General features: G+C 40.5%; 1 long non-coding RNA gene across 1 annotated transcript; it reads right to left on the minus strand.

Annotated features, from left to right (window-relative positions):
• Positions 1–28860: 28860 nt before the first annotated feature.
• LOC120874828 lies at positions 28861–46687 on the minus strand. Its single transcript, XR_005723733.1, has 3 exons — positions 46551–46687; positions 32512–32517; positions 28861–28873 (listed from the first exon to the last, which is right to left on the minus strand). It is a non-coding gene; the product is annotated as an uncharacterized LOC120874828 (long non-coding RNA).
• Between the last annotated feature and the right edge of the window lie 25402 nt (positions 46688–72089).

Consider the following 72089-nt stretch of genomic DNA (forward strand, 5'->3'; position numbering starts at 1 on the left):
CAAAGAGGAAAGTGACAGGTGGCCTTCCCAGTGTGAAACCAGATGGAGGAGGTGTCACAGTTCGGCTTATCCCTCCGGGGAACAATGCCCAGAGCACCCTACTTCTTCCCGATGCCACTGCTTGAGATTTAAAATTTCTAGGTGGTGGGTACCAATTTGTTTTAAGAGCATCTTGCTTTTATTCCTTACCCCTAACTTTTGTCTCTGACTTGGACATATGCACAGAACAAACTGCTTTGAAAAATCTTTCTGAAAATCGCTGCACAGGGAAAGTCCCCTACCTGTTACCAGTGGCTTTCCTGAAGCTGAGAATGAACCTGACTCACCTTTTTATTTTAATAAAGGCACAGTCTCCAACGCCCCAGCCCCACTTCCATCATCTAGGTCACCATGGAAAAACCCCTCCACTTTCTCATTATCATCCCATGGTTTTTCTCATCCTCCTCCAAAAACCCTAGAGAAGGAAAGACTGTCATCCCTGTCATCTAAGAGGAGATAAATATGTCCCAATAAAAAATTCCAAAGCTACAGATAGTCCCTAGGGTGCTGAACCCCAGTCTTCACTCCTGTTTTGTGTAAAACTGTTCTGTTTTGTCCTGGTCCCTGCACCCCACCCCACAGAGCCATCAGATGGACATGGAACCTAATAGACATTTCTGTGCATGTTGAATAAGCTTAGACCCTGGGTGAGCATTCTGGTGATAGAATAGTGAAATATTTGTTTTGCCTTTTTTTTTTTTTGGCTTTCTGTGTGTGTGCTCAGTCTCTCGGTCACGTCCGACTCTTTGAGACCCCATGGGCTGTAGCCCACCAGGTTCCTCTGTCCCCGGGATTTCCCAGGCAAAATTACTGGCGTGGGTTGCCATTTCTTTCTCCAGGGGATCTTCCTAACCCAGGGACTGAACCTGTGTCTCCTGCATTGGCAGGTAGGTTATTTACCACTGAACCACCTGGGAAGCCCTTTTTTGCTTTATATTTGTGTTCAAATGTCAGTTATTGCTGGCATGTCTTGCAAGCTGCCTATGTGTTTACTTCTTAAAGCACACCTATTATGTTCATGCCATAATCTCATCCTCAGAGTGGGAAGGCCTGAGGAAGATTAGACCTTAAAAAACAAACAGACAAACAAAAAATCATCTTCATGAGTTATGAGATTTTCTAAACTCTGTGTATTATGAATCAAAGTGTTTTCTAATCCTTTCTTAAAGACTATGAGAAACAGCTTCTGTTCCTCCCTTCCTCCCCAACCCTTCCTTCCCTCCCTTCCCTTTTCCCTTCCTCCCTTCCATAAACCATATTGTATTTACAGTATAAAAGGTACTTTGATAGAAAACACATCAGCCCTAGATTCCATAATGCTTCATATGTCTTGACTGTTTTGAGTTACCTTCTCTGCAAAGAAATAAAAACACTTTGGTTCATTTCACAAAAGTCCATGTGTGTGTGTGTGTGTGTGTGTGTGTGTGTGTATTTTTGTATGAATGTATGTATAAATACATTGTTGTTGTTTGTTGTTCAGCTGCTAAATCATGTCTGACTCTTTGTGACCCATTATTCATGTGTAAATATATATCTACTTATGTGTATGATAAATTGGATATGTAAATATATATATGTATCTGTGTATGTATGTCTATGCATAGATATGTATATATAGTTTTCCTTTTAGAAATAACTCAGACTTATTTTAGCAGTAAGAACTATAGACAAGCCTAAGAAAAAGTGAAAATCACTCATGGCTCCACCATACACAGCTAAAATATTGGTGTATTACCCACTGCTATATTTTAGATGGATAACCAGCAAGGACCTACCTACTGTAGAGCGCAAGGAACTTTGCAGAATGTTATGTGGCAGCCTGGATGAGATGGGAGTTTGGGAAAGAATGGATGCATGTATATGTATGGCTGAGTCCCTTTGCTGTCCACCTGAAACTATCACAGCATTGTTAATCGTCTATACTCCAAAACAGAATAAACCATTAAAAAACAGTAATAATATATTGATGTAATCCTTTTTAGCATTTAGTCATTCTTTTTCATTAATAGTATAGGTGAAGAAAAATACTTTCTTTCAGGTCTGTGTCAGTAAAGTGTCAAGTCTTAGACTGCAGTACTAGGATGCGATTAGAATCTCTTTCTACAATCCTAGCTTGGCCACACACCTCCCAGGACATAAATCTCTCTGTAGGTGATTCCTCTTGAGAAGAGTGGATCTCCCCAATTTATATAAATATTATATGGCATGGGCTTGTGTTTTTATCTCTCAGGTGCTTTCAACAAAGAAAGCACGTAAGGGTCCATCATTAAAGCGCAGGGGAAATAATTGAGAGCATTCCGTGTGTACCAGATTAGAACTAAAGCTTTGAAAATCATCTTTTTCTGTAGCATGTGAATAATCTCTCTCATGCAGACACGCTGGGTGAAGCCTGCCTGGGAGGAATTACTGTACGTAGGTGTGCCTAAAGCAGAATTGCACTGGACATTTTTAAGATTTGTCAGGATGTGGGAAAATAATAATTTCCTTTGATTAAAGAATTCTATTTCCCCCTATGAGCTGGCGATCATTTCTCTCTTTCCCCATTTTGGCTAAATAGCATCATCTGTTTTTATTTTTGTTTTTCTGGATTGTATCAGGTCACAACAGAAAGGAAATACAGAATGGTCTCCAGTGAATGTCCAGGGCACCTGACTGCCCTGTCTCATTGTACACAAGGGATTAGCTGTGCTACCTCCCTCTAATTCTTGGGGAGTCATTTTTCCTCTCAGCCTTTTGTTGGCAGTGAGGGTAGCTCTAAATATCATGTACCAACTTCCTGAGTTGCTTGCGGTTCAGTTACTTCTCAGAGCCTTCCCTCTTCATCTGGCTTCTGTAACTCCAAAGTTTCCACCCTCTGGCTCTGTTGGTTGACTACACCTCAGGCCAGCTTTCTGGGCACACAACCAGTGCGATCAGACAGGACATTGCTCAGCAGGGCCTCTCCCTTAGGATTACTGCTCTGCAGTCACCATCTTCAAATCCTCAATAACTTTCTGTTTGGATTTGTGCTTTGAAATAGGTCAGACAGTGGAAGCTGCACCAGGAAAAAGAGCTTTGACTCCAACATTCCTGCCTCCAGCTGCCTCTGCTTCTCCCTGGTTTGGGTTCTCAGCTGTTTGCCACCAATTCTTTGGCTTTCCTGGCCTGGTTATTCCTTCCACTCTCTGCTCTGCAAATCAGGGGTGGGACGGGTCCACTGTCTCCCTTACCTCTGTGTCTAGTGGAGCATGGATGTGGGTGTGGGCAGGATTAGGTTTGGACATGTACCTTGTAGTCTTTTGGAGTAGAACAAGGTGGTAGCCATCCCTGCCTCAGGCCCAGCAATGCCACAGGGTGTTTGTGACTCATTAAGAGGAATGGAAGGTCAGTCAATCAGTCAGTCAGTTCAGTCACTCAGTTGTGTCCAACTCTTTGCAACCCCATGAACCGCAGCACACCAGGCCTCCCTGTCCATCACCAGCTCCCGGAGTCCACCCAAACCCATATCCATTGAGTTGACGATGCCATCCAACCATCTCATCCTCTGCCGTCCCCTTCTCCTCTTGCCCTCAATCTTTCCCAGCGTCAGGGTCTTTTCCAATGAGTCAGCTCTTTGCATCAGGTGGCCAAAGTATTGGTTTCAGCTTCAACATCAGTCCTTCTAATGAACACCCAGGACTGATCTCCTTTAGGATGGACTGGTTGGATCTCCTTGCAGTACAAGGGGCTCTCAAGAGTTTCTGAGTGGAAGCTATTTTTTACCTACCTGGGACCCAGTGCAAGGTGATAGTCCCTTGAGAGCCCCCTTGTGCCATGGCTTGGGGAAGCAGCCCTGGGGAGATGAGGTTGACTTCCCTACATGTTTCTCTCTCTCCACCAACTAGAAATGTCAGCCCTGACTCCCTGGCATACATCCCTCTCCTCTTCCTTAAAAGAACTGTGCTTTCCCAAGTCTACACAACCAAGTGCTTCAGGAGATACTAACTCTGACCATGGCTGTGAGAGTGAGACTGGTTTACCCATATGTAACCCCATTCCTCTTGCCATAATTATGGATGCAAAAATAGATGTGCGATGCAATTCTGACCACAGGAATTTGAGAGAATATCTTCTGAGATAATTTTGATGCAGTCACAGAAAGAGGCTTCTCTCTCCTTTTCCCTTAGTTGCTGTTGTGTTCCAGTGTTATGCCCAGGCCCAATGCAGCCTCGGTGACAACAGTAAGAAGATGAAGCCAGGCCTGGGAGGGCAGAACTGAGAGATGCAAGGAACCTGGCTTCCAGAGCATGCTTTGAAATCCCTGAACTCTCTCTGTATCCTGACTGTTGTTGCTCAACATATATTGAATTGGGGCTTCTTTTACTTACAGCTAAGTTTATACTAACTTATGGCATCCTTTTTTTCCCCTCTTTCCCTTTGATTTCTATTTTCAGTCAGTCTATATCATTCTTCCTGTTTGAAAATGAGTTCTCAATTAGATTTATAGAAAGAGATAGGATATATGTTGTGCATGTTAATTTTTTTTTTTTTTTAATCTGAATAGTTGGCAGTCCGACCATAAAAGTAGCAGAAAACAACCTGGAAAAGGTGAAAATACATACTCTTCAAGTAAATATGTCAGTCAATTTTTTTATGCTCGCTTTTCTCGTGTTTATATAAGCCAGTGTAAGTGTAAACCAAAATGTTTGACATTTATGATACCAAACCTCTACCACCTGGGAAGAAACTATAAGAGAAAAGAATACAACACTAACAATAACTAACAGGTCTCCACATACCAGTACTCTCTTATTGGATTCTGTGAGTATGAGGGGAAAGCTGACTGACAGGGAGCAGGTGATGGGAGCAGATGTATATATGATCTGAAATATTACTTCTCCTTTTTAAACTCTTCACACCTTTCTCTGCCTACTAAGTGTGATGTCACTGAAAGCAGAAATAATGCCTCATTTATCTTTCACAGTCCAGTGACCAAGAGAGAGCAAAACACAGAAAGTACTCAATAAGGATTCATTAGCTAAATATATAAAGTAATGGATAAATGAGTGAACAATGAAACAGCAAAGGAATGAAAACATATTAACCAGTCACACATTATGATTTAACATTTTATTTCATAATGACATTTTCTACACTAACACATAGGCCACCAATAAAGTATTAAGTTCATTGAATGATAAGAAAATTTTATACTCTTTCTTTACCATTCACTCAGAACAACTTCTAGCAAAGTCAGGTGGCTCAGTGGTAAAGAATTTGCCTACCAATGCAGCAGATGCGGGAGATGTAAGTTTGATCCTTGGGTTAGGAAGTTCCCCTAAAGGATGAAATGACAACCCACTCCAGTATTCTTACCTGGAAAATCCTATGGACAGAGGAAACTGGCAGGCTACAGTTAAGAGAGTCACAAAGAGTCGGTCATGACTAAGCATTCATGCAACAACCAGAGCAACCCATCATTTTCTTATTATGTATTAAATGTCTGGGACATGTCTTATTTCTTAATGAGTAGAAGTTTTCAAAGAGCTGGTAATTCTATATTTATCAGTTTTACTAAGTATAGGATCCGCATGCTACCATCCTATTTGTTTAATAATTTTTGTTTAGTATCTGCTTTGTATAAGCTACTGTTCCAGATTCTGGAGATAAAATAATAAGCTCACATATCAGGTCCCTATTCTCAATAAAGTTGCAATCTAGTTTGGACTAGCTAACCACAGACAAAGAAATAAACAAAGAGAATAATTTCAGATCATTTGTCTTCTAGTTCCTTTCATATATAATGACAAAATTAGTAGGACTAAGACAAGTAGGTGACTTGAAGGAGTAGTGAAGGAATAAAACTTTGGAACTGAGTAAATGAAAAACAAAATAGGAGAGGGTAATGCATGTGAATATTGAAATCATCAATAATGATAATGAGAAAAAAGAAGTGGACAAAGTGAACCCAAATGAGAAAGAAAATGCTTGAAAACTTTGATGGGTGATTGGTGGATAACAGATTCCAAGTTGGGTAGGGAATGGTTTGAGTTCCAAAAAAATCAGAATGTTTTAAGGAAAATTATGAAAAGACCTGTTTGAAAGTAGCAATGAAGAGCAATGCAAACATCTACTCAATCACCTCATCCAGAAGTTTGTGTCATTTCAAGGGAAGTGGCACTCTTTGGTGAGAATCTTTATTTAGGACAGAAGTAAAGAGAACATCTAAGAAGGAGTTAGGTATATTAGAGAGTTTTCTAAAGAAAAACTATGAATTCCATGAGACACATTGGGAAGGACCTGGGAATATATGAAGCTGGATGTTTGGACCAATTTCATAGAATTTCAGCATGGATGACAGTGTTGATGCAGAGACTACAGGTTTTTGATGGCAACTTAAGACAACAGGGATGTGAGGCAAGATGGCTTAATTCTGAACATACTGTCCATATTGTCTAGGAATATAGGCATCACTTTAAGCTGCAAGGTTTAGGGAGACTGGGAAACTGATTCAGATTTTATATCCATAACTGTAATTCCATGTCTAAATTGAGTGGTGCAGTAGAAAGACTGTGCATATAAAAGGATTTAGACTTGTGGATTCCAAATCCAGTCCTGTCCAGCACTGCTAAGCCTCTTCAGTTGTGTCTGACTCTCTGCAATCCCATGGACTGTAGCCCTCCAGGCTCCTCTGTCCATGGGATTCTCCAGGCAAGAATACTGGAGTGGGTTGCCATGCCCTCCTCCAGGGGATCTTCCTGACCCAGGGACTGAACCCAAGTCTCTCTTGCCTCCTGCATTGCAGGCAGGTTCTTTACCACTAGTGCCTCCTAGCTTTGTGCATGTTTCCATATCACTCAACTTCCTTGAGCCTCAGTTTCCTCACCTGTAAAGTGAGCAGGCTGTACAATCTTGAAGAGGAAACAAACCAAACGAGAAAATTGGTTTCATTAAATTCTAAAGAAACTGGTTCTCTTTGTACATAACTATTTTTAAAAGACATATACTCATTTTGTTAGTTCCATAGTTAGACAAAGATGAATTTTTATCCCAAGTCCACAATACTGGTTATGCAACCTAACTCCCTAAATTTTCTCTAATTTTCTCATTGAGAGGGGGTAACAATCTTAAATATTATTGTGAAAATTAAATGGCACAGTATCTGACAAGTAGTAAACATCTGACACATTTTAGTTGTGTATTATTAAATGTGAGAAACGTTTTTTAATTCTGTTCATTTAGGCTATACAGCACCTCATTAATACTTTAATATTTTAAGCTACTAAAACGTCAGTATGAAACTAGTTAGGTAAATGGCCTCTGGTACTTATGACCTTTTCAGATGAAGGAACAAAATAACATCTAATTCAGGATTTAAAAAAAAAAAAAAAAAACTCTTCAGAACCGTGAAGACTAAAACTGTTTTTCTGTTTGGTCCTCAATTTGTCAAACTAATCATATTAATTAAAAACAATGTGAAAAAAAATCAACTGCTCCAAGGCTGATTTTGTTTTCCTATTTTTCTATATTTCAGAAATAAATTTTTGGACGTGCCGCTTCCTAAAATTATCCATGGGTCAAAATAAAGTACATCTTTAACAAGATGTGTTAGTGAGAATGAACAAAGTGGAAATCCCTCTCTGATGAATCTCCTAATTAGTAGAATAAAGGGGTTGAGCTAAATGATCTATAAGTCCCTTAGAGCTTCCCAAATTCCATTAATTTCTGATTATTGCTATTCGTTAGGCAGCCCCAAGAATATTTCACTAGAGTACATATTGTGCTTCTGCTTTTCTTCTCCTGCCCTTTGGGAGCAGTGAGCTCTTCCAAACGAATAAGATGAGAACAGGAAGATGGAGTCTGGTAAACAAGGTACCAGATACATCCCCAGGAGCACCAGCCTCCGGAGCCTGCCCTCAGAAGTCACATTGCAGTCAAACAAAGGAGAAACATGGCATTTCTCTTTTGATGGATGTAGTTGACATGCGGTATAGGGAAAAAAAGGAGAATCACTGTCAACATGCTATGAAATAGTAATGAATGTATTTTTGGAAATAAGATTTTTAACTGTGTTATACCCATCAAAGTTTGTCAATATCTAATCAACCAGGAAACCATTTGAAGTAGAAGTGAAAGGAGAAAAGGAAGACTGAAGAAGTGAACAAACAGTATTGGGTTAACGTTGTTTCTTTACATAATCAATACTGTGATTTTATTTTGTTTTTTTTTTTTTCATTTCAAACCTCATTATATTTGTGTGTTTAAACATTTGCATGTGTGTTTGTGTTTTTGTTAGTTTGTGCTTTAGTTCTTGAAAAGCTTCTTCAAAGATTAAAATAATGGCAGAGAGATACATACACATTAAGGGATGAGTGCGGTCAAGGTCATAATCCCAGGCTTACTGCACCACTCAAGGCCATTGATGTACCTGAAGGTGCATACAGGTGAATATAAAGAACTGCAAGGTGAGGGCACCAGAAAGGTAATAGGAACTGGTTGAAAATCTCTCATCCAAGGTAAGAGAAAGATGGTAGGTGTTGCAAGAGAGCATCAGAGGGCAAACACACTGAAACCATAATCACAGAAAACTAGTCAATCTAATCACACTAGGACCACAGCCTTGTCTAACTCAATGAAACTAAACCATGCCCATGGGGCCACCCAAGACGGGCGGGTCATGGTGGAGAAGTCTCACAGCATGTGGTCCACTGGAGAAGGGAATGGCAAACCACTTCAGTATTCTTGCCTTGAGAACCCCATGAACAGTATGAAAAGGCAAAATGATAGGATACCAAAAGAGGAACTCCCCAGGTCATTAGGTGCCCAATATGCTACTGGAGATCAGTGGAGAAATAACTATAGAAAGAATGAAGGCATGGAGCCAAAGCAAAAACAATACCCAGTTGTGGATGTGACTGGTGGTAGAAGCAAAATCCGATGCTGTAAAGAGCAATATTGCATAGGAACCTGGAATGTCAGGTCCATGAATCAAGGCAAATTGGAAGTGATCAAACAGGAGATGGCAAGAGTGAACATCGACATTCTAAGAATCAGTGAACTAAAATGGACTGGAATGGGTGAATTGAACTCAGATGATCATTATATCTACTACTGTGGGCAGGAATCCCTTAGGAGAAATGGAGTAGCCATCGTGGTCAACAAAAGAGTCTGAAATGCAGTACTTGGATGCAATCTCAAAAACGACAAAATGATCTCTGTTCATTTCCAAGGCAAACCATTCAATACCACAGTAATCCAAGTCTATGCCCCAACCAGTAAAGTTGAAGAATCTAAAGTGGAATGGTTCTATGAAGACCTCATAGACCTTTTAGAACTAACACCCAAAAAACATATCCTTTTCATTATAGGGGACTGGAATGCAAAAGTAGGAAGTCAAGAAACACCTAGGGTAACAGGCAAATTTGGCCTTGGAATGTGGAATGAAGCAGGGCAAAGACTAACAGAGTTTTGCCAAGAAAATGCACTGGTCATAGCAAACACCCTCTTCCAACAACACAGGAGAAGACTCTACACATGGACATCACGAGATGGTCAACACTGAAATCAGATTGATTATATTCTTTGAAGCCAAAGATGGAGAAGCTCTATACAGTCAACAAAAACAAGACCAGGAGCTGACTGTGGCTCAGATCATGAACTCCTTATTGCCACATTCAGACTTAAATTGAAGAAAGTAGGGAAAACCACTCAACGATTCAAATCAAATCCCTTATGATTATACAGTGGAAGTGAGAAATAGATTGAAGGGACTAGATCTGATAGATAGAGTGCCTGATGAACTATGGAATGAGGTTCGTGACATTGTACAGGAGACAGGGATCAAGACCACCCCATGGAAAAGAAATGCAAAAAAGCAAAATGGCTGTCTGAGGTCTTACAAATAGCTGTGAAAAGAAGAGAAGCAAAAAGCAAAGGAGAAAAGGAAAGATATAAGCATCTGAATGCAGAGTTCCAAAGAATAGCAAGAAGAGATAAGAAAGCCTTCCTCAGTGATCAATGCAAAGAAATAGAGGAAAACAACAGAATAGGAAAGACTAGAGATCTCTTCAAGAAAATTAGAGATAGCAAGGGAACATTTCATGCAAAGATGGGCTCAATAAAGGACAGAAATGGTATGGACCTAACAGAAGCAGAAGATATTAAGAAGAGGTGGCAAGAATACACAGAAGAACTGTACAAAAAAGATCTTCATGACCGAGATAACCACGATGGCGTGATCACTCACCTAGAGCCAGACATCCTGGAATGTGAGGTCAAGTGGGCCTTAGAAAGCATCATTATGAACAAAGCTAGTGGAGGTGATGGAATTCCAGTTGAGCTATTTCAAATCCTGAAAGATGCTGCTGTGAAAGTGCTGCACTCAATATGCCAGCAAATTTGGAAAACTCAGCAGTGGCCACAGGATTGGAAAAGGTCAGTTTTCATTCCAATTCCAAAGAAAGGCAATGCCAAAGAATGCTCAAACTACCGCACAATTGCACTCATCTCACACACTAGCAAAGTAATGCTCAAAATTCTTCAAGCCAGGCTTCAACAATATGTGAACCGTGAACTCCCAGATGTTCAAGCTGGATTTAGAAAAGGCAGAGGAAACAGAGATCAAATTGCCAACATCCGCTGGATCATCGAAAAAGCAAGAGAGTTCCAGAAAAACATCTATTTCTGCTTTATTGACTATGCCAAAGCCTTTGACTGTGTGGATCACAGTAAACTGTGGAAAATTCTGAAAGAGATGGGAATGCCAGACCACCTGACATGGCTCTTGAGAAACTTGTATGCAGGTCAGGAAGCAACAGTTAGAACTGGACATGGAATGACAGACTGGTTCCAAATAGGAAAAGGAGTGTGTCAAGGCTGTATATTGTCACCCTGCTTATTTAACTTATATGCAGAGTACATCATGAGAATGCTGGGCTGGAAGAAGCACAGCTGGAATCAAGATTGCTGGGAGAAATATCAATAACCTCAGATATGTAGATGACACCACCCTTATGGCAGAAAGTGAAGAGGAACTTAAAAGCCTCTTGATGAAAGTGAAAGAGGAGAGTGAAAAAGTTGGCTTAAAGCTCAACATTCAGAAAACGAAGATCATGGCATCTGATACCATCACTTCATGGGAAATAGATGGGGAAACAGTGGAAACAGTGTCAGACTTTATTTTTCTGGGCTCCAAAATCACTGCAGATGGTGACTGCAGCCATGAAATTCAAAGACGCTTACTCCTTGGAAGAAAAGTTATGACCAACCTAGATAGCATGTTGAAAGCAGAGACATTACTTTGCCAACTAAGGTCCGTCTAGTCAAGGCTATGGTTTTTCCAGTGGTCATGTATGGATGTGAGAGTTGGACTGTGAAGAAAGCTGAGCGCTAAAGAATTAATGCTTTTGAACTGTGGTGCTGGAGAAGACTCTTGAGAGTCCCTTGGACTGCAAGGAGATCCAACCAGTCCATTCTGAAGGAGATCAGCCCTGGGATTTCTTTGGAAGGAATGATGCTAAAGCTGAAACTCCAGTACTTTGGCCACCTCATGCGAAGAGTTGACTCATTGGAAAAGACTCTGATTCTGGGAGGGATTGGGGGCAGGAGGAGAAGGGGATGACCAAGGATGAGATGGCTGGATGGCATCACTGGCTTGATGGACGTGAGTCTGAGTGAACTGCAGGAGTTGGTGATGGACAGGGAGGCCTGGTGTGCTGCGATTCATGGGGTCACAAAGAGTCAGACACGACTGAGCAACTGAACTGAACTGAACTGAAAATCTCTAGCTTTGTAGGATATGTGGTTGGTTTTCTTTTAAAAAGCTAAACACATTTCACTGGTAATGCTTTCTAAGCCATAGATACACTGTTGTTTACGTAGATTGATGCTTAATGTTTAAATGGATTTTGAAAACATTTTTAAAGTAGATCTTTTAAATGCGGGTTCTGATTTAGTAGCTATTGGGTAAGATCTGAAATTTTGCATTTTCACAACTCAGAACTGCTGTGATGCCAAAACTGCTGATCTATGGGACAAGTTTAAGTAACAAGAATTCTTTTGTTATTATTATATTTTCTCATTTCTTTTAAGACCTCAGAAACTTCACAGGATGGAGTACCCCAGTATTCTTGCCTGGGAAATCCCATAAAGAGAGGAGCCTGGCAGGCTACGGTCCGTGGGGTCCCAACGAGTCAGATATGACTGAGGAACTAAGCACACAAACTTTACAGGAAAGCATTTCTTATACCAAACCACTGAGGTTTTGATACCTAGCAGGACTCTATGCGGCTCCCGGGCACAAAAACCTTTCTGTGTGCCCCATTTCTTGATTACAGGAAATAAACTTCATTCAGTCTCTTTAACCTTCCCTAAATTACAATGGACAGGTTCAAATGAATGCTAATTAGGGAAGAGAGGGAATGCAAGAACAAGGGAGGAATAGTCAAAAGGAACCACAGTACATCCTTGGGGAAGGGTCCTGATTCTCCCTCCAGGGAACACAACAATATCAGTCAGCTCTTTTGCAGAGATTGAAATGCCCTCCAATTGGGAGAAGTTAAAGGTATACCCATAAGCATGTAGAGCCCAGAATAGTTGGAACCAGAGGATTGACAGTACTGACTCCCACTTAACTCAGTTCAGTTGAGTTCAATACAGTCGCTCAGTCCTGACTCTTTCCCACCTCATGGACTGTAGCACACCAGGCTTCCCTGTCCATTACCAACTCCCAGAACTTACTCAAACTTAGGTCCATCGAGTTGGTGATGCCATCGAACCATTTCACTCTCTGTCATCCCCTTCTCCTCCTGCCTTCAATCTTTCCCAGCATCAGGGACTTTTCAAATGAGTCAGCTCTTCGCATGAGGTGGCCAAAGTAATGGAGTTTCAGCTTCAGCATCAGTCCTTCCAGTGAATATTCAGGATTGATTTCCTTTAGGTTGGACTGGTTGGATTTCCTTGCAGTCCAAGGGACTCTCAAGAGTCTTCTCCAACACCACAGTTCAAAAGCATCAATTCTTCAGCGCTCAGCTTTCTTCACAGTCCAACTCTCACATCCATACATGACTACTGGAAAAACCATAGCTTTGACTAGACGGACCTTTGTTGGCAAAGTAATGTCTCTGCTTTTTAATATGCTATCTAGGTTGGTCATAGCTTTTCTTCCAAGAAGCAAGTGTCTTTAATTTCATGGCTGCAGTCAGCATCTGTAGTGACTTGGGAGCCTAAAAAAATAACGTCTCTCGCTATTTCCCTTGTTTCCCCTTCTATTTGCCATGAAATGATGTGATTGGATGCCATGATCTTAGTTTTCTGAATGTTGAGCTTTAAGCCAACTTTTGCACTCTCCTCTTTCAGTTGGATCAAGAGGCTCATTAATTCTTCTTCACTTTCTGCCATAAAGGTGGTGTCATCTGCATATCTGAGGTTAGTGATATTTCTCCCAGCAATCTTGATTCCAACCTGGCATTTCACATGATGTACTCTGCATATAAGTCGAATAAGCAGGGTAACAATATACAGCCTTGACATACTGCTTTCCCTATTTAGAACCAGTCTGTTGTTCCATGTCCAGTTCTAACTGTTGCTTCTTGACCTGCATACAGATTTTTCAGGAGGCAGGTCAGGTGGTCTGGTATTCCCATCCCTTGAGTAATTTTCATATCTCTTGAATAATCTCTTAAAGAATTTTCCATAGTTTGTTGTGATCCACACAATCAAAGGCTTTGGCATAGTCAATAAAGCAGAATTCTATGTTCTTCTGGAACTCTCTTGCTTTTTCAACAATCCAGCAGATGTTGGCAATTTGATCTCTGGCTCCTCTGCCTTTTCTAAATCCAGCTTGAACATCTGGAAGTTCATGGTTCACATACTGTTGAAGCCTGCCTTGGAGAATTTTGAGCATTACTTGGCTAGTGTGTGAGATGAGTGTGATTGTGCAGTAGTTTGAGCATTCTTTGGTATTGCCTTTCTTTGGGATTGGAATGAAAACTGACCTTTTCCAGTCCTGTGGCCACTGCTAACTTTTCCAAATTTGCTGGCATATTGAGTGCAGCACTTCCACAGCATCATCTTTTAGGATTTGAAATGGCTATCACCTCCACTAGCTTTGTTCATAGTGATGCTTTCTAAGGCCCACTTGCCTCCACATTCCAGGATGTCTAGCTCCAGGTGAGTGATCACACCGTCATGGTTATCTGAGTCATGAAGATCTTTTGTACAGTTCTTCCGTGTATTCTTGCCACCTCTTGATATCTTCTGCTTCTGTTAGGTCCATACCATTTCTGTCCTTAACTGTACCCATATTTGCATGAAATGTTCCCTTGGTACCTCTAATTTTCTTGAAGAGATCTCTAGTCTTTCCCATTCTATTGTTTTCCTCTATTTCTTTGCACTAATCGCTGAGGAAAGCTTTCTTATCTCTCCTAGCTATTCTTTGGAAGTCTGCATTCACACAGGTATATCTTTCCTTTTCTCCTTTGCCTTTAACTTCTCTTATTTTCTCAGCTATTTGTAACACCTCCTCAGACAACCATATTGCCTTTTTGCATTTCCTTTTCTTGGGGATGGTCTTGATCACTGCCTCCTGTACAATGTCATGAACCTCTGTCGATAGTTCTTCAGGCACCCTGTCTATCAGATCTAATCCCTTGAATCTATTTGTCACTTCCACTGTATAATTGTAAGGGATTTGGTTTAGGTCATACCTGGATGGTCTAATAGTTTTCCCTATTTTCTTCAGTTTCAGTCTGAATTTGGCAATAAGGAATTCATGATCTGAGCCACAGTCAGCTCCTGGTCTTGTTTTTGCTGGCTGTATAGAGCTTCCTTGGTGGCTCAGAGGGTAAAGAGTCTACCTGCAATACAGGAGACTTGGGTTTGATCCCTGGATTGGGAAGATCCCCTGAAGAGAGAAATGGCAACCCAGTCCTGTACTCTTGCCTGGACAATCCCATGGATGGAGGAATCTGGTAGGCTACAGTCTATGGAGTCATAAGGAGTCAGACATGACTGAGCGACTTCACTTTCACTTCTCATTTTGGCTGCAAAGATAGTCAATCTGATTTCAGTATTGACCATCTGATGATGTCCATGTATAGAGTCTTCTCTTGTGTTGTTGGAAGATGGTATTTGCTATGACCAGTGCGTTCTCTTGACAAAACTCTGTTAGCCTTTGACCTGCTTCGTTTTGTACTCCAAGGCCAAATTTGCCTGTTACTCCAGTTATCTCTTAACTTCCTACTTTGGCATTCCAGCCCTCTATAATGAAAACGATATCTGTTTTGGATGTTAGTTCTAGAAGGTTTTGTAGGTCTTCGTAGAACCATTCAACTTCAGCTTCTTCAACATTACTGGTCAGGGCATAGATGTTACTATAATTTTGAATGGTTATCTCTCCACCAACCAATCAGATAATGTCCACCAACTGATCACACCCTCTTTGAATCATTACTGTGAAACTCCTCACTACCACCTCCAGGTCAGGACACATAGTTTGAGGGCATGAGCCCCCTGTGGCCCCCTTTGCCTGGCACATCAATAAAACTATTCTTCTCTACTTCACCTAAAACTCTGTCTCTGAGATTTAATTTGGTGGCAGGGTGCAGAGCTTGCTTCAGCTTCAGTTTTCATTTCCTCCCATATCTGTCTTAATGAATAATGGCTGATTATCTTTTTAGCTTAGTTTAAGGATTGTCAAAATACTACTCTGTTGCCTACTCTACTCAGTTTCTATACCTCAAGTCTTCCTTCCTTCCTTCCTTCCTTTTTCAGCTTTTGTGGAACCCTATACCAAGGTCACAGGATTGAAATCTCTGGAACTGACCAAGCCCCATAGCAACAGTTGCCATGAGCCTCTGGATCTAAATGAGCTAGTTTCCTGATCCCATATTAGGTAAAATACCCACCCTATTACCCACCCTATAGCATCCTAAACAATCACTCAATGCCACCACTCCAGTGGGTGTTTTCTGTCTTGAGGCTATAAAAATTGGCTCAGTTCAGTTCAGTTTCTCAGTCATGTCCAACTCTTTGTGACCCCATGGACTGCAGCATGCCAGGCTTCCCTGTCCATCACCAACTCCCAGAGCTTACTCAAACTCATGTCCATCAAGTTGGTGATGCCATCCAACCATTTCACTCTCTGTCATCCCCTTCTCCTCTTGCCTTTAATCTTTCCCAGCATCAGGGTCTTTTCAATTGAGTCAGTTCTTCACATCAGGTGGCCAAAATATTGGACTTTCAGCTTCAACATCAATCCTTCCAATAAATATTCTGGACTGATTTCCTTTAGTCCTGAAGGAAATGGACTTTTTGGATCTCCTTGCAGTCCAAGGGACTCTGAAGAGTCTTCTCCCACACCACAGTTCAAAAGCATCAGTTCTTCAATGATCAGCTTTTTTTACACTCCAACTCTCACATACATCTATGACTACTGGAAAAACCATAGCTTTGACTAGATGGACCTTTATCAGCAAAGTAATGTCTCTGCTTTTTAATATGCAGTCCAGGTTGGTCATAGCTCTTCTTCCAAGGAGCAATAACTGTGATTTGGGACAATTAGAAATGTTGAAAAGTAAGATCACATTAAACAGTGGAGTGGAACAAAAATTAAGAATCAGAAAACACTTCTGAACTGAGTTTGCCAATTAAGCAAGCAAGCTCATATCTATCTTTTGAACATATGGCAGAGTAGAAGGATGTCTGCTCATCTTCTTCTGGGAAAACTCCAAAGTTATAACTCCCCGCTGAACAACCATCACCAGGAGAATGTTGGGTCCCACCAAAAAGAGTACCCCATGTCCAAAGGCAAAGGAGAAGCCCCAGCAAGGTGGTAGGAGCGGTGAAATTGCATTTAAAATCAAACCCTATACCCGCCAGAGACACTCAGAGGGATCAAACAAAACTTGTGCACACCAGGATCCAGAGGCCCCACAGAGACTGAGCCAGAACTGTGTTTGAGTGTTTCCTACAGAGGTGCGGGTCAGCAGTGGCCTGCCACAGGGGCAGGGGCTCTGGCTGCAGCAGACTTGGGTATGGCAAAAGCCCTCTTGCAGGAGGTCGCCATTCAGCCCACCACAGAGCCACCGGAACTTCCACAGGACTGGGGAAACAGACTCTTGGAGGGCACAAAGAAAACCTTGTGCACACCAGGCCTCAGGAGAAAGGAGCAGTGACCCCACGAGAGACTGACCCAGACTTGCCCAAGAGTGTCCAGAAGGCTCCAGCAGAGGTGTCGGTCAGCAGTGGCCTGCTGCAAGGTTGGGGGCACTGAGTGCGGCAGTGAATGTATGGGACTTTTTGAAGGAGGTCCCCACAATCTTCATTACCTCCGGTCAAACAACAGGGAGGGAACGCAGCCCCACCCATCAACAGAAAATTGGATTAAAGATTTACTGAGCATGGCCCCACCCCTCAGTCAGGCTCTCCCATCAGGAAATTTCCATAAAAATTGGCTGCTGCTGCTGCTGCTGCTAAGTCGTTTCAGTCCCAGAGACGGCAGCCCACCAGGCTCCCCATCCCTTGGGTTCTCCAGGCAAGAACACTGGAGTGGGTTGCCATTTTCTTCTCCAATGCATGAAAGTGAAAAGTGAAAGGGAAGTCACTCAGTCGTGTCCGACTCTTAGCGACCCCATGGACCCCAGCCTAACAGACTCCTCCGTCCATGGGATTTTCCAGGCAAGAGTACTGGAGAGGGGTGCCTGCAAAAGGGTTCAGTTCTCCCTTGAGCCTGCCTGCTGTTCTAACAGCATCCCACTCTAGTAAACTTTATTCTCCTCTCATTCTGCCTCATGTCTAGAAATTCTTTTCCAATCCACATTCAGACCATGACACCTTCTTTCTTTCTTTTTTTTTTTTTTGTAAATTAATTAATTTATTTTAATTGGAGGCTAATTACTTTACAATACTGTAGTGGTTTTTGCTATACATTTGTATGAATCAACCATGGGTGTACATGTGTCTCCATCCTGCCCCCTCCCACCTCCCTCCCCATCCCATCCCTCTGGGTTATCCCAGTGCACCAGCCCTGAGCACCCTGTCTCATGCATTGAACCTGGACTGGCGATCCATCTCACATATGGTAACATATATGTTTCAATGCTATTCTTTCAAATCATTCCACCCTCGCCTTCTCCCACAGAGTCCAAAAGTGTGTTCTTTATATTTGTATCTCTTTTGCTGTCTCTCACATAGGGTCATCATTACCATCTTTCTAAATTCCATATATATGTGTTAATATACTGTATTGGTGTTTTTCTTTCTTACTTACTTCACTCTGTATAATAGGCTCCAGTTTCATCCACCTCATTAGAACTGATTCAAATGCATTCTTTTTAATAGCTGAGTAACATTCCATTGTGCATATGTACCACAGCTTTCTTATCCATTCATCTGCCAATGGACATCTAGGTTGCTTCCATGTCCTGGCTATTATAAACAGTGCTGTGATGAACACTGGAGTACATGTGTCTCTTTCAATTCTGGTTTCCTTAGACACCTTCTTTCTTTCTCTCTCTCTCTTTATCTTCCTTCCTTTCTTTTTTGCTAAATTCAACACATTTCCAAGTTACTTTGAAGATATCTTAACTGTTTTTTTTTTTTTTCAAATTTCCCAAATTGGTTGTTTTTCACTCTTTCTCTCTTCTCTGTCTTGGACACAGGACACTCCACCACTGCAGAGATTCCCTAATGGACAATAACACAAATACATATCCTGAAGCACCTACCATTTAAGGGTCTCTTCATAGGAAGATATAGTTTCCTTTATTTATTAACGGCACTGGGAGAACAACAATATGGGGATGGTAGCACTCTCCAGATGTTGAGAAGTCTGGCTTGGTTTGGGGGCTGCTGTTGCCTATTTTCTCTTCTAATGTAGTCATAGTCCCTGAAGGGAATCCAAGCATAAAAGATGCAAAGAAACAGTGAATTGAAAGGCCTCTATGGGTACAAGTCTAAGTTGACTATGTTTATGCCGGTGACATTCATTTCCTGCCTGCTGCCAGCTCTGAAATCTTGGTTAGACAGAAGAGCAGAAGTTAATTGCCTCAGAGAAAAGGTCCCTGCATTAATTGTCACGTTAAAGTTCACATCACATTAAAGCTTTGAGCTCAGGTTCCTCTTAGCAGCTGGGCTCAGAGGAGCCATGGAATCTCATGTCTGTATATAATGACTGTTCTCCAGAGAAATTTTCCACTTCCACTGAGACTGGAATGGAAAAATATTTAGCTTGAACTATAATTTTAAAACCTCAGCAGGTCCAGGAAGCCTAGGAGAGAGAGGAAAGGATTTTGTCAGAGAAGTGGAGGTCTGAATGAGATACGCCAAGAAGGGGTAATACTCAGGAGGCAGACTGAAGTGAACCAATGTGACTATGAAGGGCAGAGGAGCCTGGCAGGCTACAGCCCATGAGGTCACAAAGAGTCAGACACAACTGAGCAACTAACACTTTCACACTTTTACTTAGCTAATTATATTAAAGGGAGACTATGATCAATATCATAGAACAATTGAGATAATATCCAGTGGGAGTCATGAGGATGAAAAAAATAATAATTTGTTCTCATGCGATAGGGGATGTCTTTTAGAAGAATTAATATTTATGTTAGACCTTAAACAAAAGACATTTTTCAGACTTCTGTTTCAACCTCCACCCTTCTGTAACAGACGAAGACAATAGTCCTTTGAATCATACTGATTTGCTGGTAACCAAAGGTGAAATCAACACAAAGAGCAGGGTCCTGGTTTCTCTACCAAGAAGGGGCTTCCTAGGTGCCTGAAGAAGTAGAGAACCCACCCACCAATGCAGGAGATGCAGGTTCGACCCCTGCGTAAGGAAGATCCCCTGGAAAAGGAAGTGGCAACCCACTTCAGTATTCTTGCCTAGAAAATCCCATGGACAGAGAAGCCTGGCGGGATACAGTCCATGCGGCCACAAAGAGTCAGACATGACTGAGTGACTGAACTCAGCACAAGTATAGGACGAGGACTGGACAGTCACTTAGTCCATTATCCTGTTTCCGTGCAAGGCATTCAATCTTCCAGCACAAATAGTTGTTAATTGATTTCATACTCCCTTGTAATGTCTCATACTCTGGTGTAATTTAAGACCAGTTTCCTCTCATTCAGTGGAAGCTTATTACTTGCTATTAATATAACCATTCATACTCCAGAAAAAAGTCAGCTTATATACACACCAAACACAATGGACATGAGTTTGAGCAAACTCTGGGAGGTAATGAAGGACAGCGAAGTCTGGCGTGTTGCAGTTCATGGGGTGGCAAAGAATCAGACACAAATTAGGGATTGGACAACAACAATATATTCCTGTAGTTAATCACATTCTCTATCACATGATCTTTTAAAGAAAAACAGACATTATATTTTCTACTCACTATGCATTTTTGAGTGTCTTCCTTAAACCCTCCCAGCTCATCAAAGTATCCTATAAGTTGAAGCCTAAAGAATTGGAGCTTGAGCCCTGGGAATGCAGAAGTCAGGACTGAGAACAAGGAAACTGATTGTCCTCATCTCCCACTCTACTCAAGGTCTATCCATCATTTCATTTGAACATACCAATGGCCAGACCACCTTAAAATGATATGATACTATAAATTCACAGTCAGTTAGCCTAAATTCCAAATAGTTTCATTGAAAAAATGAAAGGACTTGCATTGGCATTTGAAATTAAAAACAACAACAGCAATTGGCTTCTCTTTTGGCTGTGCTGGTTCTAGTTGTAGGGAGAACGAGGGTACTCTCCAGGTGTGGGACACAGGCTTCTCATTGCAATGGCTTCTCTTGTTGCCGAGCATGAACTCTAGGGGGCGTGGGGCTTCAGTAGTTGAATTGCCCTGTAGCACATGGGATCTTCCCAGACCAGGCAGTGGCAGGTGGCTTCTTAACCACTGGACCATTAGGAAAGTCCCGCAATTGGCCTTTTAAGTGTGTCTGTAGGTCCCAGCATTGTGTGAATGCAGCCTCCTCAGTGGAGGCTGTGGCCCTGGACTCTCTGCATCAAATCTGACTGAGTAGCAAACCATACTCTGCTCGCTTTACGTGTTGCTTCCTCTTGGCTTAAATGTGTTTAACCTTTGGAACAGAGCATTTGCTATTCATCTCCTAATGAGGCTCTTTGACTTAAGTCTTTGAGGTTTATTCATCTGAGTGGTTTTGCTTAAGCCTGCAGAAAAAAGAAAGGAAATAAAAACATTGCGAGGTTTAATACCGACTTTTTGGTTTTTTAGAAAACCTGAACCGAGGAGTCTGCCGATGAAGACCTGGTGGTTGTCTTAGCCTTTTGATTACATGGAAGTGCAGGCAGGCTAATGCTCAGGCTCAGCTGGGTGGTGTCTAGGTTAACATTGCTTACAGTATCAACAGCAGTTAGTCTCCCCAAAGGGCTGTTTCTTGAATTTGTAGAGGGAAGTAGGGGGTTATTATTTCCGATCATAATATTTATTATATTGAGTTGGCCAAAGAGTTCATTCAGGTTTTCCATACCAGCGTACAATATTTACTATGACTGTTACAGGAGTAAGGAAATCAATGACCAGAAATTAATCTTTCCTAAATAATTTCCTAGGAACAGGGCTAGATTTTAGGGGAAAGGACTTTCTGGATCTGTGTGAAATGTCCTGGACTGGGAATCAAGAGACCTGGTACTAACAAGCTAAGTATGTCTAGTTGGGTCATGTCATCCATTGGGTCTTAAGTTTTCTTTCCATAAAAAGGTACACTAATCTCTCTCCTCCCTAACACTCAAGGATACTGTGAACACTGTGTGGGGCAAAAGATATTAAAAGTCGTTAACATAGCTGTTGTTGTTGTCCAGTTGCTAAGTGCTTTCTGACTCTGCAACCCATGGACTGTAGCCATCCAGGCTCCTCTGTCCTCCACTGACTCCCAGAGTTTGCTCGTGTCTATTGAATTGGTGAAGCAGGAAAAATATGTGCTTTCTTTGTCTCTTTTGTCCTGATGGAGCAAATCAGACCTATTTCTCCATCGATTTCCCTATGCCCACATACAGGGGTTTCAGATTTGAAGGTAACAGGTACACCTGCAGGACTCCCACTTTGGACACAGAATAATGCCCAGAAATTATTGGACTGAGGATCCTGGACTTGGGACAAGAACAGTATAGGCACTTCTGCTAACTATCCACTTCTTAAAGAATGTCATTAGAATTAGAGGCAGGAGACTTCCCTGGGAGCCCAGTGGTTAAAACTTCACCTTCCAATGCAGGGGCTGTGGGTTCAAACCCTGGCTAGGGAGCTAAGATCCCACCTGCCTCATGGCAAAAAAATAAAAAAATGTAAAATAGATCAATATTGTAACAAATTCAATAAAGACTTTAAATGATCCACATTTTTAAAAATCTTTAAAAAAACAAATTAGAGGTGGGAAAAATCTACATATCACATATTAAAGCAAAAGGAGACCTGTATAGATGAAAATCTCTAGAATAGATTTCATGGATTGTGAAATAACCAAAAACATTCCATTTGCAGTGACTAAAGCAGGTATACTTATAAGGAGGTGATGAAGGGGCTGATGGAATTGCTGCTCATTGTTAGTAGGAGGTGTGAAAACTCCTTACCCCAAACCTGACAAAGAATTGAGCACTAGTCCTGGTCTTTAGCATAACCCATATTTGGAGCAGAGAAAAATGAATAATCCACGTTTCCTTGGGGGCTGGAAATTCATGGGTCTGGTTTCAGAAATCCCTGCAGACAGTTTGGTTCAGTGATGAGGCTTGTTCGATCCTCCTACTCAGGCACACTCAGAGCACGTACAGTTGACCAGACATTCACCAGTGTCTCAGAGGCAAGATTCCATGACTTTTAGTCTGGTTTCCATCCAATCAGAATCACTGTCCGCAGAGATCTTGCTCAGAGACAGGTCTCTTCACAATATACAGAATTCAGAAAAATGGAAAATGGGCTTTGAATAGAGCTTGGACTTTGAAGTCAGACAAACATAGAATCGAATCCCAGTGCCATCGATTATGATCTAGAAAATGACACGTTATCCCTGTGCTTCAATGTCTCTCTGTCAATTGATAATAATTGTGTCTTCCTTCTGTGACTGTTGGGAGGATTAAAAGCACCCTGGAATTCTTTCTGACATGGCCAAGAAGTCCTGTATGATGGATCCCTTCTCCTTTATGTAAGGTTTAGGAGTATTTGGCACCCAGCAGGCACCTTCCTGGTAGAAACAATGGTTATACCTGCATTTGTACAAGTTCAAGAGAAGACATAATATGTGCTTCATACAGAGATAATTTAGAATATTCCTAAAAGAACAAGAATCTGAATTCTCTAAATATGGCAACCAGATTATTAAGCAGTTTCCTGGAGCCATATCTTTGTTTTTTGTTTATTTGTAAGTGTATTTATTTCTCTATCTGCAAAGGAAAGATAATATTGGCATTATTATTTGGAAAACTTGATTCACAGCAGCGAAAATATCTTTCAAACACCTAAGTAACCCTAGGTCTTTCAGGAAGTATTGCATGTTTTGGGATTCCCTGGTGGCTCAGTGGTAAAGAATCTGCATGCAATGCAAGAGACACGGGTTCCATCCCTGAGTCAGGAAGATCTCCTGGAGGAGGACATGGCAACCCAATCTGGTATTCTTGCCTGGAGAATCCTATGGACAGAGGAGCCTGGTGGGCTACAGTCTGTTTAATTAGTCCCAAATTCCTTTGAAATGAGCTAGAGTGAAGGCAACTGCTTAACCTAATATACTGTCAATACATATTTCCAGCATAATGACCCTATTTTTTAAAGTAGAAAATGAGGGTTAAAATCATAGTCCAATAACAAAGCAATTCAATCTGGAATACACATAACAAATACTTCTTACATAATGATGACTAACAAATGATAATCTCATCCTTTAGGTATTTGTTATTATTATTAGTTTTTAGGGTTATCTTTAGTCTTTATCTATTAAGGAGCCAGCCCATTTTAGAGATTAAATATATTAGAGAGAAACAGACACTAAAATGTATAATGGGGAAGGAGAAAGGAAGGCTTGAGAAAGTTGAGCGAGGTAAGCTAGTCTGGTAGAGTTGGTAAAATGCCATAGTACCAAAAAGAGATTGAATCCTGGTATAATTGTTAAGAGGTGGCACAGCAAGATTTGGGGAGATAAAAGGAAGAGATGTGTTTAAAACAGTAAGCAAAGAAGATGGCTGCCTTTTCCGCCCTCCAGGTCCTAGTGAAATTTGCAGAATTAATGAACTAATATCTACAAAGTACTTAGAGACTATGGAATGAAAGAACTATAGAAGCCCCAAGTAGTAGTATAATTTTATTAAACACTTATTGAACATGATACAGAATGTATAGGTACCTATACTTTCTACCCAGAGGGTTGAGAATGTAATTGCAATGTTTTTATTAATCATCTCAGGAGCAGAGGGAATTCTAGCTAACTAATATGTTTGATATATCTCTGAAGAATTCAGATGGATATTCCATCTGGTCAACATCATTTGCTCCCCAAATATTTAGAACATAATTGTAATGTTGTCACTATACAGTACTAATACTGACACTGATACAAATGATGATAATAAAAACTAAAGTAGTAATATGCCAGAAACTTTGGTATGTATTCAGTTTCAGTTCAGTCGCTCAGTCATGTCCGACCCTTTGCGACCCCATGAATCACAGCATGCCAGGCCACCCTGTCCATCATCAACTCCCGGAGTTCACTCAGACTCATGTCCATCGAGTCAGCGATGCCATCCAGCCATCTCATCCTCTGTCGTCCCCTTTTCCTCCTGCCCCCAATCCCTCCCAGCATCGGAGTCTTTTCCACTGAGTCAACTCTTCGCATGAGGTGGCCAAAGTACTGGAGTTTCAGCTTCAGCATCATTCTTTCCAAAGAAATCCCAGGACTGATCTCCTTCAGAATGGACTAGTTGGATCTCCTTGGAGTCCAAGGGACTCTCAAGAGTCTTCTCCAACACCACAGTTCAAAAGCATCAATTCTTCGGCGCTCAGCTTTCTTCACAGTCCAACTCTCACATCCATACATGACCACAGGAAAAACCATAGCCTTGAGTAGATGGACCTTAGTCAGCAAAGTATTACATGTATGTAATCTATAATCTTGACAATAAATTCTGAGAGAGAAGATTAACATCCTCATTATAGAGATGAATAAACTGAGACCTATAGAAGTTATCTGATACTACATAGCTAAGTAAAGAATCCACCTGCAATAAGGGAGACCTGGGTTTGATCCCTGGGTTGGAGAGATTCCCTGGAGAAGGGTAGTGCTACTCACTCCAATATTCTGGCCTGGAGAATTCCATGGTTACAGTCCATGGGGTCGCAAAGAGTCAGACACGACTAAGTCACTTTCACTTTTTTCATACAACTAGGAAGTAATGTATTTGACCCTATAAGCCAGCAAAGACTAGCTCCTGCATCATGATTTTTTGTTTTTATTTTTTCATTATCATATAAGACAGTTGGATAGTCCAGGATTATAATAAAAGTGATATGACCTTGTCTTTAAGAGTTCTTTACATGTGTTCCATAGACCTTCTGTATGTATTTATGGAATGTCATTAAATGCTTTACCACCTTGTATAATTAATGTTATGCTTTTTTTTTTTCCCCTAGTGAATAAGTCTAGACACTTCATCAGATTCTTGAAGGAGTTCATAGTCCAAACAGGGGTAAGAACCACTGTGCCCACCTTGTTTTTCAGTCCCTAAGTCATGTCCGACTCTTTTGTGACCCCATGGACTGTAGCCCACCAGGCTTCTCTGTCCATGAGGTTTCCCAGGCAAGAATACTGGAGTGGGTTGCCATTTCCTTCTCCAGGGGATTTTCCTGATTCAGGGATCTAACCTGCATTTCCTGCACTGACAGGAATGTTCTTTACTGCTGAGCCAACAGGTGAGCCCTGTGCCTACCTTGAGGAAACTCTCCATATTGAGCAGAGTCCAAAAATTTACAATGAGTCTAATTCTTAACAACTCAGCTCAGACATTAGGGTTGTCAAGGTATGTCTCTGGCGGGGCAGGGGTGGGGTGGGGTGTGACGGGGGTGGGGAATGAGTGGCAGATTCAGGATCTTGCTTTCAGTTCCCTTAGCTGACTTCCATCTCCTCTGTTTTTCAGTCTGTTCTTGTGAGCCAGATACTGGAAAACATGCCAAGGGCTGTTCCCAGCCTAGTCCCAGGTTCTAGTTCTGCACATGCTCCCTGACTCCCACAGAAGAGACAGATACAACTTCATGGATGTACAACCCAGGATAAACCCTTATTCAAAACATTAATTTGCATACTAACTATTTGTTTATGTGTTCATCCCCTTCATCAGACTCTATGTTTTCCCTAAGCAAAAGCTGTATTATATTCATCTTTTGATTTCATACAGCTCCTTTATAGAGCATAGTACCTAGAATATAGTCAGTACTCAACAAAAAATAAATTGTTGTATACATAGGTGGATAGATTAAGTGAATGTATTTATTACAGGCTTGAAAGCTAAGACATTGAAAGATGTATATTAATGGACAAGAACTCACTAATTTTGTTTGAGTTATAAACAGATGTTAGTAAAATCAATGATGAATATGAAAACAGAATACAGATCACACATGGATTGATACTTTCCCTATACTAACAGGTGTAGACTGATGATCTGGTATAGTAGAATTTTGCCATGGGTATTTTTAGGAGAATAAAGTTAGGTGATTGGAAAGCCATAGCATACTACAAAACTTATATCAGTTGTCCTGTCCTCTGCAAAGCCACTGTAGCTGACTTTCCAGCTCCTGCTTTCTGCAATTTTGCTTAATAAAGAGTGAAGGCCTCTCAGGCACACAAAAATCTAATAGTAACATCTCAGCAATGTATTCAAGCTGCCACCTACCCATCTGAGCTACAGATCCTTGGAGGAGCCTAAAAGGACAGAAGAATTCCTGCTATTTTAGAGTATCTTTGACAGTGAAGAGGATAACAATTTTAAACAATCTATCAGACTTACATTTAGTGAAAATTCCTGGCTTGTTAGCCTGGCTAATCTTTGAGTTCTCTGTATTTGAACAGAAAACGCTGTTATCTCTTGTCCCATCCATTCCTGTGGTGAGCAATGGGTTGGTACTCACTGCTGGAACCAGTCTTGATGATATCATCCTCATCACCATGGGAACGCTGTCCTTTTACAGAGATGAGAGTTAAGTCCACCCTAAAAAAAGTCCAAGGGCTCTCTTGAAGTATAATCAGAATTCTCCAGTGGGATTTAGGTATAATCTGTGAGGGGTGACATGAAAGAATAAGTATTTCTGAATTTTACTGAAAGCCTACTGAATTCCAAGACTTAAAAAAAAGAAAATCTTATCCTCAAATAAAGAGATAAAAAGAGTATACTTTTACAAAGGCAGTTAGGTATTTACCCAGATGGATAATCTATGTTTTATACTTTCTAGGGTACACTAGAATATCCTTCCAACTCTCAAATGAGCCCTGCTGCCTGGCGTCTCAGGAGAATAGAACCTCAGAACAGAGACAAGTTGTCTGGACTTATTTTGGTATAGCTCTCCGGATCTTTCAGGTGGTGAAAGAGTTGAGCATTTGCTGCTCTTTGGTAAAGCATACTGACTTCATGAATATGTGGCTCTTTTTTTTCCTTCATTTTTTCAATGAGGATTATCATAGGAAAGTTCTGAGACTTTTGCCTAGGGGAAAAAAGCAAAAAGATTTTTGTGGCATGAGAGAGAACAATTCAGTTCCTAAATGGGTGTGTTATACACTTCCCGAATCCAGTGACCTCTAGAGAAAATTCTGTCTATGTCAACACTGAGGCTCCAGAGATGATTTTTTTTTTCATTAGTCTGTCTTTAAAGCTTCACTCTTTGGGGAGACTATTTGTCCTGATTTGTATGTAATCTCAGAAGCCATGGATAAGCCCATGGGAACCTGTCAGTATTGATGTCATTTTGGTTTTTTTTTCCCTTAATGAAGTCAAAGATTTACTTATACATATTCAAGTCAAGCAAAATACTTTTGTGCTTATCTTCATTAGGGACTTCCCAGGTAGCTGGGTGGGAAAAAAATCTGCCTGGCAATGCAGGAGATGAAGGAACCTATTGGGTTGGATTCCTGTGTTGGGAAAATCCTCTGGAGGAGGAGATGGCACCCAACTCCAGTATTCGTGCCTGAAGAATCCCGTGGACAGAGGAGCCTGGAGGGCTATAGTCCATAGGGTCACACTGAGCATGCCCACGTGCACACCTTGATTAGAATGACAACTTATCCCATAAGCCCACTAGCTACAAAAGCAACCTAAAATTTAGATTCCCTTTAATTTGCTGTGTTAAACTAATTTGGGTTTGTCCACACTGATTTTTTGGGCAAGATTAAACCAACTCTGTCCTCATTTGTACTTCGGTCTTCATAGTCTGCTGTGCTCATTTTCCTGGTCACACTTGCCTAGATGGTCTAGCCATTTAGGAACATGAGTCTAAAGTCTGGTGACTGATTCCTTTCTTCTATGTGATACTACCCTTCCATCAGCACTCAGTTACAGGAAGACCATGTACATTATTTGACAAAGACAAAGTAAGCTAGGAAGGTATTACGTGCACACATTTTTATTTGTTTTTATTTATTTGTATTCCAAGAAATATCCTGGCTGCTGCTTTCGGCAGCTGGCGGGACCCTGACAGAGCCAGCAGAGTCCTTTGAAGTATAGGGCCCGTGATTCTGCTTTGGAAGTTGAAGAAGTGAGGGCAAATGGACTAGATCCTTGCCTTTCAGGGTTATGAGTCCCTGATTCTGAGTCACATATTGGGGAAAGCTGACAGGTTAAAGAAATCAACATACTTTTAAAGGGCCAGACATCCTTTCCCTCTTATATCTGGGATAAATGTCCCTCGGTCTCAAGCTCAAAGAAATGCTTCACCTTAACTTAAAATCACACAACTGGTGGGTGATAGAAGTGCACTTCACTCTGTACTCCAAGATCCAGGATACAAAATTTCTGTCTTTTAAAAAAAAAATTTTTATTAGAGCATAGTTGATTTACAACATTGTGTTAGCTTCTGCGGTCAGCAAAGTGAATCAGTTATACACATACATATATATATCCACTCTTGTTTAGATTCTTTTCCCATATAGGATCATTACAGAGTCTTGAACAGAGTTCCCTGTTCTATCCAGTAGGTACTTATTAGTTATCTATTTTATACATAGCAGTCTGTATACATCAACCCCAGTCTTCCAATTTATTCTCCCCCCTTCCCCCTTGGTAACTGTAAATTTGTTTTCTACATTTGTGACTCTATTTCCCCTTTGTAAATAAGTTCATTTGTACCTTTTTTTTAATAAGATTCCACATAAAATAACAAAAGTAATACCATGATATTTATCTTCATCTGACTCACTTTATTCGGTATGACAATCTCCAGGTCCATCCATGTTGCTGCAAATAGAATTTCTGTCTTTTTTTTTTTTTAAAGTAAGAAGACTAGAAACTGTTGAGAGCTATTCTTGAGTTTTATCCAGATGTCATTCTGTTGTGTGAATTGTTCAGTATACTTCCTTTATCCCCTAACCCCACCACACATTGTAATTTTATCTTCACAGAGGGCACAGCAGTATCAGTGAGACAAAGTTCATCTTATTTTTGCCAGCCTTAATAAGAGACAAATAAAGGGCAGTAAAGGTGAATCCAGCAAACTTGATCTTTAAAAAACCTAAACTTTAACTTCAATAGTGAATTTTTAAAACTGACTCATTTTGGGAAGCTTTTGAAATGTTGCACTTACTTGAAGATCATAGGAAATTGAATTAAGGGGCTCTTTGACCCTCTGTTAACTGGGACATAGATCAGGGCTCACTGGCTGCTGACTTGTGTTGGCAAAGTAATTTGAGCAATTCATCTACAACCTGCCTTCTGATCTGTAACATCGAGGTAAGAACTCATGATTGCTTTAGTTTCATTGATTGGGAGCTCAAGAGATTGTAGGAACTAGAATGTAGTGATAGTGCAGACACAGTTCAATACACAGTCCACAGGATTGTTAAAAAGGAATCCTCCAAAAGTGCAAACCTAATCAATACCCCAATACCCATTCCCCACCTTAACACCCTTTGGTAACTTCCTTTTCCCATAACAACACCAAATGTCTCATTCTGATATGTAAGCTGACCATTATCTAGTCCATCTTCAAACCATTGCTTACCCTTCCTACCACACAGACCAGCATTTGCCTCCTTAAATGCTGTTTCTTTGCACATACAGACTTTCCATATGGAACTTCTTCCTCCTACCGTCTCCACTTGCAAGGTCAGCAATTCCAGGAAGCCTCCTCCCTGTCTGCCTGAGACATGTTAGGGATTTCTCCCACCATTATAGCACCTTCCACCAGGGCACTCATCGCGCTATACCGTGATCAGCGGTTTTCTTATGCACACCACGGTTATTTCAAGAGCTCTTTGAGAGCAGAGCTTATCTCCTGCTCAAATTTATATTCCCATATCTACCTTGGCATGCAGTAAAACAGTAAATGAAAACCCAGTATTTGTGCTTTAAGAAGAAATTGGGACAAAATATGCCACTAGACTTACTTGTCACTATCTCACAATTTCTTAATCTCAGTTTTGAAGGCTGAGTAACCTATATGCCATGCAGAAACACATATACATTTACTTCAGGCATATTTTGTGATTCTTGAAATTTGTAAGCCAGCATTTGTGGTTCAGTTTAGGTACAAACTGAATTCCCAAGGGCTGAGCTGTGACAAGGATGAAGGTGAATGATAAAGAAGGGCAGAGGAATACAGACTCTAATGGTAGTATGTAAAATTCAAAAGGTTTCAGCTGGTGAACTGACTGGGGAAGCCTGATATCCAAGTCCAGGGAACCAGTTCAATGCCAGGACCAACATGTTAGTGAATCATAAAAGCAAACACAATGCTTATTGAGAAAATGCCAAGACAGAAACTTTCCAGGGAGAGAGAAACTTATAAAACTGTATACATTTTCAAAAAGTGGTAGGTGGTTGGGGCATATTTCTCACATCCAGAAAACCGTTTATTTATTTTCCTTGAAAATCACTTCCCTCCTCAGGTTTTACTTTTGACTCTCAGCACACTATTGTCTCTTAGTCACCTCGGAATATAAAACTTGCAGACTTTGGAGCTTTTTGTACTCTTTTATCTCCAATCATTAATTATAATAAAAAGCATAATTGTAAGAATTAGGTTTGTTTATTAAGCTATTGCCTTTGAGTATAAAGGCTATGAAAAACATATTTGAGATGCCATAACTTCATCAAGGAACTTCATCTAAAAATTCATGAGCACTTCTCTAAGAATTCTACTAAAGCAGGAACTTAATTCAAACAAAAGGTAACCAGGGAAACTTCAACATATAATTCATGGTAGTGTGGGTATGTGTGTGTGTGTTGTATACACACACTCACATACTACAGTACTAATACTATAGAAACAGGAGTAAAACGTCGTAGAGATATGAGAGAAATGGTAGTGTGTAAATGTTACCCGTTTTTGAAAAAGATGAAAGAATATGACTAAAAACTGGGAATAACATGATTGCCTGTTAAATATATGTATGTATCTATCACTGGAAAATAAACATCTTGTTGTTTAGTTACTAATCGTGTCTGACTCTTTGCCTCCCCATCGACTGGAGCCTGCCAGGATCCTCTGTCCATGGGATTTTCCAGGCAGTAATACTGGAGCGGGTTGCCATTTCCTCCTCCAGGAGCTCTTTCTGACCCAGGGATTAAACCCGTGTCTCTTCTGTCTCCTGCACTGGCAGGCGGATTCTTTACCACTGAGTCACCTAGGAAGCCCACAGCCTGATTTGAGTCACTCATGTACCATGAAAACGATCTTTTTTCTTCAGGACCAGCAATCACAGTAGGCTTAGGTTATCCTAGAATGCACATCTTTGGACTGGTAAAATTCAATGCCCATCTTTAACTCATCAGACACCTTGTTCACATTTGTAAGATGTGTGGAATAATAATTATTGGTTGCTGTAGAATGAAGACAATTTATTATTAAATACCTTGTGTAGTTCATTGCACTCAATAAGTGTTATTATTATTTTATTGTTGTTACTTTTGTTGCTATTATTGTTTTTATCTAGCATTAACCTCCAAGGTTAGCTTGAAAATACAATCTAATTTTCTATTAATAACCCATTACAGAGCAGTCATGTAAGAATTTATTTAAACCTGTTTAGGAATGATAATTCCTGTTTCACTTCTTAAAGTAATGAGTTCCATAAACTTTATTGCCTGCTGTGTAACATGGCATTGCCTTTAAATTGTTTTAACTTAGCTTAAAAAGCTTTAAAAAGAAAGAGTATTTAAAAAGAAACAGTATTTCGTTCGTAAGTCTGTTTTGATCTGACTCACACCCTGAAATTTGTATAGATGCCAGTCACAGCCTTTCACACTCATGATTATTCTAGACCCAATAATTTATTTTATTGTTTTTAAATTTGATATTAAACCTAGTACTAACTTTATAAGTCAAACGAAGGAAAAATGTCATTCAAGGATAGAAACTTCTCTTTGGGCTTATCACTTATAGTCTGTGCTACCCTCGCCCTTAGCTTGGAGTTCTGAAGGTCCAGATGATTTTGATCAGAATCCAGTGGAAGGCATTGGAGAAATAATGCCTAACATGGACCCAAACATTAATATGTTTTTAAAGATTGTTTTTATGTGCACCATTTTTTAAAGTCTTTATTGAATTTGTTACAGTATTGCTTCTGTTTCATGTGTTGGTTTTTTGACAGTGAAGCATGTGGGATCTTAGCTTCCTGACCAGGGTTTGAACCTGCACTTCCTGCATTGGAAGGCAAAGTCTTAACCACTGAACCACCAGGGAATTCACCATACATGAAGAAGGACCCTCCATAAGGATCCTCTCTCTCAAACTGAAGGAAATTTTCCTAGAATCTTTTTTTTCTGTATGTACCTTTTTATTTTAACCTTATCATTGTCCCAAAGATTAGAACAGTAAGATCAGTAATATGTATTTTCTGAGTACATTTTAGGGATTAGCATTGGTGCTAGCATTTTGTGAGAGACACAAAAGAGACGTGAGGTATGATTTATATCTTTGTAGACCAGTAATCTAAGGGTAACTAGATGGACATATAAAAAAATAGAATACAAGACAGTGTAGGTTACCTGTGTTATGCAAATCAGACAAAAATAAGCATAAGGAAGATACTGGTGTACTTTACTAGTATACTCAAAATCCTTGGCAAGGGAAGATATCAAACAGGAGAAAAATGTGTATAATTGTATATTATTTTATCAAATATATTTGCATATGGAGCTTCTCTGATGGCTTAGCAGGTAAAGAATCCACCTGCAATGTAGGAGACGCAGGAGACGCGAGTTTGATCCCTGGGTCAGGATGATCCCCTGGAAGAGGTAAATGGCAACCCACTCCAGTTTTCTTGCCTGAAAAATTCCATGGATAGAGGATCCTGGCAACCTACAGTCCAAAGGGTTACAAAGATACTATTTTTAAATTTTTTATGTACTCAAATAGTTTAAAAATCCAATAGCTATCAACGCTTTGCAGCTTAAAAAGCAATTTCCTGCTCCACCCACTCTCAGCATCAATCCCAGATGCAATTCATGTCCAATTCTTAGAGTTCTTTTTCTAATATGAGCCAAAATATTTCAAAACAGTATTTAAATGTCTCTCATCTCTATTTGTTTCCATTTTAGATGGGTTCAATCAACTTCCTCCATTGTAAAAGGGGGTTTTGCTTTCTTACAACTCTTGAAACACATACTTTCTCACATAGACATGTGCACTTTATTCATGCATATACACCACAATCTTCTCACATTGGCCCATGAGGTTATGCTACAATTTTTAGTTACAAATAATCATTTAGGAACTTCTCTGGTGCTCCAGTGATTAACACTCCACCTTTCAATGCAAGGCATGCAGGTTTGATCTCCGGTCAGCAAACTAAGGTCTCACCTGCTGTGCAGTGCAGCAAAAAAAAATTCTTTAAAAAATTAAAATTAAAAAGTAATTATTTAACTTTTTATGACTGAGATAAATAATTTTGAATTTAACTTTCCTCCATTAACTTTCGCAGCTTCCCCAATGGCTCAGACAATAAAGAGCCTGCCTTCAATGAAAGACACCCAGGTTCAATCCCTGGGTCAGGAAGATGCCCTGGAGAAGGAAATGGCAACCCACTCCAGTATTCTTGCCTGGAGAATCCCATGGACAGAGGAATCGGGCGGGCTACAGTCCATGGGGTCGCAAAGAGTCAGATGCAGCGAGACTGAGCAACTAATACATTCACCTTCCCTGTGAGTTTAGGTGCATGTTACATTTCCTTTAGCGTCTTTCTCTTTTCTTTGTGATTGATAATTGAATCAACCCCTGATTCCCTCCCCTCCTCTCTCTCCCTCCTCTTCTCCTCCTCTTCTCTCTCCTCCCCAATCCCCCTCCCTCCCTCTCCCTTTTCATTTTCTAAGAACCTAATAGTCATTTATAAATAAATATCCTTTTAGTAGTGTAAATACTGGGTCGGCCAAAATGTCCATTTGGCTTTTTCCATAAGATGTTATAGAAAACCCAAACAGACTCTTTGGTCAACCCAGTATCTTCTCAGAATTTCAGCTACTAAGCTGATCTGTCAGTTTTCATTTATTGGAGATGCCCCTCTGCCTGCTCCAGGCTTACTCTACATCAACTGTCCTCAGACTTCCTTCGCCCTCACTAGGGAAGGCATTCCTTTTATTTCTTTTCTGTTTCTTGGATGTCATACCTTGAGTATTCTTGTTTGTTTCTTCATTTTACTCAAGCATTTTCTTTAGCAGCCTTCTTAGAATATATACTTGGGAAGTAATTATTTGAGTACTTGTACATCTAAAATTATCTTTATTTCTGTTTCATTCTTATTCATTGCTTATCTAGAGAGAATCTTGGGTTGGAAATTCTATTTCCTCAAAATGTTCAAAGCATTAATGCTTCTATTTTCTAATGTGGATGTTGACAAATATGATTTTTGATCTTTTATATGTGACTTTATTTCTATCCAGAAATTTAAAAAATCCTCTCCATAAGATTTTTGGAACCTGATGACAGTATTCTTGGATGTGTTTCCTTTATTTTTTCAGTCATTATCCTGAGTACATATTGAGTCCATGAATCAAGAACTTTTACATCACATTTCTTCATATTTACTGATTTATTTTATGTTTCTTCCTCTGCTTTCTCTCTTCTCTCTGCTACTTCTATTAGTAGGTATTGGAGATTTAAACTGACTTAGCATTTCTCCTGTTTTCATACACCTATTCTATTTTACTTCTCTTTTGCACTTTCTGGAATATTTCTTCCCCTTTAGTCTATAGCTCTGAATCGAATTCTTATATCTGCTCTCATCTTTAATTTGTAAGACTTTTTGTTCTGGGAATCATCCTTTTCTAGCTCATTTCCTTCTTATCTCAAGAAATCAATAAGTTGAATCTTGTACCTATGAAGATTGCAAATTTTTTCAAGTTTCCTTCTGATCCTTGAATTGCTTTTCTCACCTTCAATTTCCCTTTTTAACATTTTTTTTGTTGTTTTTTGATCTTTGTCTTTTATATGAAAAGTATTCCTCAAGTACCTGGTGCTTCTTAGCAGATGGTTAACATTTAAAAAGTGAGTGAGCTCACTGGATTCTATATGCCTTACAGGAACTTCTTAGTTGGTGTGGGTTTGTCTGGCTGGGAGAAGTGAAGGACCCATTCTTATTTGCATGTGATATCTCAGTTCATTTTCTCATAAACAAATCACTAATCTAGCTTTCTAAAGCTCTTATCAAGAAACTCATGGGTTCAACATATGCTATGGATGATCTCCTACTAGAGACTGACTTTCAGCCAAGTAAGGAAAGGAGACTGACCGTGTGAGGAACAGGATCACCATATGTAGAGACTTTCAATAAACATCTGGGTCTGGTGGTCAGGTGTCCAAATTGTTTCTGATTCACAACTTCTTTGAGTAAGTTTCTAATCTTCTGTCTGGAAGAGAAGGATCAGTTTCCATTCACTGCTGGGTGAAGAAGGAGATCTGGAGCTGAGGGACATGGAATAGTGTTGCCAGAAAAAGTACAGTCTACCAGGTTAAAAATGACAATAAGATAAACGATTTTTTTCTATATATGACCGGAATTAAATTATTGTTGGTTTTTTTAACTGACATTCAAATTTAACTGAAAAGGGTGGCAAAGGATGAGATGGGTAGATAGCATCACTGACTCAATGGACATGACTCTGAGCAAACTCTAGAAGACAGTAAAGGACTGGAAACCCTGGCGGACTGCACTCCATGGCATCACAAAGAGTTGTACATGACTTTGCAACTGAACAACAACAACAACAAAAAATTTATCTTTATTTTTATTTGGGAATCCTTGCAGCCCTGCTCTGAAATAGCTATTGACTTTAACTACTATTGTTGATTTTAAGTTAATCGCGGGCATTCTGCTTTCCAAGGTGCCTGGCTCAAGTCACTAGTTTTTGAAGGTTTCTGGGATTCTGTGTTAAAAGTGACACTGCTTCTGGATTATTCTTGCCCTGTACCACCAGCATAATTTTCTATTTTCTTTTCCATACTGAGGCAGCTAACATTTCCCAGCTCGTTTTCACATTCTAAAATGCTCTTATTATTTCCTTTCATTCTCTCTATACTTGGGAGTTTATATTAAACAAACTCACACACACACAAAACTTTTTACTTCCATTTTGGTTTCATATGTTCCTTCATTCGCTGTGTTTAATCAGGATTATGTGATAATATTTCTAAATGTTTGAATAAGAAGATTCCATCATGGCTGCCTGGTTAAACAGAAGAACTGAATGATTCATCTTCCCTTTCTTTCTAAATCCTACTAAATGATGCCAAAAGAATTTAAAAACCTAACAGTTGTGGGAGAACATGTTTCAGGTCATTTTTTGGAAGATGGAACATATTAACTGACTGTCTAGAATGTTGGGCGCTTCAGCTCGGTACCCGGACGTGGGGAGACTGGTACGGAACAGGAGGTTTTTCCACTCTGCCAGACCACTCATCCTTAGGAAGCACCAGGAGCCTCAGCAATTGGGGTGATAGGCTGGGCTGACAACATGCTTGCTAGTCTATGGTCTCAGTATAAGAAATCCTTAGAATGGTCCCGAGGTGCTAGGTTTCTGGGTAAATATCCTCCTATCCCCACCCAGATGCAGGGCCAATCATTCTCCAGAGAAATAGAAACAGAAAGAACCTCTTGTTTATATCAACACAGAAGATAGCAGGAGCAACCTAAGAGGCCCAAAATAGAGAGACTAAATGAAAAATAAACACAGAGAAGACCTCACTGTCCTTTCCCTGTCTTGCTTTCAGAATTCTTCCAGATGTATACACATTCTCCCTGCATATAAAAGATTAGGAGATTCTCTGGAGATAGAATAATAGCTCAGAGCAAAAATCTCCCTCCAAACTCTGATATTGAAGGATCCCCTAATGAAGAGGATAACTTATGACTTTATTGTTTGTAAGTGCTACTCAGAACCAAAAAGAAATTCTTGAGTTCCATACAGAATTCCAACCAGCTTTTTATGCCCTTACCCTTCAACATGAACAAACATGAATAGTCAGACTTAAGATTTTTGAAATACCACTGATATGAAAGAAAAAGCAAACAGGAAATGGAGATTTGGGAAAGAAAAGCAATACGTAGAGCACAAAATATCCTTTAAAACATTACGATTAATACTTTTTTAGAACAAACAGGACACTGAATTCATCAAAATATTAAAAGAACAGAATGCTACAAAGTGAAATAATCAAACAAAAAATAGTTATATATTAAATACACTGGTGACTGAATATTAAATTAAATTAAATTGGCAACTGAAAAACAATAACACTAAATATAACTATAGCAAACTAATAACCAAAAGTTTGGTAGATAAAATTAAGGAAATCTCCCAGAAAGTAAACAAACTAAAATAGGAGAAAGAAAGATACTAAAATTGAGGGTAAACTAAAGATAGGTGGACTTTCTAGGAGACTCAGTGGTAAAGAACATGCTTGTCAATGCAGGAGACATGGGTTCAATCCCTGGGCCAGGAAGACCCCCTAAAGAAGGAAATGGCAAACCACTCCAATATTCTTGCTTGGAAAATCCCATGGACAGAGGAGCCTGGTGGGCTACAGTCCACAGAGTCTCAAAAGTGTTGCACACAACTGAGCTACTAAATAGCAACAATAACAAGGAAAGGTATAGCAAGACCACCATCCAACTTGGAATGCAAGCAGAGTGGAGAAAGCTACCAAAGAAATAATATGAAAACTCTCTCAGAACTGACAGATCCTTGCGAGTGTCCAAAATGTTAACTGTCTCTCTCTCTGACACATACCCATGCACACACAAACATATGAATGTTATTCTGAGATTTCAGAACAATTGGGGCAAAAATGAAGTTTAATGAAAAAATAAAAGATTGACCACACCAAAGATAAAGGACATTGGTGGATTTTTTCATGAACAGTCTGGGATTCTGGAAGATAGTAATTCTCAGGGAAAATTATTTCCAAACCAGAATGCTATATCCAGCCTATATATTTACTCATGTTTAGAGAAATGATTCACAAATTTTAATGCATACGCAAATCCCCAGGGATTTCTTAAACTGAAGATTGTTGCAGGTGGGGTCTGAGCTTCTGCGTTTCTACCAGACTTTCAGGAGATGCTGCTGCTGTAGGTCATTGACCCCCACTTTAAGTAGCAAGGTTTTAGACGATGGCTGAAAAATCTAAGGGATAAAACCAAAAATGGATAAGTCCAAAATACCATACACAGGTGAGTAAACATAAGAACCAAGACTTTCCTGGTGGCCCATTTGTTGAGAGTTCTCCTTCCAAAGCAGGGGATGCAGTTTCAATCCCAGGTCGGGGAACAAAAATCCCACATGCCACGGGGCAACTAAGCCTGCACACTGCAACAAGGGAAGCCTGCACACTGCAACGAAGATCCCGTGCAGCCAAAACAACAACAAAACAACCACAAAATACACAACACACGAGAAACCAGTGAATGGAAAACCCAAGACAACAGTATGCAAAAAGCCTGGAGAACAAGTTCGGACTGTAGCAGCTAGATAGAGATGTATGAAGTGGTTTTTCATAGGAAAACATGAAGAAATGGATATTTTCACATATTTGGGGAGGAAATTATTTTTTAACTGTTAGAGATAATTGGAGGGTTTGGAAAAATAAAATAACCTTAGATACATAGAAAGTAAACAAACTTAAAAGACAAGGCAATTATTAATTCTAGGAGGAAAGAAACAGTGGTACAATAAATAAAACATGCTCATGCTTGGCTCAGTGCTGAATAATATTTACAAGGTCATTATTTCAGCCACAATTTGTGCTAGTTAGTGGAAGCTTAGTAGGGATTGCAAAATAGGTGTTGCTGATAACTAGCAAGGGCAAGTAAATGGATTCTATCTAAAATTAAAGAAACATCAGTGTAAGCATATTTGTTGAAATATAAAGGGTAGCAATCAAAAGAAATGGCTAATCACTTTGAAAGGGCTTCCCTGGTGGCTCAGTGGTAAAGAATGCACCTGCCAAAGCAGGAGATGCAGGTTCGATCCCTCAATTGGGAAGATCCCCTGGAGAAGGAAACGGCAACCTGATCCAGTATTCTTGCCTGGGAAATCCCATGGACAGAGGAGCCTGGCAGGCTAAAGTCCACAGGGTCACAAGTGTCAGACATGACTGAGTGACTAAACAATGACAGCAAAGTACTTTGAAAGAGGTTGATTCTGGAGAGAAGGACTAGGGATTGGAAAGGAATAAGAGAAATAACTGCAAATGTTTTGCACCTGGTGGCCCAGACGGTTAAGCATCTTCCTGCAATGCAGGAGACCCGGGTTCGATTGCTGGGTCAGGAAGATCCCCTGGAGAAGGAAATGGCAACCCACTCCAGTACTCTTGCCTGAAAAATTCCATGAATGGAGGAGTCTGGCAGGCTACATTTCATGGGGTCACAAAGAGTCGGACATGACTGAGCAACTTTACTTTCTTTCTTTTCTTTAATGCTGTATGATTTTAAGCTTCCTATGTATATTACTTTGAAAAAAATGAGTGTGTGGGTGTACACTTGTATAGCTCTATTGTGGCTGTAGAAAAAATGACAACATCTTGTTTTTTATTCTGCTGGAATTTTGGAATATTTTCATTCTGCTGGAATGTGACACTATGGCTAATTCTATCATTTATTATTCCAAGGTGCCTGGTGGCTTGGGAAACTTGGTACCCAGTCATTGCTGAATCTGATAAGTTTGCTCCTCCTGTTCCATTCATCTCTGCCAGCAGACAGATTCCAGGCCCCACAGGCCTGGGCAGAGAGATCAAACCAGAGATGGAAACTCAGTCTCACCTGTATCTTTCCTGCTATTTTTCAGAACCACAAAAGTAGGCAAAAGAATTTTTCTGCACACATTAGAAAACATATATTTAGAAAAATATATGTTAAGTTTGGAGCAAAAGAGACTCTTCACTTTTGTCAGAGAATTGAACCTCTTTTCAGAAATGCTCTCAGATTTCTTAGCCATATCATTCCATACCATGAAGTGCCCAGCCAGTCTCAATTTTACACACTGCATAATAAAAAATGCAGTGAAGTGAATAATCCCGAACACCCCCTAACCTTCAAATAATCATGTATACCTTCCTTTGGAATTCACCTATTTTTCCAGAGGATTTCCTTTTCTAATTATATTTCAATTGGGTTAGTATTTGTTTCAATATCTTGATTCTATGTCTCCCTTGTCACTCATGTAGCTAATAGCACTGGGATGGGCATAGTTCACACATCTCTTGAAAGTGAGAAAGAGGGAAAACTAGCCTTAGCTTAATAATTTGTAATAGATAATTTACACATCTGCACATGAATATTCATTCAGGACATCTTCTGTCCCTGCAATGGAGAGAATTCTAATTAAGATGAGACTTCAGCTGAAACAATAGCTCCAACCTTTAAGGATTCTCTGTATTAACCAATGGCACCCCCACTCCAGTACTCTTGCCTGGAAAATCCCATGGACGGAGGAGCCTGGTAGGCTGCAGTCCATGGGGTCGCTGAGAGTTGGACACAACTCAGTGACTTCACTTTCACTCTTCACTTTCATGCACTGGAGAAGGAAATGGCAACCCACTCCAGTGTTCTTGCCTGGAGAATCCCAGGGACGGGAGAGCCTGGTGGGCTGCCATCTATGGGGTCGCACAGAGTCGGACACGACTGAAGCGACTTAGCAGCAGCAGCAGTATTAACCAAATGCCCAAAGATTTGTTGTCCCTTGAATTTATTCACCTGTTTTTCATTCATTCAGCTGTTCCTTTATTTCTTTGTGCATTCTGCATTTATTCTTTCATGGGAGCACTACTGTATCCTAGGACCTGTGTTAGGTACAAGAAAGATGAGGAGTAACTAGTTCATATATAATTGTTCCCTTTACGGCACTTACAAGCTAGTCTACTGCAGTGAACCTGAGATTTTTTTTTTTAACCCATTATGCCACTTCATTTCTTTAGTGGTTTAAGAACATTTTGGTAAGAGAAAGGCATTCTCAAAATGGAATACCAAATGACAAGCCACAAAACTCTAACAGAAAGCAAGAGAAAAAGTCTGGCTTACAGATAAACTTTTGAATTAAAACACTGCATGATTTAATATACACAGGATTTAAGTATTTCTATTCATTTCCATTAGAAAGACAAAGAAGTAGCGCTTTCTGGTATAGTGCAATCCTGTTTCGAAAGCGTATAATGTTCTGAATATGTGAAAAAACAGTAATAATACACAAAATATAATTGCATGAATTATGTTCCTCACTACTGTATGAGGTCATTTTTAGACTCAGATAAGAGTTTTATAAGTGTTAGTTTTAAGATAATGAAAATTATAGAATGGTACATTCAAAGTCTGAGTCAAGGAAACTCTCTAAGTGGTTTGGAATCCTCTGAAAAGGTACTAATGTACTAACTAGGAGTAAAATCACTTTCTTTAAAAATGAGAAACATTTAATATAGCAATCCAGCTCCTTCACCCTTAAAGATGATATTCAGCATAGCCTGTGATTCTTCTAGTGAGCTTATTATAAAATAAAGATGTCTGGTTTCTATCTTTGTAGGCGCTAACCATGCATTCTAGGAGAGTCTACGGTAAACAGTCTTGGACTACACTTTAAGAATCACTGGGGATGGAACTGTCCCATCCAGAACAAGGTCACAGACGGCCTGGCAATAGATCTCAAGGACAGGCTTAGGGCCACTTGGCACCATTAGCACACCTACCTGCCACGGCTGCCATTGTTTCTGCTGCCCAGCTAGCCAGGACAGGTGTTGTCCTGGGGCACTGGCTTGAGCTCCTGTGGGTGCCCCAGGAGTGTACACTGGTTTTACATGGGCCCGCTATGTTACAGAGGCAGCAGTTAGACCCATAATCATGGTGGCTGCCAGCGCTGGGATAGCTGCTGCATTAAAGCAAACCAGCCAGCTACGGCTGCAAGACGGCACTACCTTGTTTAAAAAATACTTATTTCTTTGGCTGCACTGAGTCCTAGCTGCAGCACGTAGGATCTTCGTGGCATCATGCAGATCTTGTGTTGCAGTGAACAGATTCCCTCTAGTTGTGTCGCATGGCTCCAGAGCTCGCGGGATTCAGTGATTGTGGCACACAGGCTTAGTTGCTCCACGGCATGTGGGATCTTAGTTCCCGGGCCAGGGATTGAACCCATGTCCCCTGTATTGTTAGATGGATTCTAAACCACTGGACCACCAGGGAAGTCCCTGATACTGCAGTTTGAGACCACATCCGGTGGAGCTCTCTGCACATAACTGCAGAACGAATACCAGAAACATCAATTGGAGTAGAGGCTCTCAGGCTTTAGCAGGAATCAGAGTCCCCTGAAGGACAAGCTGAAATCAGATTTCTCGCCCACATGCCCCTTGTTTTTGACTCATGAGGTCCAAGGGTGGAGTCTGAGAACTTATATTCCTAACAGGTTCCCCCATGATCACTAACACTGATCCAGGAAGCCCACACTGAGACTCTCCAAGCTTGTGTGGCCAGGAAGCTGTGCACTTACAGAAAGTACATGTCAAGGTGTGTCTATCCTACATTATTCTATAAAAAAGACCCACCTGAGTGCAAATGACAGCAGAACCTACAAATGCCATTTAAGAAAGAAAATGAAAATTACCATCTACCTGTCAATATGGCACTGATTTCCACAGCAAAGCTCACATAGCTTGCATTTGCTTTTTTTTCCCCCCCACCACAGGTTGAGAACTATGTTATCACCATTTTCAGTAAAACCAATCGATGCAGGTCTATTTTCTAAAACCTCAACTCAGAGTGTGGAATCCCACTTGGAATTAAACTCTAATGGAAGTTTCATTAGGTATGTGTTCTTACTGACCTGTTTCTTCTACTTTTTAATTTTAAAAAAGTAATAAACCTTAACCTTGACTCATTTTCAACAGCTAAATAATTTTATTTCCTAATGATAAAAAAGTAATAAAGGCTTATTTAAAAATAGAATATGAAGTTACTAAAAAGCTTTATATTCACTCAAATATTTTACAAATTTGAGGGAAGTTTTCCCACATGTAGTATTATATCATAAGTATTTTCTCATAGCAGGCTTCCCTGGTAGCTCAGACTAAAGAAACCACCTGCAATGCAGAAGACCTGGATTCGATCCCTTGGTTGGGAAGATCCCCTGGAGAAGGGAAGGGCTACCCATTCCAGTATCCTTGCCTGGAGAATCCATGGACAGGAGAGCCTGGCAGTCCATAGGGTCACAAAGAGTCGGACACAGCTGAGCAACTTTCACTTTCTCACAGTATTAAAATATACTTTGGAGAAAGAAAAAGATTCTACCCAAAGGACAAAATGAAACAGGAACTGTAATGACCCAAAAAATAGTTGTATGTGTAAATAGAAGACAAGATAAAGTTGTAGATGGAAATTAGCTTTTATTGTTTAATCAAGCACTACAACCCCAAATGTAGAGATGGGAACACAAAGTACAATTTCCAAAAGGAAAGTTCCCCTGAGCTCTCAGAGAGATGCAAACAATTACATTTTATATACCTACAATTCCCAGGGGAATTAATAAATGTATCTTCTGCTCCAAGTCTAACTTGAGTTGCTGTGTTAATTTATAAATACTGCATATCTTTCTATCCTCAAGTTGTCTTTTCAAACTTGCTCCTTTCTACCTAACAAAACAGTGTTTTAATGCCAAACCCTACCTTTACAACCAAAAATCAAGCCATTATTTGGATTAGCCAAATAAAATATTTCTCTATCATTAACCTGGTGGCTCAGATGGTAAAGCGTCTGTCTACAATGCGGGAGACCTGGGTTCGATCCCTGTGTTGGGAAGATCCCCTGGAGAAGGAAATGGCAATCCACTCTAGGACTATGGCCTGGAAAATCCCATGGATGGATGAGCCTGGTGGGCTGCAGTCCATAGGATCGCAAAGAGTCGGACACGACTGAGCAACTTCAATTCAATTCAATTATCATTAACCAAGATAGCCTTGCCTTCCCTGGTGGCTCAGAGGGTAAAGCATATGCCTGTGATGTGGGAGACCTGGGTTCAATCCCTGGGTTGGGGAGATCCCCTGGAGAAGGAAATGGCAACCCACTCCTTCTCCCCTGGAGAAGGAAATGGCAACCCACTCCAGTATTCTTGCCTGGAAAATCCCATGGACAGAGGAGCCTGGTGGGCTACAGTCCATGGGGTCGCAAAGAGTCGGACACGACTGAGCAACTTCACTTTCATTTTCAAGATAGCCTTTGTTAGTGGTTTCCCACTTTGGTTGCACAGCAGAAACACAGGGAGCTTAAAAACAACAATAACACTAAAGCCAGAGAGACTTCCCTGGTGGTTCAGTGGCTAAAGACTCTGTAGTCCCAATTCAGGGGGCCCAGGTTCCATCCCTGGTCAGAGAAATAGATCCCACATGTTGCAACCAAGGATCCAGCATGCTGCAATGAGGATTGAAGATCTGTATGCTGAACTAAGACCTGACACAGCCAAATAACTAAATAAATATTTGAAAAAAAGAAAGGCTAAAGCCAGATTCAGTTTGGTTGTACCACTTGCTTTGTGAGATCTCAGTTCCCTGACAGGGATCAATCCAGGCCCCCAGCAGTGGAAGCACAGAGTCCTAACCAGGGGACCACCAGGGAAGTCCCAGAGATTCTGCTTTATGTATGGGGGGCAGGGGTGGGAGGTTGGTAAACTAGCAGAATAGGCATTACTTGGGAACTGCTAAAAATAGTAAACCTTAAGTTGCATCCTGGACCCAGTAAATCAGAAATTCTGGGACTTCTGTGCTTTAACAATCCTCCAGGTGACTCGGGTGCCTGCTGAAGTTGAAGGATATCCTAGGCCACTGTATCCTTTGCATATGCAGAAAGGGGTAAAGTGTTTGTTCAACATCATGAATAATGAACGTAGACATACCTTGGCAATACTGCAGGCTGGATTCCAAACCACCACAATAAAGCAAATACCACGCAAAAAAGGGATCACACCAATTTGTTGGTTTCCCAGTGCATATAAAAGTTGTGTTTACACTATATGGTAGTCTGCTAGTGGACAATATCATAATCTAAAAAAAAAAATGTATACTTCTTAATTAAAAAAACATTTCATTGCTAAAAAATCCTAACCATCATCTAAGTGTTCAGTGAGTCATAATCTTTTCTTTTTAAACTATCACTTCCAGTTTGTTTAGATCTTACTAAATGTCTCTCAGCAGTGTTTTAGTTTCCGGTATATATGTCTCTCACATCTTCTGTCATATTGACCCCAAGGAATGTGCTTAGTCGCTCAGTCACGTCTGACTCTTCGTGACCTTTCCTTCTCCAGGAGATGTATCTCCTGCGTTGTAGCCCGCCAGGCTCCTCTGTCCACAGGGATTCTCCCGGCAAAACCACTGGAGTGAGTTGCCATGCCCTCCCTCAAAGGATCTTCCCAACCTAGGGATTGAACCCAGGTCTCCTGCACTGTAGGCAGATTCTTTAATGTCTGAGCCACCAGAGTATTTCATATTTTGGCAGTTTTTTTTTTTAATTTCCCATTTTTCATTGCTAGTTTACAGAAATACCATCGAATGTTGTGTATTCATCGTATGTCTTACAAGCTTGTTAAACTCACATAAGAGTATTAAAAGCTTTTTTCTGTATTCCATTGTCATTTTGTTGTTGTTGTTTAGTTCTTAATTTGCCAGGGTCCAGCCTCAGCAGAGTCCAGGGATATCCTCAGGATGGACGACGTCGGCGAATGAAGAAAGATAGATAAAGAAATAAAGAAAGAGGCACGGGGTGACCAAGCTTCTTCAAGCGAGGCCCCTTTACTTTATTCTTCTCGGGGCTTTTATACCCTGAGTTATACATACAGCAAGGTGAAAAATGCAGAGTCAACTCAACATTCCATCAGTAATAACTTTCATCGATATCAGGTTCCTTTCTGCAAAAGTCTTATTTTCTGTACATCATCTTCTATTCCGGAGGCCTGTTGATATTCCATGACCTCCTTTTGATAAAGGTTGGTCAGCCAGAACACCAGAACAATGATTTTTCCTTAAAGTGTTTCTTCTTAAATTCTTAGCCTGCCTCACCCTTAAAGTACAGAGTTACATTCTTATGGAGCAAAGATTTAGCAGGTTACAGCAAAGAAAGAACTTATTAACTCAAAGTCTAATGCTGCTAATGCTAAGGCTATTACTTGCTTCTTCTACATCCTGACTATATGCACTCCCAGGAACACAATGGATGAGGGATGTGAGAACTTGGCAGCAAGCATTGCATAGGCTCAACAATGTTGCAAGAGTCTGGATAAAGCTGCCATGTAAGCTAGAATGCTAACAGAGGGTTTGAAACACTCCTTTCATGCCCAGGAGATTTATCAACTAGAGCCCTAAGTTAACTCTTTTGGTCAGAGACAGCCCCTTGCTAATGTCAGAAGAGCTGGTGAAAGACATAAAATAGTAAGACAGACAGATTCTGGTTTGGGGGTAGATGCTTGAGCAGGTCCAGGGGGTCCATTGAGTCCTGAGGCCTTGCTCATCAGGACTCTTCTGCATGACCTTGTCATGGGTTGGATGGCCCAGGGATTCCCTCGAGTCCTGCATGACCTTGTCATGGGTGGGATCTCCCATGCTGGCTCCCAGCACTAAGTTGTATCCAACTCGTTTGCAACCCCATGGACAGTATGTAGCCCACCAGGCTCCCCTGTCCATGGGATTCCCAGGCAAGAATACAGGAGTGGGTTGCCATTTCCTTCTCTGGGATATCTCCCTGACCCAGGGATCAAATCTGTGTCTCCTGCATTGGAGGGCAGATTCTTCACCAATGAGCTATCAGGGAAGCCCTCTTATTCCATTATATGTTCTAAATAGATGATCATGTAGTCTGCAAAATAAGACAAGTTTACATAATCTTTTTGCTAGTAGAAGGTTTGAAAAATTGCAGGATTTATCAAAATGTGTCACAGAGACAAGAAGTGAGCAAATGCTGTTGGGAAAATGGCAGCAATAGATTTCCTGGACAAAGGGTTTCCACAAACCTTTAATTTGTAAAACACACAATTTAATGTAATGGATTAAATCAAAGGGCAATAAAATGAGGTATACCTGTAAGCACAAGCAGTGAAGAGCACTCACTTTGCACCAGGCACTGTACTAATTGTTTTACATGATTTTACATTGATCATTTCAACAACCCACTGAGGAAATACTATTATTATGCCTGTTATTTTAATGAGAAAACAGACACAGAGGTAGTCATTTGCCCAAGTACACACAACAGCTAAGTGATAGATTTGGGATTCAAATTCGAGAAGTCTAATTCTAAAATCTCAAGCTCTGAGCCAAATGATAACATCATAAAGATTCTAATATGTGCCTCTCTATTCTGCCCTCTGTTTTGGCTGTAGCTACCTAACCATCCAAATGTTATTAAATGCAGTTTAGCAATATAATGGGCTTCCCTGATGGTTTAGATGGTAAAGAACCTGCCTCCTAATGCAGAAGACGTGGGTTTGATCCCTGGAGATCAATCCAGGAAGATCCCCTGGAGAAGGGAATGGCTACCCACCCCAGTATTCTTGCCTGGAGAATTCCATGGACAGAGGAGCCTGGTGGGTTACAGTCCATGGAATCACGGAGAGTCTAACATGACTGAGTGATTAACACTTTCACTTAACAATATCACACTTCATAAGTAATAGTCTTTGCTAGCAAATTTCAGAGGTCTTCCCAGCTAGGGCCTCTTTGCCATGTTGAGTGTCTCTGTCAGTGTAACAGGGAATTTAAGGTTCATTTGCAAGAAAAACAATCACAGGGTCAAATTCAATGATCTACTAATACCATATGGACCACGCTCACCTTTGGCAGAATCAAAAACACAATTTCTGGAACTCAAAACCCTTAGCCCTGTCTCCTAACGTTAAGTGGACTTGCCTTAGTTTCTGGACTTGAACTTAGATCTTGACTTATAAACTGAAAAATGATGCCCTAAATAGCTACTCGGGGATCTGGATAATACTACTTTTTAAGCAATGAGTAATGTCACTTATGGGAAAGTGTCTTATAGATGGTAAATCTCTATACAGCTAGAAGGCATTGCTATTAAGAACATGTACCTCCAGGGAGAAACTTAAGCCATTAGGAACAAAGAGTTTGGCTTGTTTAAAAAAAGACAGATTTTGCATCAAGTCATGTCAATTGATGAGATGGATTCTTTCCATCTCTTCCCTGGCAAGATGTAAGATACTGGGCAAATCACCCTTATCTTTAAGTCTCAGTTCAAGTTCTGTGCTGATGTCAACATGTTATAACTAGACTTGACAAGTCTCTTTTCTTTCCTGTATTTCAGAACCACATACAGCAGTAAAACATTTTTTGCACTTGTATCTGATATTTCTTCCCAAGGAAAATCCCTAAGTGGGCTTTCCTTTCTTAACATGATTTCCTCCTTTGTTATGACCTAAGATCCCACTCTTCCTCCCACTGACCCAAGAGGCCCATCCTCCCTTGTCTTCTGTGCCTCGTTAGTTGCTCTGACCCCAACTAGCGTATATCCTGCTGTGTTCTTGATGACTCTGACCTGGATCACCTGAATCTTTCAACGAGCGAGTGGTTTTCTTACTCCTGGGATACTTTGTGTTTGATCCATGGGATTGCTTTTCAACAATTCGTTTGAAAACAAATCCTTAAAGATAAAGTAAAATAATCAGTTGGGGTATGGTAAAACCAAAGCGCCAATCCTTTGGCCACCTTATGCAAAGAGCTGATTCACTGGAAAAGACCCTGATGCTGAGAAAGTTTGAGGGCAGGAAGAGAAAGGGGTGACAGAGGATGAGATGGTTGGATGGCATCACGGACTCAACAGACATGAGTTTGAGCAAACTCCAAGAGATAGTGAAGGACAGGGAAGCCTGGCATGCTGCAGTCCATGGGGTTGCAAAGAGTCAGACATGATTTAATGACTGAACAACAACAAAATGGTTAAGTCCAGAAGTTAAAGGACTTAATGCAAGAATTGGGAAAAAAATCCAGAGGTAGATTGATGCAATGATATTTAGATCTAGTTTTCTCCTCTTCTGCTTTTGGGTGTAAGTTTGTGTACCTGATGCACAGTGAGGCCAAATAAAATGAAATGTCAAAATTTGGAGCAGGGAAAGATTTATTACAGGGAGGGACATGAGAGAATAGTATATAACTAGTGGAATTTTGAGGATTCTACATCTTGACCTGGATTTTATGGGTCCTGACTCTTTGGAAATAAGTCAAATCACAATTGCAGGAAAAATAAATCTCTTCTAACAGCCTTGCTTCTAATTTAGACTTTACCAAGTACTTTGGCCACCTCATGCAAAGAGTTGACTCATTGGAAAAGACTCTGATGCTGGGAGGGATTGAGGGCAGGAGAAGAAGGGGACGACAGAGGATGAGATGGCTGGATGGCATCACCGACTTGATGGACGTGAGTGTGAGTGAACTCCGGGAGTTGGTGACGGACAGGGAGGCCTGGCGTGCTGCGATTCATGGGGTCGCAACGAGTCGGACACAACTGAGCGACTGAGCTGAACTGATGTATTAAACAAATGACTTTAACAAGTTGGTTGGTGTTTCCTGTCTAAACTGTATGGTTGCCAAGCAAGGTCTATACATCCTGTTATAATTGTTGCTCAGATGAGACCATGTGTGCAAAAATATTTAGGAAACTTAAAATACTCTAAAACACTAAGAGTGGCGATATTTATTTGACTGTAGCATGTCTCTCTCACTAGGTGATGAATCTCATTAAGGGCAATAAGAGGTCTGTGCCCAGTTCCAGCAGTGTGTGTTTGGGGTGGGGAGTTTCCTGCACCTCCAATCACTTCTCAGACACTGGGGTGGGGGGATATCCCACCTGGAGACAGTGTCAGACCCCACAGGTGAAGGGCTCTGTTTACAAGATTGCTCCTCTCTCATTTCAGGTGGCAGTGGTTACCCCAGATTATCACCTGAGTGTCACACAATGACTATAGATCAGAGGTTCCAATGATCCTCTCCCTGAGTTTGATTAATTTGCTAGAGCAACTCATAGAACTAACAGAAACCTTTCACTTATATCACTGGTTTATTATAAAAGACTGTAACTCAGGAACAGCCAAGATAGCAGAGATGAAGAGGAAAGGAATGAGGAAAGTGTCGTGGGGCCTCCACACCCTCTCCGAATGGGCCACTCTCCCCCAGTCTCCAAATGTTTACCAACCCACAGGGCCTCTTGGTTTTTATGGAGGCTTCACAATATGGGCACGATTGACTAAATCATTGTTATTAGCAATCAACTCACCTTACAGCCCCTCTCCCTTCCTAGAGATGGGGCAGAGGTGTGACTGTAAGTTATAACCCTTTGATCAAGTGTTTAGCTCCCCTAGCAAGCAGCCTCCATCCTTATGTGCTTCTCAAAAGTCACCTCTTAAAATAGCTGAAGATATCTTTGTAGCTCTCATTGCTTAGGAAATTCCAAGGGTTTTAAGAGTTCTGGGCCAGAAATGGGGACAAAAACCAAATGCATATTTCTTATAAATGTCACAGAAAGACTGTTTGTTTGTATACCACACAGAAGCAGGACTATAATAAGCATTTCATAAATATATGTTTGTAGATTGCCCGATATAGTCTCTAACCTTAACCTCAATTTTGCTATTACTTTTGTTAAAAAGGAATATTCCTAATATGGAGTTTTTATGTGAGGAGGAAAGTTGCAAGCCATTATTTAACAAGGTGTTCAGGTTGATGCCAGAATACAACTTTTCAGCTTCAGCTTCCTTCCAAACTAAAAATGACACCCTCTCTTATTTTTCTGAGTGAAGTCTTATGCAGACTATAAAGCAACTCCAGGGGTGTGGTTATAATGAGATAGCCATCTCCCTGGGGCTTCACAGACGTTGGTTCTGTACTCAGACTTCACTCCAGGGGTATGACTACATCTCCATAACCACCCCTTCTTCACTGCTTAGCCCCCATCCCACTAGTTCAGACATCCTTACGGCTTCCCTCATTTAAGTAGAATAATAATTTTAAAAGAGTTGTGAAATTGCAAGTTAATTGTATCTTATATTTCGTGAATGCAAATGTTTCAGATTCTCTCCAGCATATTAGATTAGATGCTGTGGTCCTCAGTCTGCCCCTGAGGCATCCGGCTCAGTGATGGGAAAACCTACTGGAAAGCCTAGTGCCAACAAAAGATGCAACTTAATTAGCTCAGATCTTTACAGTTTTACAGCCTGAATGGAGAGAGGCAAGTCCCAGGACTCCCTCCCAGGAAATCAGGATGTGCACAATGATGCAAGAAGCCTGAGATTTACACGGTCACTTTTTGATTACTGCTTAGTATGGGGTGCAAATAGCTTTGAGGAAATGGAGCCCCAGAGAACTTTTAATGCCAGTGAGATGGTGATCAGAACGCCTTCAATGGTTGTTGGATCCTCCATGTAGGTCATTTCAAGGATGCTGCTTAGTCTGTGTGGAAATACGTGCAGAATCAGGTGAAGGAGAGCCCCCCTACTTCCCAACTCCCTACCTTGCAAAAGCTGAAGTAAATGCACAGAAGCTGGAGAACTTTCTATTTCTTTAGAAACTGATAACATTTGGGATATGTTTAGGACAATTTCCAGTCGGCAAACTTTTTTATTCTTTAGCTATTACAAAGTGCTCAGTACTAAATGAAACAGTGTGTGGATGTATATGAATTAAGCAGTCAGTGACAGATCACTTGGGAAAAACTAAAAAGGAAAATAATGAATGAAGGCAAAAAAAAAAAAGACTTTGAAAATGTAAAACCACCCTTTTTCAAATGAATTATAAGTTTAATGACATTAGGGATTGTGACTATTCTATTCATCTTTTAAATTGTATTTCACCTTTTCTCAATCCAGTGTGTAGTGCAGCACTTAGCAAAGAATAGATATTCAATAGATATAAATAGATAACCAGTGGGAATTTGCTGTATGAAGCAGGGAGCTCAAACTCAGTGCTCTATGACAACCTAGAAGGATGGGTTAGGGTGGGAGGTGGGAGGGAGGTTCAGGAAGAAGGGAACATATGTATACCTATGGCTGACTCTTGTTAATGTATGGGAGAAACCAATATGATACTATAAAGCAATTACCCTCCAATTAAAAACAAAAAAGATAAAAATTTAAAAAATATAATGGAGGAGTCCTTTTAAGTAACAACAATAAAAGTAATGATTACTTTAAAAAATACACTTCTTTCTCCAATGGACTATAAGTTTAATGAGATTAGACATTATGACTATTTTATTCATTTTTAAATTGTACCTCACCTTCTCTCAACCCAGGGTATAGTACAGCGCTAAGCATCGAATAGGTATTCAATAATTGTTGCGTGAGCATACAAATGAGTGGTAAATAGTATGAGGCAGCTTGTAAGGACTCAAGGAGATGAGTGCTCAGGAGAAGCAGAGGTAGTTAAGCTGGACCATTACATCCAGGAGGAGCTGGTAGAGAGTGAGTGGTAAATAGTGTGAGGCAGCTTGTAAGGACTCAAGGAGATGAGTGCTCAGTAGTGGTAGTTAAGCTGGACCATTACATCCAGGAGGAGTTGGTAGAGAGCTGGCAGAATAGCACGGTGCTTCTTCTTTGTTAAACAGCTTTATTGAGGTGGATTTCATATACCATATGATTCATCTATCTACATTGTACACCACAAGATTGTTTTGGTATTTTCACAGGGTTATGAGACCATCGTCTAATTTTACAACATTTTCATGCTCCCCAAATGAAACCCTGTGTCTATTAACAGTCACTTTCCCATTCTCCCAACCCCACCTCAAGTTCTAGATAACCACTGATCTCTTTTCTATCTCTATAGATTTTACTATTCTGGACATCTCATATAAATGGAATGATATAATAAGCAGTCTTGTGTAATGGACTTACTTTATTTGTTTTCCAGGTCCATTCATGTTGTAACATACATTAGTACTTCATTCTATTTCTATAGCCAAATAATTTCTATCCTATGGCTATATCAGATTTTGTTTAACCATTCATCAATTGATGGGCATATAGATTATTTCCACTGTTTTACTACTATGATTCACAACTACTATGGAAATTTGTATACATGTTTTTGTGTAGATATATATTCTCATTTCTCCTGGTTATATACCTTAGGGATAGAATTACTGGGCAATAGAGTCACTTTTATATTTAACATTTTTAAGAATTACGAAACTCTCTTCCCAAGTGTCTGCACCATTTTATACTTCCATCTAAAACATATCCATGTTCCAATTTCCTTACCTTCTTGCTAACACTTAAGAGGGTCAGTCTTTTTGATTATAGCCATTCTAGTGGATATGAAATGTTAGTTCATGAATTTGATTTGCATTGCCTTAATGCTTAATGTTGATGTTGAACATCTTTTCATGTGTTTATTAGTCATTTTAATTTATTTATTTATAAGGTCTATTCAAATCTTTTTCACATATTTTTATTTGAGTCATTTGTTCTTTTGTTAATGAGTTATAAAAGCTTTTTATATATTCTGGATGTAAGTCTCTTATCAGGTACACAATTTTCAAATATTTTCTCTCAATCTGTGGATTGTCTACTTCATTTTCTTGTATGATAGTTTAGAAATATATAGTATAATAGACTTTGATTTTGATACAGTGGGATTTATTTTGTGTGTGTGTTGCTGTACTTTTAATGTAGAATAAGAAATAAGAAAGATTTCTTGGCTTCATGTATAACTTGAAGTTATGAAGATATGCTTTTATGTTTTCTTCTAATAGTTTATGATTTTAGTGTTTACATTTTGAGTTCATTTTTGTGTATGGTGTGAAGTAGGAGGGCATACGCTTATTCTTTTAATGCGTGGAGCTTCAGTTTTGCCAGTACTATTTGTTTAAAAAGCCATTCTTTTTCCCATTAAACTGTTTTGGCACTCTTATTAAAATTTAATCATCTATACATAGAAGGTTTTGTGGGCTTCCCAGGTGGCACAGTGGTAAAGAATCTGCCCGCCAATGCAGGAAACTCAAAAGACATAATTTTGATCCCTGGATCAGGAAGATCCCTTGGAGGAGGAAATGGTAACCAACTCCAGGATTCTTTCTTGGGCAATCCCATGGACAGGGCAGCTGGTGGGCTGCAGTCCATGAAGTCCCAAAGAGTTGGACATGACTGAGCACGGATGAGGAACTGATCATGTTTAATTTCCTGAATCTAAGTTCCATTCCACTGTTCTATTTGCCTGTCTTTCTGTCAGGACTGTAGCATTATGATTATAGTAGATTTGTAGTAAGTTTTTAAAATCAGAAAGTGTGAATCCTCCAACCTTTTTTCTTATTTTTCAGATGGTTTTGGTCATTCTTGCTCCCTTAAATTCTCACATAAATTTTAGGATCAGTTTATCAATATCTACAAAAAGCCACCTGGGGATTTGGTAATGAATGTGTTGAATCTGTAAATCAATTTGGGTAATGTTGACATTTTAACAATATCTAGTCTGTCGATAAATGACCATGGGGTATCATTCCATTTATTTAGACCTTCTTTCATTTCTTTCAATAATGTTTTGTAACTTTCAGTGTGTAAGTCATACACCTTTGTTAAGTTTATTCCCAAGTATCTTATTCTTTTTGATGTTAGTTCAAAAGTACCTGTTTTCTAAATTTTGTTTTTAGAAGGCTCATTTCATGGCTATTGTAGACAAATACATCAATACTTGTAGTCTACAACACTCCTGAACTTCTTGATCAGTTCTAATAGGTTTGAAAGTTTATTCCTTAGTATTTTCTATCATTATGTTTAGAGTTTCTACTTAGGGTTGACTCCTAGCATGCTTGCACACATTTCATTTGCCAAAGCATATCACCTAGACAAACCTTACATGCTTTATGCATTCATTAAATGTTTTCATACATGCTATTAAAACCATGACTATTTCAGTCAGCTCAGTTCAGTCGCTCAGTCGTGTCCGAATTTTTGCTACCCCATGAATCACAGCACACCACGCCTCCCTGTCCATCACCAACTCCCGGGGTTCACTCAGACTCACGTCCATCAAGTCAATGATGCCACCCAACCATCTCATCCTCTGTCGTCCCCTTCTCCTCCTGCCCCCAATCCCTCACAGCATCAGAGTCTTTTCCAATGAGTCAACTCTTCACATGAGGTGGCCAAAGTATTGGAGTTTCAGCTTTAGCATTAGTCCTTCCAAAGAACACCCAGGGATAATCTCCTTTAGAATGGACTGGTTGGATCTCCTTGCAGTCCAAGGGACTCTCAAGAGTCTTCTCCAACACCACAGTTCAAAAGCATCAATTCTTCAGCACTCAGCTTTCTTCACAGTCCAACTCTCACATCCATACATGACCACAGGAAAAACCATAGCCTTGACTAGACGGACCTTTGTTGGCAAAGTAATGTCTCAGCTTTTCAATATGCTATCTAGGTTGGTCATAACTTTCCTTCCAAGGAGTAAGCGTCTTTTAATTTTATGGCAGCAGTCACCATCTGCAGTGACTTTGGAGCCCAAAAAAATAAAGTCTGACACTGTTTCCACTGTTTCCCCATCTATTTCCTCTTGAGAAATCTGTATGCAGGTCAGGAAGCAACAGTTAGAACTGGACATGGAACAACAGATTGGTTCCAAATAGGAAAAGGAGTATGTCAAGGCTGTATATTGTCACCCTGCTTATTTAACTTATATGCAGAGTACATCATGAGAAACGCTGGACTGGAAGAAACACAAGCTGGAATCAAGATTGCCGGGAGAAATATCAATAACCTCAGATATGCAGATGACACCACCCTTATGGCAGAAAGTGAAGAGGAACTAAAAAGCCTCTTGATGAAAGTGAAAGAGGAGAGTGAAAAAGTGCCTTAAAGCTCAACATTCAGAAAACGAAGATCATGGCATCTGGTCCCATCACTTCATGGGAAATAGATGGGGAAACAGTAGAGACAGTGTCAGACTTTATTTTTTGGGGCTCCAAAATCACTGCAGATGGTGACTGCAGCCATGAAATTAAAAGACACTTACTCCTTGGAAGAAAAGTTATGACCAACCTAGATAGTATATTGAAAAGCAGAGACATTACTTTGCCGACTAAGGTCCGTCTAGTCAAGGCTATGGTTTTTCCTGTGGTCATGTATGGATGTGAGAGTTGGACTGTGAAGAAGGCTGAGCACCGAAGAACTGATGCGTTTGAACTGTGGTGTTGGAGAAGACTCTTGAGAGTCCCTTGGACTGCAAGGAGATCCAACCAGTCCATTCTAAAGGAAATCAATCCTGGGATTTCTTTGGAAGGAATGATGCTAAAGCTGAAGCTCCAGTACTTTGGATACCTCATGTGAAGAGTTGACTCATTGGAAAAGACTCTCATGCTGGGAGAGACTGGGGGCAGGAGGAGAAGGGGACAACAGAGGATGAGATGGTTGGGTGGCATCATTGACTTGATGGACGTGAGTCTGAGTGAACTCCGGGAGTTGGTGATGGATAGGGAGGCCTGGCGTCCTGCAATTCATGGGGTCGCAAAGAGTCGGACACAACTGAGTGACTGAACTGAACTGAACTGAACTTAATGGGACCAGATGCCATGATCTTCGTTTTCTGAATGTTGAGCTTTAAGGTACTTTTTCACTCTCCTCTTTCACTTTCATCAAGAGGCTTTTTAGTTCCTCTTCACTTTCTGCCATAAGGGTGGTATCATCTGCATATCTGAGGTTATTGATATTTCTCCCGGCAATCTTGATTCCAGCTTGTGCTTCTTTCAGCCCAGCGTTTCTCATGATGTACTCTGCATATAAGTTAAATAAGCAGGGTGACAGTATACAGCCTTGATGTACTCCTTTTCCTATTTGGAACCAGTCTGTTGTTCCATGTCCAGTTCTAACTGTTGCTTCCTGATCTGCATATAGATTTCTCAAGATGCAGGCCAGGTGGTCTGGTATTCCCATCTCTCTCAGAATTTTGCAGTTTATTGTGATCCACACAGTCAAAGGCTTTGGCATAGTCAATAAAGCAGAAATAGATGTTTTTCTGGAACTCTCTTGCTTTTTCCATGATCCAACAGATGTTGGCAATTTGATCTTTTGTTCCTCTGCCTTTTCTAAAACCAGCTTGAACATCAGGAAGTTCATGGTTCACGTATTGCTAAGGCCTGGCTTGGAGAATTTTCAGCATTAGTTTACTAGCGTGTGAGATGCATGCAATTGTGCGGTAGTTTGAGCATTCTTTGGCATTGCCTTTCTTTGGGATTGGAATGAAAACTGACCTTTTCCAGTCCTGTGGCCACTGCTGAGTTTTCCAAATTTGCTGGCATATTGAGTGCAGCACTTTCACAGCATCGTCTTTCGGGATTTGAAATAGCTCCACTGGAATTCCATCACCTCCACTAAGCTTTGTTCATAGTGATGCTTTATAAGGCCCACTTGACTTCAGATTCCAGGATGTCTGGCTCTAGGTGAGTGATCATACCATCATGATTAGTGAAAGTGAAGTCGCTCAGTTGTGTCTGACTCTTTGTGACCCCATGGACTGTAGCCTATCAGGCTCCTCCATCCATGGGATTTTCCAGGCAAGAGTGCTGGAGTGGATTGCCATTTCCTTCTCCAGGGGATCTTCCCAACCCAGGAATCGAACCCGAGTCTCCTGCATTGCAGGCAGATGCTTTACCATCTGAGCCACCAGGGAAGCCCAATCGTGATTAGGTATCAATATTTAATAACAGCAATAATTTTACTACTTTAGTGAGGACAGTCCAATGTAACATTCCCTTCTTTCCTTTGCATTCTTTTTCTTACAAGTGTATGGCAGTGATTTCAACAACTAGTATAATTTATATCCACTGCACCATTCATCATTTTATCCAACACAGCTTGTGGATGATAAACACAAATGTTAGTATAGTGAAAAATGTAATTATTTTTGTATTAAAATAATTTTAACCCAGAGGGCTCCTTAAAAGGATCTTAGAGACTCCAGGAGAATACGGACCACACATGGAGAACCCCACTACGATGTACCATTAGTGGTCTTGGTTTAGTAGCTAAGTCATGTTCAACTTTTGCAACTTCATAGACTGTAGCCCTCCAGGCTCCTCTGTCCATTGGATTTTCCAGGCAAGAATACTGGAATGGGTTGCCATATCCTTCTCCAGGAGATCTTCCTGATTCAGGGCTTGAACCTGCATCTCCTGCATTGCAGGCAGATTCTTTACCACTAAGCCACTAGGGAAGTCCCATAAGATACCAGTAGGAGGGTCAAAAGAAAGAGGAGATTCGCCAGTACAAGCAAAGATGTGAAAGTATGTACAGGCACAAGCAACATGTGGTTGCTGGAGAGACTACTGCATATTTAAAAGGATCCAATGGAGAAAAGATGAGGGCAGATTAAGTATTTAAATGATATTGATTTAGTAGAGCAGGAAATTGTAAGACTTGGAAGTTTGGTAACCACATGTAAGATTTACATAGTGGTTTTACTTGATTTGGTTTGATTTCTGACTTCTGAGTGAAGCATAATTAAATGGCTCCAGAGCCACTTTTATTGTCCATTATCCCAGGTCAAAGGTTCTTACACACAAATAATGTGCCACATCTGAGGAGTTGCCACAGATATTATATTGGGTTAACCAAAAAGTTTGTTTTGGATTTTCCATAAGAGGCAATGGAACCCCACCCCAGTACTCTTGCCTGGAAAATCCCATGGATGGAGGAGCCTGGTAGGTAGGCTGCAGTCCATGGGGTCACTAAGAGTCGGACATGACTGAGTGACTTCACTTTCACTTTTCACTTTCATGCATTGGAGAAGGAAATGGCAACCCACTCCAGTGTTCTTGCCTGGAGAATCCCAGGGATGGGGGAGCCTGGTGGGCTACCATCTATGGGGTCACACAGAGTCAGACACAACTGAAGTGACTTAGCAGTAGCAGTTACAAAAAAACCCGAACAAACTTTTGGGGCCAACCTAAGACATTGTATAGTATTAGACTTCTTACTGCAAATCAAAAAGCACTGCACTCATTATTAGAGAAATGCAAATCCAAACTACAATGAGATATCACCTCATACTAATCAGAATGGCCATCATCAAAAACAAACAAACTAACTAACAAAAAACTACTAACGATAAATTCTGGAGAAGATGTGGAGAAAAGGGAACCCTCTTGGTGGAAGGTAAACTGACACAGCCATTATGGAAACAGTTCAGTGGTTCCTTAAAAACCAGGAGTACCAGCAATCCCACTATTGGGCATACACCCTGCGTAATGCACAATTTAAAAAGACACATGTATCCAATATTCATTGCAGCACTACTGACAATAGCTAAGACATGGAGGCAGCCTAGATGTACATCAACAGATAAATGGATGAAGAAGTAGTGGTGTGTATATACGATGGACTATTACACATAAAAGGGAATGAAATGGAATCATTTGTAGTGATGTGGATGGACTCAGAGTCTGTCATACAGATTGAAGTGAGAAAGAGAAAAACAAATAGTGTATATTATACCCTATATATATATATTTACATATATAATACCCACATATATATGTATGCATACATATGGAGTCTAGAAAAATAGTACTGATGAACCTATTTGCAGGGAAGAATTGGTGATGCAGATGTAGAGAACGGACTTGAGAACACAGCAGGGGAAGGAGAGGGTAGGACGAATTGAGAAAGGAACGTTGGCGTATATACACTGTTGTGTGTAAAATAGAGAACTAGTGAGAAGGTGCTGTATAGAGCAGGGAGCTCAACCCACTGCTCTGTGATGACCTAAGAAGGTGGGAAGTGGGAGGGGAGGAGGCTCAAGAGGGTGTGGAGATAGAGAGAGAGAGAGAGAGAGGATAGATAGATATGACCGACTCATGTTGTAGTACAGCAGAAACGAACACAGCGTTGTAAAGTAACAATTTTTTTTTTTTTTTAATGGAGCACTGAAGTGATCATTGGCATGGGCAGTTTTATGCATGGGCACAGGGAGCAAAGGCAAACACTACAGGTGGGTTTACCTGAAGCTCCTGAGATTTGTTTATCAAGATCACTCACGTTATCAGGCCCCTTCCGAGTCCATGTACTTAATTTTTGTATTTGCAAACTTTTATTGGTTTTCTTTGAGAGGTTGCCTCAATGTTTGTAAATTTGAGGGCCCACAAAGCCCAGGTTCATCCCTGGTGGCAACTGTTCCCCGGGGACGAGGCTTCATTTGCAGTGCTCTCCACGCTATGTCTGACTTCTCTGAACCATGCGGTGATAAGACATGGCCTCTCAGAGGGACTCAGATTCATCATGACAAACAGGCACTTACAGGAAAGGCTCAGGAAATTAAAGCAGGGTAAGGGCCTGCTATCAATGCCGGACATCTTCCCACTGACTGCAAGCTGAAGGCCCTTCCTAAAGCAAGAAGGACTGACCACTTTCCAAGGTGAGCACAAGTTGATTCCTGAAGTCAGTTGTGAACCTTCTAATGATAAAACAAACTCTAATGTCCCAGTAATTTGCAGACATACTGTGTCTTCTTTATTTTTACGAAATCATTTGAGAGCATTTAACCCACATTGTCTTCATGGACTTTAAAACAACCAAAGGAGAAACAGAGGCCTTTAGAGTAACCCATGTGTCCCTTTGGGCCTCAGACAGTTATGGATTCATGCTACATTAAAGCTCTGGGTAGTTAGTTTGATTCCCAAAACAAGGTAGCACTTTCAAATGAAGTTCAAAAAAGCATAAAGCTAAATAATAAAGAACATACAAGCCTGGAGTTCCTCCCCTGGGGACCAAACAAATTCAGAACCATCAACAAAATGAAAAGAAAACACATTTTAATGAGAGAAAAATACACTGACATTTTTAAAGAAATAAAATTCCATTTTATTCCCTATGGGATTATATGGATCAAACCATCTGATGTCATCTAGCCCCATGGATTTGAGCTGGGGCTTCAGAGCTTAGAAAAGACTCATTCCTCTTTCCATTACATAGTCATGCCTCATCCTACAAGGATATATGAAACCTCCAGAGAGGCAGGGATGTGGATAGCGGAAGAATGAAGAAAGAGGTTGTATTTTTCAGATTATTACACTCTGAAATATGTAGGAAGGACTAGATTTCCAGTAGCCCAGCCAGTAGCAATGGGAATCCAAACTTTCTTGTTGATGCATCTGATATCTGATAACCTACATTACAGATACCCATGATCTCTCTCTTCATTTCTTTTTATCCACCTTGGCTCAGATGGTAAAGCGTCTGTCTACAATGTGGGAGACCTGGGTTCGATCCTTGGGTCGGGAAGTTCCCTGGAGAAGGAAATGGCAACCCACTCCAGTACTCTTGCCTAGAAAATCCCTTGGATGGAGGAGCCTGGTGTCCATGGGGTCGCAAAGAGTCGGACACAACTGAGCAAGTTCACTTCACTAAGTGACTATTTAATTAGGTTAAATGGGTCATATTCTAGGGCTCTGGTTATTTATACAGCATTTTCTATGTGTGTATGTGTAGTCAGTCAGCCTCAGGCTATGTGATATTCTTTATTGTGTTGCTGGGCAACTTTACCTTCCTGGAGGCAAAATGCAATGTCTACAAACTGAGGTCATGGCTACAGGAGGCAGTGTACTTTCTTGAGTGGTTTCCCATCCTTACTCGGCAACAACAAACAAGATCCACAACAAATAATCCAGGATTTCCCTGGTGGTTCAGTGGATGAGAATCCTTCTACCAATGCAGGAGACACAGGTTCAATCTTTAGTCCAGGAAGATCCCACACACCTCGGAGCAACTAAGCCCGTATGCCGCAACTATTGATCCTGTGCTCTAGAGCTTGTGTTCTGCAACAAGAGTTGTTTTTATTGTTCCGTCTCAAGTCATGTCCAGTTCTTTGTGATCTCATAGACAGCAGCGTGTCAGGCTCCCCTGTCCTTCACTATCTCCCAGAGTTTGTTCGGATTCATGTCCGTTGAATTGGTGATGCTATCTAACCATCAGAGGTCCTCTGTTGTCCCCTTCTCTTCTTGCCCTCAGCCTTTCCCAGCATCAGGGGCTTTTCCAATGAGTTGGCTCTTCCCATCAGGTGGCCACAGCAAGAGAGGCCACCACGATGAGAAGCTGTGCACAACTAGAGAGTAGCCTCCACTCACTGCAACTAGAGAAAGCCCAGGTGATGCAACAAATAACCCAGTAGAGCCACAGATAAATAAATAAAAATACAATTTTTAAAAAAAGTAAAGAAAAGAAAATCTTTAAAAGCAATGTGTTAATATAATCTACGTCCCAGCAGCATAACATAAAAGGTAGCATGCCCAACTGAATGTCCTTGAAAGAATTTCCTAAAACTAGGATGTTCTAGATTTTCTTCCATTGTCTCCATGGTTCCCATTTTCCTTTCACGGGTCCTCAGCATCTATTTATCCTTGTCAGAGAAACTGAGACAGGGATTTTGTTTTTAATCCCAGAATGGACTTAATCTTTGTTTATCAAAGCTGATGGAGGGCTAGGCCTCAGGCATCATCATCCTCTCTTTCAAGTATTCACATTCTGATAAGAAAACACTCTTGAGAGATAGGCTAATGCAACTTGGGGAGGAATTGTTATACGCTGCACTTTGCACTAAGTAAGCAAGATGTATCAGCTTTCCCGGGGTGGCCTCTTACTGAAAAGGATGTAGTGAAAGAAGGAAAGAGGGTCATTTCTTAAGGCTTCCTCCAACCCTCCACCCCCTCCCTAGCCCCACCAGAATAAGAATGGCTTTGTTATCTTAGGGACCTAAGGGGTTCACAAAGTCAAACAGTGCCTCCCTTAGCTTTTCTGAGTCCATCTACTTTAGAGGCAGTTATGATCCTTAACACATATGTTACAGGCTAAATTAGAGAAGAAAATGGCAACCCACTGTGGTATTCTTGCCTGGGAAATCCCATGGACAGAGGAACCTTGTGGGTTATAGTCCATGGGGTTGCAAAGAGCTGGACACGACTTAGCAACTAAGCACCAATAGGGTAAATATAGTCACTGGCACTGTGTCATAGTGTAAGAAGCCTGGATTTTGAGTCAGAATTTATGAACTTTCTACTGCTTTCATTTACATGATCTAAGCTGCAGTACCTCAAAGGGAAAAATGAAGCAACAGATATTTCAAAAATCTGTTGTGGTGAGAAAATAATAAGGTAAATTAAAGGGGTGATAAACTAAGAATAAGGACAGAATCTCTGTTGTGAATGATTTCCAGAGAAACATTAAAACTTTTTATCAAACGAATTTGTTCTCCTCCTGTAAATTAATAGCGAGGTTCACAGGCCACTAGGAGTTATCATGCAAAAGTTATCGTGAGCTTCCCTGGTGGCTCAGATGATAAAGCATCTGCCTGCAATGTGGGAGACCCAGATTCGATCCCTGGGTCGAGAAGATCCCCTGGAGAAGGAAATGGCAACCCACTCCAGTACTCTTGCCTGGAAAACTCCATGGATGGAGGAGACTAGTATGCTACAGACCAAGGGGTGGCAAAGAGTCAGACACAACAGAGCGACTTCACTTTACTCACTTTATGTGATTTCCGTCTTCTATCTCTATGATCCACTGATACATATGAAAGCTAGGATCTTCCTGAATCATACATACACTTAGAATCCAAGTCCATGCTTGATTAAATTGTGGGTCCCTATTTGGATTTCAGGGACCTCTGTTAGAAAATCCACCAGGAAATAGATGAACCTGGAATCCAGAGATGAGAATAAAAAACTGAAATATTTCAAATAACAAAATGGTGGATTTGCAAAATTCACACACTCAGATATGTGTGTCTTAGGGAATGAACAGATGTGTATGTGTAAAGGATAGGTCTCAGGGCCCAACCAAACCTACCGAACAGCCCAGAGAAAGAGCAATTGCTTCTGAACTTGAAAAAAAATCGTGAGCAATGGTGGCCTGAAATGGTAATAGCAACAGCGAGTGCAGGGACACTCTGGGTAGTGACCACTGAACTTCCATAGTGAAGGATCACTGGAGAATCACTATGTCAGTCATTTTCATGGTAGATTTTATAGCATCACAGGAGCTACTGACACAGGCACACAGCCCAGGAAGCACTGATACCATTCGAACAGCAGACTTAGAAGTATCCACAGTCATCAGTGGCAGTGTGGCCAGCATCAGTCAATGCCAAACAGAAGAGAGTAGACTGTGGGAGGCATGGAGGCACCGTGGTCACGACCAAACAAGTGTCCAGAGAATGGCTCTGAGCAAAGTGGCAAAGTAACAATCACTCAAGACGAAATTCACGGGGCTCCCCTAGTAGTCCAGTGGTTAAGAATCTGCCTCCCAGTGCAAGGAACATGGGTTCAAATCCCTCATCTGGGGGTCAAGAGCCCACCTGCCATGGGGCAACTAAGTCCACTTACGACAGTGAAGATTCTATATCCTGCAACCAAGATCTGACACAGCCAAAAAAAAATATTTTTTAAGGTGAAATTCATGATTAACAACCAGAGCAGCACAGGACACCAGGTCTCATCCTAAACAGAAATGACACGAGAGTACAGATGAGTTGTCTATGGAAACTACCAGTGTTCTGACGAGTACAGAGCCTCAAAAGCAAGGATTCAGATGATTCAGGAGACCTAAGGTTACACGTGTAATTAACCTCAGCCTGACCGTTATTACGCACTTATCTTGTACAGTCACTGTGTGAATAAATTCAGATAAAGAAAATTCTTGGAGAAATTCATGTGAAATGTTTATGATCTATCTTCCTTCTCATAGAATGAAAGCTCCCTGAATTCCATAAATTTATCTATCCTATATTCTCTATATGTCAGTAACTAGAACAGGATCTAGAATACAATCAGTGCTCAATATGTACTTGTAAAATGAACTTGTGGCAGTTATTTTATTACCCCTGAAATAGCAGTAGCCAACAGAAGTCCTTGGATAAATGTATTTGGTGACAATTTACTGGGATGAGGACAGCCCACTGAATCCACTGATAGGATTGATTTATTGGATCAGAGCACTGATTTTAATTATTCCTATTTCCTGGAGGAACTCAAGTTCAGAGAGAGGAAATGCCTTTCGCTGACCCACTGAAAATTGAATTTTGAGATTTGGAAGGAATGCCAAGCTATCAAGCCTTCCAGCCCTGAGTGTTCAGATTTCAGTCAAATTCTCTTGCACATCAAGTTACATGTCTATTTCTCTGAATTCTAGGTGAAATTATATCCAACTGCCATTCCCCAAAGGTTTTTCTCTCTTGAAAGATTTGGGGACATTTATCCTTGTCCCTTATAAGATACCATGATTGATGCGGGCAGTTTTGTTTTGTGCATGACTATTAGCATGGGCATTCCTTTTCACCTTTCTTATGGCACACAGACATTTTTTTCCCCAAAAAACTACAGGTCAATATGGACTACATCCCACTCCAGAATCTAGCTGTTACTATCAACAAAAAAGAAATTCAAGTTCAACTAATTTCATTTCTGGGCTTCCCAAGTGGCTCAGTGGTAAAAATTCAGCCTACTGATGAGTCAATAGAGTATTCTAGTTTTTAAGAAGGAAGCTATCAAAACATTTAGATTAACGATAGACGCAAGCAGGAGACATAAGATAAAATTGCAAGCAATTCTATTAAAGCAAGAAAAGAGACACTTGGTTTTTTTCAATGTTGTTGTTCAGGAAGGGAGCTCTCTGAATGACTGATAGAAATAAATAAAATTACTAACAATAGAAAGAGTTGGCATACCTCAATGTTCAACTGACTAGATTGAAAAATGAACCAGGGCAAATTGCATCTTTTTGGGAGACAGAAAGCACGGAAATAGGACAGACCCACTGCTAGGGCCTTAAATGCTGTTATATCTATCCAACATCGATAGGTGGCTCCAATGGAGGAGAACATGCCTGCCAATGCAGGGGACACAGGAGATGTGGGCTCAATCCCTGGATTGGGAAGATCCCCTGGAGGAGGAAATGGCACCCCACTCTGGTATTCTTGCCTGGAGAATTCCTCAGACAGAGGAGCCTTGTGGGCTACAGTCCATGGAGTTGCAGAGTCAGACACAGCTGAGCAACTAGGCACAAAGCACACAAGAGAACATCTCCATAAGTAGGATAATGTTGTTTATGAAGCTTAAGATCTGCCCATTTTGCATATGGTAAAATCCAGTAAATTAGAAAATGATAATAAAGAGCTTATAAAAGTGTCTATAAACATCTAGGAGAACTTTTTTTTTAACTTAACTTTTAAATTCCCATTTTTTTTTTTAACATGAAGGCCCATAGGATTTTCTATTAGCTAATCTAAGATAGTATTATAATACTCTACTGGCTGTCCAGCCCTGAAGAAGTAGTCTAATGTGTCATATGGAGATAGGAAAGTCTTCTACCAATTCACAGAAGGATGATCTTGGATGGAAATTGTGCCAAACACTCATGTATTTTTCATGTTTTTTATTTTTTTTATTGTTTATTGTTATTATATTTTTCATGTTTTTTAATTTAGCCATGTTTATTGAAATATAGTTAATCTGCCATGCTGTGTTAGTTTCAGGGGCATGACAAAGTGATTCAGTTATATCTATATGTATGTATGTATGTATATATATATATATAAACACATATATACATATATATGTATTTTTCCTATTCTTTTCTAAGTTACTACAAGATATTGAATATAATACCCTGTGCTGTACAGTAGGTATTTGTTATTTATCTATTTGATTTATAGTAGTGTGCACATATTAATCTCAAATTCCCAATTTATCCTTCCCTCCCATTTCGCCTTTAGTAAAACATAAATTTGCTTACAATGTCATGAGTCTGTTTCTGTTTTGTAAATAAGTTCTTTTGTGTCATTTTTTAGATTCTACTTATAAGTGATATCATATGATGTTTATCTTTCTCTGTGTGACTTTTGTTGTCATTGTTTGCTATCAAGTCATGTCTGACTCTTTGCGACCTCATAGACTGCAGCACACCAGGCTTCCCTGTCCTTCACTGTCCCCAGGAGTTTGCTCAAATTCATGCCCATTGAGGTGGTAACTCCATCCAACCATCTCATCCTCTGTCATACGCTTCTCCTCCTGCCTTCAATCTTTCCCAGCATCAGGGTCTTTTCCAATGAGTTGGCTTTTCACATCAGGTGGCCAAAGTATGGGGGCTTCAGCATCAGTCCCTTTAATGAATATTCAGGGTTTGGCTGACTTATTCACTTAATATGATCATCTCTCCATTTTTCATTTAAAGAGGTTCAACAGAAGCCTGTTCTTCCCAGCTGATTCTCTCTCTCTTACTTTCTCGCCCCCTCACACAGATTCACTTGCATACATAGACGCTGATGTAGAGACCCACAGGAGAACACTGTGCTGAGTAGGTCATGAGACAGTTTTCCATTATCCAAGGGAGAAACTCTGTCTCATTACTTCATAGGTTGTCCTTGTAATATGCAACGCTCTGTATCCTATCCCACGATTTTCCTTTTTATTACTTCCTCCAATCTCTATATCTCTAGCCTATTTCTCTCTTTCTAGGGGTTAAGTAGCCTAATGAAAATTCCCTAAGGCAAACAAAAGTCCTCAGGGGCAAAAGTGAGGACTGTGTGTCCATAAACTTTAATGAAGACTCACATCGCAGGCAGGAATCCAGGCTTGCAAACCCAGAGGATGTACCCAGTGCGGACGGGCCTCTCCACCCACACCTCCCCACGCCCTGCCACAGATTTCTCATCAGGCTCTAACTGCCGAATGAAAAGTGTGGCCTAAGAGTAAAACATCACAGGAATTAACAGTTGTGAGATATTTAGTGGTGAAGTCAATATCTATGTACCCTAGGGATGCTGGGGAGGGAGGAGGAAGGAACACAGAGTGGCAGAGAAATCTGCTTGGTTAATTTACCTTTCTTTCGATTATCATATTACTGTTGTTGTAGTTTAGTTACTGAGTCTTGTTCAACTCTTTTGCCATCCCATGGATTTAGCCCACCAGGCTCTCTTGCCCATTGGGGTTTTCCAGTCAAGAAAATCCCATGGTTAACCATTCCCTCCTCCAGAGGATCTTCCTCTGGAGATTTTCTTGACCCAGAGATCAAACCCAGGTCTTCTGCATTGGCAGACTGACTCTTCACCACCCAGCCACCAGGAAAGTAATTGTCATTTTACAAATAATAATTGCCATATTATTCGGATGCAAACCTGCATCACTGGGACCATTTTTCTCTGAGCCCGCACTCAAGTCAAAAAGCAGCGTGCAAGTGATTGGCATTCCTCTCTTGTTTGTTTGGATTATTTTAACATAGTCCACACTGTTTTTCCTGTTAACCATGATTATTGCTAATAGGTTTTAAATTATCTTGCTATGTTATTATTGTTGATTTAAGAAGAAAGATGGCATCAGGCCTCTTTCTGAGACGTGCGGAGAGCCTCCAGCAAGCGCTGCTCAAACCTAATTTATACATTCACAGGGAGGCTGGAGCCAAGGCTTCCTCAGGCCATTAACCTAAACTGGGTTTCAGAGAAGAGGATCTCCCTTGGACAATTTAAAAGGCAATCTTCGTGCTATTACAACTTTAATTTTTTAAAGCTTTGGCTTTTTACAAGACACGCTTTATCTTCTTACATTGTCTTCACTCTCTCTCTCAGCTTAATTCTTCCTTTTCCCAGAGCACATGTCTATTTATAACCCTGCATGCCAGCATGAAGGTACATTGGAAAGACTGTAACCCCGATAATAACTGTTGGTGGCAGATTATTCAATTATGGCTGCTCTTATTTCTCTAAGGATTCCTTAAGACTCTTTCTTGGCTGCCGTTTGGTTCTTTGTGCAATCATTGCAGGCAAGAGGGGAAAATGGCAGTGCATTAAAGTTTTTTAATAAAAATAGAAATGAAAGACAATCCCCGGCTTTATTTCCAAAAAAGGGTAGAGGGGTGAACTTTTAATAGCCAAAAAATGCTTGGTAGTCAGGGAACTAGTGGCTTGACAGAAGGCAATGCAAGAATTAGATCCCCAGAAAATAATGGAATAGCTTCCACATCATTAAGGATTCCCAGGAATGGAAAAAGAAAGTAGGAATCCTCAATATGAGTCATTAAAAACTTTTTGCCCTAAATTAGTGAGGCTTTTTCAGTATTTGGATGGGAAATGTGAAGGTGAAATGACCTAGGAAAAACAAAGCTATAACAAGTTACAGAAATTACCTGAAAAATTAGAAATGTACACTTTTCATCTAATGGCAGCCACGTTCCTCTTGTGTGATCAGGCAAAAGATTAAATTCTTCCTATTTTGTAACACTGACACTTTTAGAAAGATATGGTAAGAGAGTAGGATATTTTTATTTTTAAATTTTTTTTTATTATTATTTTGGCTGCATCTAGTCTTAGTTGCATCACTCAGGATCTTCCATTGTGCTGTCTGTCCTGCTTAAAATTTCCTGGGTCTTCCCTGGTTGCTGCTGCTAAGTCGCTTCAGTCATGTCCAATTCTGTGCGACCCCATAGACGGCAGCCCACCAAGCTCCCCTGTCCCTGGGATTCTCCAGGCAAGAACACTGGAGTGGGTTGCCATTTCCTTCTCCAATGCATGAAAGTGAAAAGTGAAAGTGAATTCGCTCAGTCATGTCCGACTTAGCGACCCCATGGACTGCAGCCTACCAGGCTCCTCTGTCCGTGGGATTTTCCAGGCAAGAATACTGCAGTGGGGTGCCATTGCCTTCCCTGGTAGTCCAGTAGTTAAGAACCTGCCTTCCAACGCAGGGGATGATAAGCAAAGTGAAAAGACAGCCTTCCGAATGGGAGAAAGTAATAGCAAATGAAGCAACTGACAAACAACTAATCTCAAAAATATACAAGCAACTTATGCAGCTCAATTCCAGAAAAATAAACGACCCGATCAAAAAATGGGCCAAAGAACTAAATAGACATTTTTCCAAAGAAGACACATGGATGGCTAACAAACATATGAAAAGATGCTCAACATCACTCATTATTAGAGAAATGCAAATCAAAACCACAATGAGGTACCACTTCACACTAGTCAGAATGTCTGTGATCCAAAAATCTGCAAGCAATAAATGCTGGAGAGGGTGTGGAGAGAAGGGAACCCTACTACACTGTTGGTGGGAATGCAAACTAGTACAGCCACTATGGAGAACAGTGTGGAGATTCCTTAAAAAATTGCAAATAGAACTGCCTTATGACCCAGCAATCCCACTGGGGATACACACTGAGGAAACCAGAATTGAAAGAGACACATGTACCCCAATGTTCATCGCAGCACTGTTTAAAATAGCCAGGACATGGAAACAACCTAGATGTCCATCAGCAGATGAATGGATAAGAAAGCTGTGGTACATATACCCAATGGAGTATTACTCAGCCGTTAAGAAGAATACATTTGAATCAGTTCTGATGAGATGGATGAAACTGGAGCCAATTATACAAAGTAAGCCAGAAAGAAAAACACCAATACAGTATACTAACACATATATATGGAATTTAGAAAGATGGCAATGATGACCCTGTATGCAGGACAGCAAAAAAGACACAGATGTGTATAGCGGACTTTTGGACTCAGAGGGAGAGGGAGAGGGTGAGATGATTTGGGAGAATGGCATTGAAACATGTATAATATCATGTAAGAATCGAATCGCCAGTCTATGTCCGATGCAGGATACGGCATGCTTGGGGCTGGTACATGGGGATGACCCAGAGAGATGTTGTGGGGAGGGAAGTGGGAGGGGGGTTCATGTTTGGGAATGCATGTACACCCGTGGTGGATTCATGTCAATGTATGGCAAAACCAATCCAGAATTGTAAAGTAAAATAAAAAATAAATTAATTAATTAAAAAATAAATAAATAAACTGTCCTGTCTCCATCATTATCCTCTGCATACTTTATTTACTAACTCTCCTTCATGCTTCTGCCTTGCTTTTATTTTTCCTGAGTGGTCTTCCCCTGCAGACTAGCCATCTGCAAAGGACATGAAAGAATCAACATTCTCACTGCTGGTAGAAAAAGTTAACTAACAACCTGCATAGACAGGTTAGGGCTGATAAAGATTTAATCAAGCAGAGGAAACCAAGCTAAGACCAGAATGCTAAATAAATATCCATAAATGTGGAGTCTTGTATGTAGGTCAAAAAGACAAGACAGAGGAAAGAAGTCCTTCATTAGCAGGAGGTGAAACTCATGGGGCAATGTTAGTTGATGTTAAATGTAATACAAGTCATCAGTATTTTGTGTCTTACGGAAGATCATCTTGTTTGGAACATAGGGTAGAAATCTCATTTCATTTCATGCTGGTTAGACTGTGTCTAGACTGTTTGGGACACACTATGATCATCATGCTTTAAGAAACCTGGACACCCTCAAATAGGATTTTTACCTGATAATGAGAAGATATAAATTGGGGCAGGTAAGAAACAGCCAGAAGTTTGAGAGTCCTCTTAGGTTTCCTATTATTT

The sequence above is a fragment of the Oryx dammah genome, unplaced genomic scaffold, assembly GCF_014754425.2.
Source record: "Oryx dammah isolate SB20612 unplaced genomic scaffold, SCBI_Odam_1.1 HiC_scaffold_15, whole genome shotgun sequence".
NCBI lineage: Eukaryota > Metazoa > Chordata > Mammalia > Artiodactyla > Bovidae > Oryx > Oryx dammah.